We start from the raw sequence: 56,588 nt of genomic DNA on the forward strand, positions 1-56,588 counted from the left end.
GTGTATTCTAACCCTACCTATCACAGAAAACTTTCTAAATTTTCAGTCTGATTTATAAGCTGTTTTCCAAAACAAAACAAAAAATAAATAAATATGACCTCAAGGGTTTCGGATATTGCCGTATATAAAGTTAACAGATATCTTTGTGGGGACATTTTGACCCTAATGTATGGTTTCACACACACACAGCTGAATGAGAAGAGCCATGTCTCTGGAACCATACACAGAGCTGATTTATAGGTGATTTATAGGCTAATGATAATAAATGTGAAAAAATAATGAGGCATTTTAACTGTTTATTAGTAAACTAGCATTTTCTAAATCAGGGCTGACTGCAAATCTCCATCTCTGCTGTAAAGTGCACCTTTCATACGGATTACATAATCAGACGGTATTTGCTTTCGATTCAGATTTGTTCATTTTAAAGTGGACATTTCCTGCATTAGTCTGGAATATCGGCGATATTTTGTTTCAGTTTACGGAGAAACCAGCTCTGTGTCATTTAATTTAACTAGTCATTCTTATGATTATATATATATATATATATATGAATGTTAAATGAATTTGGTGTCCTCAAACATTTGTTACTTTCCTAGACAGGAGATGAAGAGACCACAGAACAGGGAGAGTTAGGGCCAAGTGAGACACAGGTAATGGGAATATGACTGAATGCTCATTTGTGTAGGATAACAGAATACATTGGGACTGTGTCCAGCTAATTTAACTAGTTGTTCTTATGATTAATATACAGGTGCTGGTCATATAATAAGAATATTATCAAAATGTTGATTTATTTCAGTAATTCCATTCAAAAGGTGAAACTTGGATATTATATTCATTCATTACACAGACTGACATTTCAAATGTTTATTTCATTTAATTGTGAGGATTAAAACTGACAACTAATAAAAAAGATCTCCAAAAATTAGAATATTACTTAAGACCAAAAAAACAAACAAAAAAAAAAAACAGAATTTTTAGAAATGTTGGCCAACTAAAAAGTATGAGCATGTACAGCACTCAATACTTAGTTGGGGCTCCTTTTGCCTGAATTACTGCAGGAATGCGGAGTCGATCAGTCTGTGGCACTGCTCAGGTGTTACGATAGCCCAGGTTGCTCTGATAGTGCCCTTCAGCTCTTCTGCATTGTTGGGTCTGGTGTATTGCATCTTCCTCTTCACAATACCCATAGATTTTCTATTGGGTTAAGGTCAGGCGAGTTTGCTGGCCAATTAAGAATGGGGATACCATGGTCCTTAAACCAGATACTGGTAGCTTTGCCACTGTGTGCAGGTGCCAAGTCCTGTTGGAAAATGAAATCTATATCTCCATTAGAGGTCTTCACAGTGCACAGAGGCCGCGCTTTACATTTTCTCCAATGTTTATAATAATATAAATGAACCGTCTTGTTTAATCTTAAAGTTTTGGTGGTCAGATTCAGACTCAAAGAAGAGCAGAGAGCACAGATATGATCAAGCTGAACAAGCAATCGTTATTATAGTTCAAAAGGGCAAACAGTTAAAGTTATTATGCGAGTTAACTCGAGTCAGAATGTACATGTGCAAGGCTGCATTTGTCATCCATCGATGTGACATCATGTGGACTTTTAAAGTATAGAACTTTGGATAGAACTTTCTTGTCGTTACAAGGAAGTGAGACGACGGCTACTAAAATTAGGTAAGACAAAACGTTTTATATTTTGCAACTCGTGAAATAATATGTGATAGTCGGGTCCAGTCGGGTTTGTGTCTTCCTGCCGGGTTCGGGTCCAGGCCGGGTCCGGACAGTACATTTATGGGATTTCTCGGGTCTGCACGGGTCCGGGTCCAACTTTTGAAATGAACGACGGGTCCGGGTCGGTTCGGTGTAGCACATTACGGGTCTCTTCCGGGTCGGGCATGAATTTTTGGACCCGTGAAGACCTCTAATCTCCATAACGTTGGTCAGCAGCAGGAAGCACAAAGTGCTCTAAAACTTCCTGGTAAACACAGTGGACCAACACCAGCAGATGACATGGTACCCCAAACCATCACTGACTGTGGAAACTTTACACTGGACTTCAAGCAACATGGATTCTGTGCCTCTCCTCTCTTCCTCCATACTCTGGGACCTTGGTTTCCACATGAAATGCAAAATTTGCTCTCATCAGAAAAAAGTACTTTGGTCCACTGTGCTTTATTAAATCCAGAGTCAACGCAGCCATCTACCACGACATTTTCAGAGCACTTCATCCTGTGTAAATGAGATTTTGCAGATCCTGTCTTTAAACATTGTGCGGGAGATAGCATCTGCTGTGTGGAACTTGCCGACACTCCAATACTCCACCATCATGGATGGCACCGAAGATGTTGCAGGGGTAGAGCAGGAGTCAATCTGCATCCGGTATGTGGACCATGATCGAATACCTCATGAAGAGTTTGTCGGTCTTTATGAAGGGGAAAATCTGGCTAGGTTTGCCATTGATGTCCTCCATAGAATGAATATGCCGCTATCTGGTCTCCATGGGCAAACGTACAATGGAGCGTACGTATCTTTTTGCTGTCTGGATGCATTTTGCAATGGGCAAATGCTACTTGAAGTAGTCCTCATCATGCAATTATCGGTGAGGCAGGATCAGTGGTGAAGCATAAACTTCCAGATGTCACCAAATGAGCCCCTACAGCAGCCATAATCAAGTACAGATTGAAGACATTATCAATGTATTCTCTCACCTAAAAATTAAGCAAATAATGTGGTGTAATGTTATTTCATTCAGTTTTTGAAATTTGATGTGGCAAGCAGGACGAGGTCGAGGGACGTGAGAGAAAGGCGTGATAAAGTGATAACGAACGTCACCTGTGAGACGGACCGGTCTCGCATCTCTCAAGGAGGAGCGACGACAGTGAAGGTCAAGAGAGGAACAGGCCTGATTTTAATGTTGCCTTTTGTTTCTGTTCTGTGTGGCCAGTAGTCATCCGTGAGAGGCTGCTGGTATACTTTCATTTTTGTATTTGTTTATTTAATAAAATGGTTGAATGTTCGCCGTTTCCCGCCTTCTGATCCCCGTTACATTGGTGCCGAAACCCGGGAACGAAGAAGCTAGGAACCGGCGAACATTCAAACATTTTAATAAATAAATAAACAAATACAAAAAAGCAAACGTACAGGCCATTGTGTGACACACGTAAACCAATGGTGTATACAATCATAGATGACAACAGGTTTTAATAAAAAAAAAGAACGTAGCCTACGTAGAAAGAACCTCTGCAATTTTATTTACGATACTTACTAAAGTATAATTAATAATATTTTCGGTCTGTTTTAATGCAAGTTTATAACCGGGAAGTCGATCGGATTAAAAGGGTAAAAATAAATAAATAATTGGGTCGGTCCTAAATTGTCAGGGTTGGTCGGGTTACGGCAAACAAACATATTTTTACAACATAAGGATGGCCTAATTGATAAAGTGAAACCTAATATTTTCAACTGTTGTAAAGCTTTTCTGCATTGTGAACTGCCATGTGGACATTAAGGTTGTGTTTTTGAATGAAACTCTTTCCACACTGTTGACAGATGAAAGGACTCTCTCCCTTGTGAACTTCCAAGTGGGATTTAAGTGGGATTTTATGTGTAAACCTCTGTTCACAATGAGAGCAGGGAAAAGGCTTTTCTCCAGTGTGAATTCTCATGTGGACCTTAAGGTTGTGTTTTTTAATGAAACTCTTTCCACACTGTTGACAGATGAAAGGACTCTCTCCATTGTGAACTCTCATGTGGTTTTTAAGCCTTTGTTTTTGATAGAAACTCTTTCCACACTGTTGGCAGGTGAAAGGCTTTTCTCCAGTGTGGATTCTCATATGGGAATTAAGGCTTTGTTTATGATAGAAACTCTTTCCACACTGTTGGCAGGTGAAAGGCTTTTCTCCAGTGTGAACTCTCATGTGGACATTAAGGTTTTGTTTATGATAGAAACTCTTTCCACACTGTTGGCAGGTGAAAGGCTTTTCTCCAGTATGGATTATCATGTGGGAATTAAGGTTTTGTTTTTGATTGAAACTCTTTCCACACTGTTGGCAGGTGAAAAGACCCTTTCCAGTGTGAATTCTCAGGTGGACATTAAGGTGTTTTTTTCGACTGAAACTCTTTCCACACTGCTGGCAAGTGAAAGGCTTTTCTCCAGTGTGGATTATCATATGGGAATTAAGGCTTTGTTTATGATAGAAACTCTTTCCACACTGTTGGCAGGTGAAAGGCTTTTCTCCAGTATGGATTCTCATGTGGGAATTAAGGTTTTGTTTTTGATTGAAACTCTTTCCACACTGTTGGCAGGTGAAAGGACTCTCTCCAGTGTGAATTATCAAGTGGACATTAAGGTGTTGTTTTCGACTGAAACTCTTTCCACACTGCTGGCAGGTGAAAGGCTTATCTCCAGTGTGAATTTTCATGTGGGCTTCAAGGCTTTTCATTTGAGTGAAACATTTTCCACACTGTTGGCACGTGAAAGGCTTCTCTCCAGAGTGAAATACCATGTGGGATTTAAGGCTTCGTTTTTGACTGAAACTTTTTCCACATTCCAGGCAAGGGAAATAACTGTTAGGTTTGGTCTTCTGGGCTCTTTTTTGTGAGTGAGTCTTTTTGATCTTTGATGATTTCTCTCCAGTCTTGAAATCATGATGTTCATCTTCCAGTATATTAAGGTCTTGACTTTCCTCTTTCACCGGCATTAAGTCTAAAGCGAAAAAAGACAAATACAAGTTAACACCAGTTTAAAGGCAACACACAGCTGACAACCTAAAGGCTTAACTAATTGATGACTAACTGGGAAAGTGTTTGCCTGCGTTTACAATAATTTACAAAAATTGAGGCAGTACAGTCTCCCGGATGGGTAAAATGGGACTCAGTAGCCTTTAGCTGGTGGTTAATGACAGTTTTGATGTGTTTGTGCATTGGGTTATTATTACAGCTGGGCAGCTTGTCAGGCACTTCAACCACAACACCCCAACATTCAAGGCACCGGGGACGAAACACGATGAATATTCAATTTACGAAACTCCAGTTCATTAAATTATGCAAAACAAGATGAAACTCAGCATGTGAGGTGTTTGGAAGACTTCTTGTTCTGTCTGACCAAACGGTTACAAAACTGCAAGAAGCCAGGGTTAAGTTCTTAGTACCTTAACTTCTTCAAACACACCTATTGATTATGATTAGTATCTCTGGGTTTAGTTATCTGAGATAACTGTGATTTCCCTCAATGGTTTAAAATGGGATATGTATTGATAGAAAAATGTATCTGCAACGTTGCTATTAGCTGCTCACCATGGCCAAAGAGTGCAGAGAGTTTTTCACCAAGCAGAGCAAAGCAAGAGCTAATAGTTGCTCCACACCTTTAGAAAAACTAGGGGTTAAGTGTCTTGCTCAGGGACACATTTGGGGTCTCACAGTGGATTCGAACCCCTGTCTCTCACACCAAAGTCATGTGTCTTATCCACTGCGCCACCACCACCCACCACAACAACATTAAGTACAAGCATATTCCACAAAATGGTAATCTTTACCATTAGGCTTGGCCTCTTTTAAAAAGCCACTGTTAAATGATGTGCTTTTCAGATTATCACAGCAACCAAGAAAAAGGCTGGATAAAACGTGGTGGTCCTGCACTCCTACGTTACTCCCTTCCAGAAGAGCTGGCCCTTGGGTTCTATGTTAAGGGCATCCCTGGGTTCAGCTCTTCCTTAGACCCACAGCCAGGAGCCAGGCCTGTGTTTGGGGACCAAAGTGGGCTCTGCCAGGCTCAGCCCCAAAGAATGACGTGGAACCGCCCTCCTGTGGGTTCACCACCTGCTGGAGGGATCATAGAGGATGAGAGGCCAAGGGCTATGTGGACTCGCCCATCACCCAAGCTGAAATCACAGGTAGTTAAAAAGCTCTTTGCGATTAGGCACCGGGGGTGGATGAGATCCGATCTGAGTACCTCAAATCTCTAGATTTTCCTATGGTCATGAGCAGTGGGTCGTGAGGAGCTTGATCACTCGGGAGGAGCTCAGAGTAGAACGGCTGCTCCTCCACATTGAGAAAAGCCAGCTGATGGGTCTCAGGCATCTGTTCCGGATGCCTCCTGACCATGTCCCACCGGTAGGAAACCCAGAAGAAGACTTAGGACCTCCTGGAGGGATTATGTCTCCCGGCTGGCCTGGGAACACCTCTAGGGAGAGGGAAGTCTGGGCGTCTCTGCGTCGACTTCTGCCCCCACAACCCAGAAGTTGGATGCATAATTTATGACTAATTTGGAATATTAAGAATCGGAATAGTAACCTGCATGCACATTTACGCTGTGGGCCTTGATGGGGATTTGCGTGCAGTCTATGGCACTAATCACATAAGAAAGGCCTTAGGAACATATACTGCAAGTTGAACTTATTGGCATGGTCACAATTTCACGATCTTCATTAAACTTTAAAATGTAGCCTACCTGTGTTAGCAAAAAAAAAAAAAACCCTCAAGCGCAATAATATGTTTCACAAGTTCCAGAGTAAAGAAAAAGGAGACAGTACTCTGCGGAGAAGGTGAGGGAGAGGAAGAAAGCTGTTGACCAAGCGAGGGACAGCACAAGAATAAATATTGGTCGTGCGTTTACGGAATGGCGAGAACTAAAGGACATCGAATTTTGCAAAACAGATGCTGATCTAGCGTTTCTGTGCCAATAAAATTGTTTATACTTTCTTGTTCTAATAACATGTAAAACATAATAGAATAAGCGGTAATGTTTGCTAGATTCATCCGCCCACCCCCTGTTATGGATTATGGTTGATATCAGAATACAAAATTTACATGTCAATGTTAAATGATACTGTGTTTGATGTATCACCCACCTTGGTAGACATAGCTCAACACCATAAAGTTGGAGTGTCTGGGACTCATTTGTTCAACACACTGGATCCGGCAATAACAAAAGCACATGAGCACGTCTACGGTAGAAAGGGGAGGAACGCGCCGCAAGTGAATTTACGTCAGTGTTGTGAAATATTCGCACCACAGCTGTAGGAGGATCTCGATGAGAAAACATGCGACAAGAAAAGTGAGAATCAGCGAATAAGTGGCTACAGTTACCGAATGGGCCTTTAAAGGCTGACCCCAAAACAAAATCCCTCAAAAAGTATATTATCGTGTTGCACTAAAGGACTTCCCATATCACCTCCGCTTATAAGCTTCAGTCTAATCCTGTTTACAAGAAATAAGCTCCGGAGCAGGTTTAAGCTTACGCACCTCTTGCTATGACAGCAAGACCAGGATGAGCGTCAAAGAACCAAACAATCCAAGATCATGCCAAATAGTCAACAATCAAATCCAGCTAACTGAGTTAGCAATGTACATAGAACGGACCGTACATAGAACGGCCAATAAGTATATGGGGATGATTAGGAGGCCATGATGCAGTGGCCAAATTTGTCCAGGATTCCTGGGTTAAACCCCTACTCTTTTTCTTAAGGAGATCCTGTGATTTTAAAAGACCACAGGGTGACAGGACCTCGGTTAAACATTCTAAGGATCCTCAGCTCGTTAGGATATACTCTATGTCTATCCTAATGAGCTGAGGATCTGAATCAGGCGTGTTAAATAAGGGAGACATACACAATATGCAGAGCAGTGGGTCGCGAGGACTGGAGTTGAGAACCCCTGGTCTAAAGGACACAGTTCGAGTGGGAGAAGTTAGACGACAAGCAGTGGAAGGGTTGAAGAGCATTAACAGCTGTACCCTACCTGGCAAACTAAAACTCTGGTGCTTTCAGTTTGGTCTACTGCCGAGATTGCTGTGGCCACTGACCGTGTACGACATTTCTTTGACAACAGTGGATAAGCTGGAAGCTGTTCATACATCAGGAAATGGTTGGGAGGTCCACGCTGCCTCAGCAGAGTAGCAGAGTGGGACTTTATAGTAAAGGAATATTGCAGCTGCCAGTCTCTGCTTTAACCGAGGAGTTTAAGTGTGCCAAGGTCAGGCTGGAAATTACCTTAGTAGAGTAAGGAAGGCAGCCCCTGTGTTAAAAAATGGTAGGAAGTGAAATCTGCAAAGAAATCAGTAGTAGAGGCAAAGGCTGCCCTTCAAATTGGGGATATCGTGGGACAGGTACAGCATGGAAGAGGGGATTTTGGCAGTTTAGTTCCTCCTAAATGGCACAAGGCAGGCCCAGCTCAAAGGAGGAAGCTGGTAGTCAATGATGTGATCAGATATTGTTTTCTGGTCTGGATCAGCACGCATTGTTCAACTGATAGAGTTAACAGTGCCATGGGAGGATGCTTAGATAGGAAGAAACTGCAGTATGCTCATGTTTATCCAGTGGAAGAGTCCATGTTTATCCTGTGGAAGTGGGTTGTTGAGGATTTGTGGCACACTCGACCCGATTCCTCAGAGACGTCGGATTCAGTGGCCCAGAGTTGCGTCGCACAGTAAAGAACTTATAAAAATTGAAGAGTCTGTTTTTTTGTATAGGTTTCATAGTAATTACGGTTATTACGTTCCTTTGTATATTGCATGATTCCATTCTTGTTTTGTTTTTGTAACGTTTAAGTGTTTATTGCATAATATATACATAAATCTAGCATGTATTCTGTTCTAGGTTTGTAGTTTAACAGTTTTATAGCTATGGGTAGTCTAGTGCAATTTATTCTCTTCAATTGTTCTGTAATGTGCTAGAATTAATATGGCATATGGGTTAATTTGAACCAGCATTTGAGTATACCATATAACAAATATGTAGTTGAATTAACCCAGAATTGTAATTAATTTTGACCCAGTATTTGGGTAAACTATATAACAAATATGTAGTTGAATCAACCCAGAATTGTAATTAATATTGACCCACCATTTGGGTACACTATGTAACAAATATGTAGTTAAATTAACCCAGAATTGCAATTCGACCCAGCATTTGGGTACACTATATAACAAATCTGTAGTTGAATCAACCCAAAATTATATTTAATTTGCCCCAGCATTTGGATAGAATATTTAACTAATCCATTGGGTTAAAAATGACCAACCCATCCTGCTGGTTCAAATTAACTACTCTTGGTCTGGTGCAATATTGATCCAGCGATTGGGTTTTAAAACAACCCAAGTTTGGTTATTTTTGACCCATCATTTTTAAGTGTGTATGATTTCCTTTCTTTGGATCAACACAAGAGATTTATAATCTATATTATATTTTAACAATCCATAATAAAACACAATAATAAATTAAATAATAAATAAATAATCCATCTAGTCATACTACAAATGAACCGGTCCTCTTAAATTCATGCGGAAACACTTTATTTCCAATTGTTTAGTCAACAAATATGTCTATCCACATGAGAAGACCCGCTCTGTGTCAAATAAAACCGTCTTAATTTTAATTATTTTGAACTTAAAAATAACATAAATTTCTGTAGATCATTTTAATAAGGACAGAATGAAACTAACCTGTTTGTTCCTCAGTTTCTTCTTGTTTCACGCTGAACACTTCTTCAATCTTGATGTCTTCACTCTCCTGTTTAATCAACGCCATCTTTATAATAGTGTAACGTGGATCTCAGATGTTTCTCCGGGAGTTTTCCTGTGTGTTTAGACAAATTTGTCACGTTTAAGACGAGAATAATTAACTGAAAGAGAAATAAATCCACAGTAAATCTCTGTGCGTGTCTCAATCAGCTCTAGTTCAGCGCACTGGTGAGTGAGTCATTCAGACAGTGATAATGGACTTAAGTAACTTACCATACAAAAATATTAAAAACAAGCACTACAAAATAAAATAACAAATTATACAGAAATGTATATTTAATGATTTATACATTTAACCGATTACGTTGTCGTTCAAACATTATTTTACACTTGTGACTAAGCGGCAGGACTTGCCATCTCGTGGTGATTCAAGCGTTTTGAATCAGTGAGTCATTTGACAAAGCATCAGATTCAATTGACTCAATTGCTCTACCACCGCTTTCCAAAACCAGAATTCGTGTTTATGATAAACTAATACACGATATAGTGACCGAAATGAGAGGCAACTTTTCTTTCTGTTACTCACATGTGAATATGCTTTACTCAGAAAAAAACGCAATATTGATACATTAAGCATATTACTATATATGTTAAATGATACATGGTCACATACCTCTAGTAAAAACGATCAAATCAATGGTATCGATTTACAAACTTTAAATAAAAAAAAACACAAACCTTTCTTCAGTCTAATCACAACAGTTGCAGGAGCACGGCGCAGGTTTATGATGTCATACCACCAGGACAAAATAAAAGTCCTGTTCTGCTGTCCTACATCCAGACAATCTATAGAAATATATAATAGATGTCATGGGAATTCATGGTTAAATATATAATTGAATACATGTATGAGATTAAAAAATTGTAAAAATGACTAATTGTGAAAAAGACTGAACAAGTTCTTAAATCACAGTTCATATTCTTAAATCAAAGTGTGAACATTAAAAATGCATATATTATCGTTCACAATAATCCGTAGAAAATAGCAACAGCAAAAAAAAAATAATACATTTATAAAAAATTGTAAGGTTAATGTTAATGCTAAAAAAGTATTGACAGAAAATTAATTATTCTGCATGTCACCTGGCCGTGGTTCGCTGTGTTCGTCTTTTCTGGTGTTAATAAACATCTCTATCTTTGTCTGTGACAGATCTCCATCCAGTTAAGCATTGACAATGATTTCAGTAAGTCAATGAAAATGTATTGGTGTCAATACTATGATGAAAAAAAAAAAAAAAAGATTTTCTTTAAAGCTGCAGTCCTTAGCTTTTTTTTTGGGGTTAAAAATGATCCAAAATACATAACTGAGAAAATACATAACCAGCCAGTGTTCAAAACTCTCTGCTTGCCTTATCTTGATTTAAAGCGGTAAGCTTGTAATAATGTTTTTAACTCCAGTGGGACTGGAGGATTTCAGCGGGAGATTCGAGAATGTCTTTGCATCATTACGTCACATCTGTACACACACACACTGATTACTTTTGTCGGTTTTGTATGTGTAATCAAGATTAAACTGCAGGATAAGGAGGTCAGATCTGGTCTACTTCAGCCAAGGACAAGAGAGAACCATGAAAAACATGTGGCAAAAAAATACCATGGCAAAACATCATGGTGTTAAAAGAGGATGTCCGTTAACAGAAAAATTGACACACTTTCACGTGGTGAATGGTTTTCCACCTTACATTCTCCATGATTTTTTGGAGGGTATAGTACCAATTGTCACTATGCCTTAAGGATTTGATTGGCAAAAAATACATTTCATTGGAGTCTTTGAATAGTGCAATTAGGCAGTTCCCCTACACATTTTACGATAAAGTTGACAAGCCACAGATCATTCCAAAAACGTCCTTCTTTAGGGAAACTAATGGGGGAAATGGCCATCATGGGAGATACTGATGCTTCTTAAAGATACAACGGAGCTGGTAATGTCAGCACACTTTACGGAAGAGTTAATCCACTTTTTGAACAGCAAAATCTCAGAACATTGTGAGTTACTGCAGAAAACATTTCCAAACTACAAACTTCATCCCAAACATCATTTCATTGAACACTATCCTCAAATGATACAAATTTTTGGCCCTCAGTTAGACGTGTGGACGATGAGGTTTGAAGGCAAGCACACATTTTTTTAAGAAAGTTGTGCATGACGCATGCAATTTCAAGAATGTAGCACTTACCTTGGTTGTAAGTCTTACAGAGTTTCGACAAATAACACACATTGTTCTCAACACAGAAATTCTGTTAGTCTGCAGGATTTTGAGCTCTTGGTATACTGAACATTTACGTTCTTATGAATTGAGCTTTGGTAGGACAGGGCCCCTGTTTAAGCTTAATTATGTTTTCCCCATCTGCCTACTGAGTAAAAGGCAATGTCTACGTGATACTGAAGCATACTGTGCTGAATGACAATATATCAAATGGCCACTAAAGTGAATTTTTTTTAGGAGCATGGAAAGCTATAAAGTAAGACTCATCTTAACTGAACAGGACATAAGGAAGTTGTCACTGAATGCAAAACCAGATACTGTTAAAGAGCTGAAGATAATCAAAGAAAAATGCGATCTGAAGTACGACTTCAATGTGATGTATGAAGATTCAGACTTTGACAATGCCTTCAGCAACCTTGAAGACATGGGTGACTTACCAGCTTCAAAAGCTACAGTGAAGGTAGTCCCATAATGCGTTGTGTGTGTTAGAGTGTGTGAATGTGGTTAGATTGCTTTGTGTTTTTTTGTCATGTTCTCCTCATGCATTTCGGGTGTTTGAGTGTTTTTTTCTGGGTCGTCTATTATAATTGAACTTAGTTCTTCATCACTGTTGCAGATTTCTGGTGTGCTTGGTTTGGGTTTGTGCAGATCTATTATCTGGTTCTTGTTGGTGTATCTGAGTGTAAGTGGACTGTTTGACATTAAATACTCTTCAACGTCCTGACTGCATAGCGTTTACATCGTTTTCGTAGTTGATCAATTTTGTGAGAAGTGAATTCGTTATAGTTAGAGAAACTTCTTCATTTTGTTGGTCAATTGTCACAAATCCACTACATTTAGTGAAATAACTGGTACCTTTTCTTAGTACTTTGCATGTAGTGCAACGGTGGAAAGGATCACTTTTGGTTAAGCCATATTGGGCTGCATGACACTTGGGGCACTGTTTTTTAATGGTGAGTGCTGCATCAGTGATGTCTGTAGTTATTGTATTTAGTGTGGGTGGAGGAGTTTGTGTGCCATCAGTAGTGGTAGGTAGGGCCGGGCGATTTGGCCAAAATTTCAAATCCCGATATAGCTCATTTGATATCCCGATAACGATATACATAACGATACAGCAATTTTTCTGTTAATTCAGTTCATGAATAGTCTATATAAAATTGCAATGTGGAAATGCAGTTTGAAATGATATACAAAACAAATAAAGGTAGGGACTAAATATTTATTTTATTTAGAACCTTTTTTTAAGCAAGACATGTTGGTAATGTTAACACCTGCCTGCCATTAAAACATTTCAACATATAGCAGCAGCCAACTTTTAACAGTAACACGACCCAGACTTCTCTTGTAGCATCATGTAGGTGTAAAGATGTTTCCAAGTAGTGTTCTTTGTTCTCTAGAGGGGGCAATAGAAAGCAACCACAAATATTGATAATGGCCTGTCAATTCCTATTGGATATAAAAAAGTAACAAACTGAAAACCTCTGAGGTTTAAAGAGCATGGTGCAGGGCAAAATACCAAACGTAAACTTCAAAGTTTAAAGTGCAGCCACAAAGTCAGCCTCAATTTTTACAGAATCCAACAAGTGAAAAAAAACTTCCAAGTTTGAATGGTAGCAGCAAACAAAAGTAATACAGGCCTTCTGTCATAGCCCCTAAAAATAAATCTTGGTTACAAAATACTACACACGGAGACTTTAAGTAAAGTGTAGCTGCACAATGATTAGAATATTTAAGAGGTAAACCAAAGAACTTCAAGTAGGATGGATATGAATTATGAGAACATAAAGATTTGCCAAATCTAAGGCTTCTACAGGTTGAATGCGAGGAATACAAGCTGGTCAACTCTTGCTGGTTTCAGTGCTGACCTCTGGCATGACACAATGTTCCCACTTGCACTGAAAGCCCGCTCTGATGGGGAACTTGTGGCAGTGATACATAAATATTTCCTCGCAAGCTTGGCCACTAGGGGAAAATGTACCTCATTTCTCTTCCACCATTCCAATGGTTCTGTGTCTGGACCTGCTTCCATTAGGAGATAGAGGCTTAGCTCCTTTTCAATTGACTCTCTGCTTGAAGTTGAAAGTGGCTTGGCTTTGCTGATGTTTTAAAATAGCTGCTCAAACTCTTCTTTTTCTTCTTAGCAGGAACCTCCTCTTGCTCATCCTGACCTATGGCAGTGACTGATGGAGCTGATAGACGGACTGCCTCTGTTTGTTCAGCCACCAGCTTCTGTAGCTCTGCAGCAGCTCTTGTTTTGATGTAATCCACCCTCTCTTGTTTGATGTATGTGGTTTTGAATCGAGGGTCGACAAGAGAAGCCATGTCAAGCAGGTCCTGGGTTGTCTGGTCATCATACTTTTTATTTAAGTATTTTACTATGCCCTCTTTTATAGTCGTGGTGAGCTCAGTGTCGCCATCCTGATGCTTGAGTATGGTTGTTGAAAAGATGGAGGACGGGTTTCAAGTAGGAAACACTTGGGTAAAGCTCCCCAGACAAGGCATCTGTAAACTCCTTGAGAGGACTAAACAAACTCAGGTAATCCAAAAGCAAGCATGTGACATAACAGAGTGTCTACTCTACACAAACAATACCAGACCACAACTGAAGCAACTGACAACATGCTGACAGACAGGACAGGTTACTTTTGATATGAAACAAAGAATTTTAATTCAACCAAATTAAAATTTGGTGAACCAACCATCTCTTCCTTCTAGCTAATTTATAGCATAAAATAAACATGAATGAACATCAGAAGGAATGTTGTTTTAATTGCGGAAAGATGTCAGTACACTCCGTTTTTTTTAAGTTCAAATCCTCCAACGTTAATCTACTAACTCTCCTGCTTTGTTGGACAAAATTGGCAGAATGATCGGCGTATCATTATTGGTCAGATTGCCTGCCAATAAAACTCCCTTCGAAGGTTCGATTCTGCCCAGGAGCAATTTGATGATGATCCCAACACGACATCATGACTTTTGCATAAACATACACGCCACTTTCGAGTCAAGTGGCGTGTTATCTCTACGCATTTTGAGCTATCCGCGTGTATGTCTACACCATTAATGTCTGAGTGATTCCGCGTGTCTGTACACGCCGTCAAATGTCCGAGCGAAATGAAGCAAAATGTAGATCTACATCTGGGGAGCGATCTTTTTTTCCTAGGATGGTAGGGGAATACTCATGAATGCCATTAACCCCAGTGACGGGTAGGTTTAGGGACGGGGTTGAGGTAAGTCATATATTTATATATACAGTAATAACGTTAAGTCAACGGCATTCATAAACACGCTGAAAAGCGATTATGTGTGTTGATAGCACGCCAAAAATGGAAATACGAATTGGCGTGTCATTCACGCGCTACTTCATGAAATCAGTCTAGATGATCCTGGATGAACCACCATGTCAAGACAAGAGTGATAATTGGGGCTCTCATGCGCCGGGTGTGTGTGTTCACTACTCACTACTCCTAATGTGTGTGGACTAACTTCCATGGTTTAAAGGCAGAGAACAAATTCTGAGCATGGGCTACCATACTTGGCCTTCATGTCACATCACCAGTGGCGGCTGCTGGTCTTTCAAAGAGGGGAAGCTCTTTTTTCTTCTTCTTTTTTTAAAACTCGACTGTCAAGGGTGGGGATGGTAAAAAGAGCGAGGACTCGATGCTGAGTTGATGGGCTTTATTTTATTGATAAAAAAACAAAAAAACAAACAAGGGGAATAAATAAGGAGAGAAAAAAAGGCAGGTAACGAGGGAGGACAGGTGGGGAAAATAACTATGGAAATCAGGAAACAAGATGGGAGTCGACACAATGACAGGAAAGCACATATGGCACAAGGAAAAACACATGACAAGCACAAGCCATGTGCTCATACCAAACATGACAAAAACACATGACCAATAAAACAAATTAAAAAGCAATTGTGCTCACACAAAATGAGACCTGAAGAACGATGAGAACACTCATTAGACACGTGTTCACACAGAACATGACAACATGAAAGCACACAGCTAGTGTAAAACACAAGCTGTGTGCTACACAGCACAAGACAAAACATGACATGAAAGCACGCGGCCGATGTAAACACAAACCATGTGCTACACAATACACAACACACTGAACAGAGCGAACACGACAAGACAGAACGCTAACGTTACACATGAGTACGACCATAAGGTCATCCTGTGCACTCACAACCGAAAACAAACACGCGGAGAATGCATGTCCGAATCCCAACACAAAACTGAAACCAAACTAGACAGATGTGCCGTGATTCAAACACCACGCCCGCACATGTAACAAGACACCTGACATCGACGGAAGAAATGTGGGAATTAGGTTGAACTGTGAAATATCTGATGAAAATTGCAAATACTAAGAAATATGTTACAGCAGTTCGTCTTTCGAGTAAAATACACACAAAATCGGCGAGTCGCGACGAGACTGAGCTCGAAGTCTTTAAACTAGCTTCCGCGTCAGCGATTTTTTTATTGGGTGAAATCGCTGTCAATCAAAAGGAGATGCAATCCTCCAATAATCACGCGGACGCCCGGACGCCAGGCCAACCCACTTCCCTATTCACCCCAGAGACGCCCGGCGTCCGTGGGCGGGACATAATCGCAGCATTTATCCAATGACCGTCTAGTTTAACAGCACTGAAAAAAAACTGTTCAAAGCAGCCCCATTGAAGTCACTAGGGATGGGCGATACCAGTTATTTTCTTTTCGATCCGATACCAAGTACTTTCAGGACAAGTATCGCCGATACCGATACCGATACCGATACTTTTATGAAATATTTTTATGTAAGTGATTTTATAGAGTATTTTGATAGCAACATTATTAATAATAAATAAAATGGACATGATAACGTTTTGCTTGCGTTTATTAACAAACACTGAACACTTTTACCACATTTCTTCCCTTTATAGGTTTTTGAGATGAAACAAGTTGACATTAACATTTTCCTCTTGAGCCTGTTTTTTCTATGACTTATAAACTCTACGGCTTAAAAAATAAAATAAAATAAACCCCTGATAAAAGACTGGAATGCACTTAACCAAACCAGGGATGACTGTTAGGCTCAGAACACTTCAAATTATTTAAATGTCAAACTTGAACCTGATCTTCAGACAGAATGTTAAGTTGGAATCTTCATATGTGCATGTACTGATATATACACAGCCAGCATGAGTAAACCATTAAACGATTTAGAACTGATTTATAGGTTTTTGTTAAGGAACAAGAGAATGTTGACATTTTTGCCTTTTAGTCTGTTTCTTCTGTGACTGATCAACTCCCCTGCTTTGGAAAAAAGTCTCTCAGAAGGGACAGATGATGCAGTGACCCCAAGATATTTTCCTGCTAGTTTGCTGAGAGTTGGAAACGTTTGTTCGTGATTTCTCCACCAAACTAATGGGTCTTGGTTTCGGGGAAGTACTTTTTCCTCAGCATAGCGACGCATTTCAATTATGGAATCGCTGCTTCCTGATTGTTGTTGTTGTGCTGATAGAACCTGCGAGTCAAAATCCCCCCATATGCCTCCTTTAGCTGTAGATGATGCAGTACATGGGGTCATTGGAGGAGTCTCGGATGATGCACAGTTTGCAGGTACTGACACAGACCTTAGGGTAGATGTTGAGGTAGCTTGTGGTGCAGCCGTCAAGTGAACATCCCGCATTTCAGATAGGAGTCGCTTTTTTACAGCTTCTACATGATCCTTGTCACGAAATGCCAGGTGCTTAAACCTTATGTCAAGAAAGGTGCTGGCACCAAGACTGTGTTTGGTTTCAATTCCACGGAATCTCCGCTGACATTGCTGTGCCAGTTCTTTGGCAAAAGAGCTTCCTTGACGCTCAGTGGCAGCAGATGCTTTAAGCAGCAGTGATACTAGGGGAATGACCTTTGAGACAGAAGTGTATTTTTCTGCTGATACTTCACGTGTTGCCTCCTCAAAAGGTTTCAGGGCCTCAATGGTTAGGTGGATAACAGACCGCTCTTCAGTTGTAAAGCACAGGTCACTCTTTCCAAGTAAACAGAGGGCTGTGGTAACCGGATCTATTTGTTCATGTAGCCTCTCCAACATGTAGAAAGCTGAATTCCACCGGGTTTCAACTGAAATAATCAGTTTATGTTCTGCCACTTTCAGTTGATTTTGTATCTGTTTAAGCTTCTCTGTGGCTTTTGTGCTGTGGTGGAAAAAGGATACAATGCTTCTGCATTTTTCCAGCAGATGAACGGTCTCCGGAGATTCCTTAATTGCATCTTTGACCACCAAGTTTAATGTGTGGGCAAAACATGGGTAATGCCTCCATCCAGCCTTATGCACTGCTGCAACCATGTTTGCACCATTGTCTGTGACAACTGCAAGCACCTTTTGAGTTATGCCCCATTCTTCAGCTATTCTTTTCAGCTCTGCACTAATATTGTCAGCTGTGTGCTGTACACTGAAATGGCAGGTTTCTAGCACAAAATCCTGCATTTGCCAGTTGTCAATAAAATGACAGGTCACAGTTAAATATGCCTCTATGGACCTTGAGGTCCACATATCTGTTGTGAGAATGACATGGTTTGCATGTTGTAATTTTGTCATTACTTTGGCTTTACATTCAGCATACATATTGTTAATTGTGCACTCCATCATCTTTTTCCGGGAAGGGATTTGGTAACGTGGATCAAGAATCTTGAGAAGAGCAATAAATCCTCTGTCTTCTACAATTGAGATTGGCTGGAGGTCCCTTGCAATCATCTCTCCTATGCCTCTTGTAATTTCTGATGCTCTCTGCGAGTCATCTATAAAATATAATACATTTTATTCTTAAAGCTGTTACAGGCATTAAGAATTTATAATGATAGTAAATCTCTCCTGTATTACTTGACACTTAAACTATGTCATTTGTTTAATAATTTTTTTAAATGATAAAAATAATATATAAATTATTTAATTAAGAATATCCACCAGATAGCCTATCAAGTAACAGAAATAGATATAGCTAATGAAAAAATGTTTAAAGCAAAATATTCAGTTTAATATTCTGCTCCACATAAAATTCTGCAATATCTTCATATCCGAAACAGTAGGCCTATGTATTGTACAAAGTAGCCTATAGCTATAAATATAGTGACTTAAAGGGATAGTTGACTTTGAAATTAATTTTTGATATGTTTTAGCTAACCTCAAGGGCATCCAAGATGTAGGTGTCTTTGTTTCCACAGTATTTTCAATTTTGACATTTTTTGGTCAAACTCGTTTCGTGTCTTAGGCCATCAATGTGTACTTACATGTACGAGTCATTAAATCATGTTTAATTTTGACTTCTCTGTGCATGCTTTTTGGCCTTTGCCTCCAGTGATAGTCTGATAGACAACAACGGTTTGACTGAAAAATGTCAAAATTGAAAATACCGTGGAAACAAAGACACCTACATCTTGGATGCCCTTGAGGTAAGCTAAAACATATCAAAAATTAATTTCAAAGTCAACTATCCCTTTAACTTTTTGTACTCAAATAATCTAACAACCACTTGATACCTGGATAACGTCGTTGACCTCTCTGAAAGCATTCTGCTAATGAACTCTGCCTCGAGCCAGAAGATGGGGGTCGTGTCTGTGTTACCTCCTCTGCTCGCTTCAGCTGCACTTCGTCGTGCTCTGTAGGGTGTTTTGCTTTAAGATGTTTTGTCAAATTTGTGGTATTACCACAGTGGCGTATGTTTTTTTTACAAATGTCACACGAGGCTTCATCAGTATTTACTGGAGTGAAATAACTCCAAATTACACTTCTTTTTCTTTCACTCATCGCAGCCATGTACTCGAACGAACACCTTTCTTAAACCTGACTGTCTGCCTGCGCTGACTGACTGAGCGTGCTCCTGTGCTGGACTTGTGAGAGTGAGCGGCGCGCACGGTGATAAAGCGGAAGGAGACGTAACGTGAGCGAACTCGGTGATACAGCGGAAGAAGATATAGTTCCCATTGACGTTATGATTTAAGTGTATTTGTACAATACGGCGTACTACTCATTTTAAAAATGAAAAAAAAAAAACGTACACAAAAAACAGATAGTATCGATACTTGTATTTGAGAATCGATCCTTTCGATACAAAAGCAGTATCGAAAATATCGATACTTAAGGATCGATCCGCCCATCCCTAGAAGTCACTTCAACAGGGAAATGCCATAGGAAAATGCATGCACTGTGACGCGCTACAGGTATGTATGAGAAGGAGATCAAGTCAGCCGACCTGCTATTTGTAGCTTATTCTGAACAAACTCGTCTTCGAGATTACCGTGTTCTAACGCATTTTTACTCAATAAAATGTTAACACAATAGTACACATTTGACCATTATTTTCTTGACATTATGAACATCTTGATAAATACTCTGGAAGTTTCAAATTGGTCATGAAGAGTCTTTCTTTTGTCTTACTTGTACAGTTTTACAGGGTAATACAATTGAGATACCAGAGGCTGACTGCGTGTCTGTACTGGCAACATGACATCATGACTTTTGCATAAACATACACGCTAATTTCGAGTCAAATGGCTTGTTATCGCGACACATTTTGAGCTATCTGCGTGTATGCGTGTATGTCTACGTCATTAACGTTCGCGTCATTCCGCGTGTCTGTACACGCCATGAAATGTCCGACCAAAACAAAGCAAAATGTACATCTACATCTGGGGAGCTATGTTTTTTTTCCTAGGATGGTAAGGGAACAGTCATAAATGCCATTAACCCCAGTGACGGTTAGGTTTAGGGACAGGGTTGAGGTAAGTCATATATTTATATATACAGTAATAACGTTAAGTCAACGGCGTTCATAAGCACGCTGAAAAGCGATTATGTGTGTTGATAGCACGCCAAAAATGGAAATACGAATTGGCGTGTCATACACACGCTACTTCATGAGATCAGTCTGGTACTCGGGTGATATAGTGTCTGTGATGAAGGGATAGAAGGGAAAAAGGTGAGCTTGAGAACTCTGGTAAGTGTGAGTGACGTATAGCTGGGAGCATCAGGAGAGTGTAATTTGCTTGACAATAGTGTTCTTGGTCCCACGATGGGATGCAGTATTATAAAGTGGGATAAAATTGAATCACAAGAAGAACAAGCTTCTGCATCCCTGTCACAAGATTCGAGCAAACATGGCTTTCATCTCATCTCTCTGCTCTCTGGACACATTTTGGGTAATTTTGGGCAATGGGTAAATGGTAAAGAATGGTAAATGGACTGCATTTATATAGTGCTTTCACAGACCCAATGGCCACCAAAGCACTTTACATTTGCCTCACATTCACCCATTCACTCACTCATTCACACACCGACGGCGGTGTCAGCCATGCAAGGAGCCATCCAGCTCATCGGGAGCAGCTGGGGTTCATGGGCACCTCGACACTTGGTCAGGTGGAACCAGGGATTGAACCACCAACCTTCTGGTTTGTAGAGAACCTACATGAACCACTGCCGCTCTACACTGGGTAAACACTATCTGGAAGAAGTTCGCGTCACGCAATTAACGGTGAGGAAGGATCAGTGGTGAGGCAGCTGCAGCTCTAACAAACTTCCAGATGTCACCAGATGAGCCCCAACAGTAGCCATATTCAAGTCCAAATTGAAGACATTACCATTGGATTCTCTCACTAAAAATGAAGCAAATAATGTGGTGTAATGTGCCTATTTCATTTAGTTTTTGTTATTAGATGTATAAACATTCAGTTACATTGCGCCATTTCACAGCAAGACAGCATTTTCACTTGAACACTTGAACCGCTCCTTCTCCTGTGCAAACACTGGTGTGAGCCTTAAGATATCCTTGTTTTGAAAAACTCTTTCCACACAGTTTACAGATGAAACGTTTCTCTCCAGTGTGAAGTCCCATGTGAGTGCTGAGGCTACTTTTACGACTGAAACTCTTTCCACAATGACATATAAAACTCTTTTCTCCTGAGTGAATCCTCATGTGGCAATTAAGGGTTCCTTTACGTGTGAAACTCTTTCCACACTGATCACATGTGAACGTTTTTTTTACTCCAATAAACGGTTTCTCTCCACTGTGAATTCTTATGTGGGAATTAAGGGTGCTACTGTGTGCAAAACTCTGTCCACAATGAGAGCAAGTATAAGGCTTTCCTCCAGTGTGAATTCTCATGTGGACTTTAAGTGTGATTTTATATGCAAAACTCTGTTCACAATGACAGCAAGTATAAGGCTTTTCTCCAGTGTGAATTCTCATGTGGGAATTAAGGGTGCCTTTATGAGCAAAACTTTGTCCACAATGAGAGCAAGTATAAGGCTTTTCTCCAGTGTGAATTCTCATGTGGGAATTAAGGGTGCCTTTATGTGCAAAACTTTGTCCACAATGGGAGCAAGTAAAAGGCTTTTCTCCAGTGTGAAGTCTCATGTGGTCTTTAAGGGTTTGTTTTAGAGCAAAACTCCTTCCACACGGTTGACAGGTGAAAGGACTCTCTCCAGTGTGAACTCTCATGTGGGCTTTAAGGTTTGGTTTTTGATTGAAACTCTGTCCACACTCTTGACAGGTGAAAGGCTTCTCTCCAGTGTGAACTCTCATGTGGACATTAAGGTTTTGTTTTTTATTGAAACTCTGTCCACAATGAGAGCAATTATAAGGCATTCCTCCAGTGTGAATTCTCATGTGGACTTTAAGTGTGATTTTATTTGCAAAACTCTGTTCACAATGAGAGCAAGTATAAGGTTTAACTCCGGTGTGAATTCTTATGTGGGAATCAAGGGTGCTTTTATGTGCAAAACTCTGTCCACAATGAGAGCAAGAATAAGGCTTTTCTCCAGTGTGAACTCTCATATGGACATTAAGGTTTTGTTTTTGATTGAAACTCTGTCCACACTGTTGGCAGGTGAAAGGCTTTTCTCCTGTGTGAATTCTCATGTGGACATTAAGGGTATGTTTTTGATTGAAACTCTGTCCACAATGAGAGCAAGTATGAGGCTTTTCTCCAGTGTGAAGTTTCATGATTGATTTCTCTTCAGTCTTGAAATCATGATGTTCATCTTGCATTTTATTCAATTCTTGACTCTCCTCTTTCAGTGGCCTCAGGTCTAAAGTGAAAAAAAAGACAAATACAAGTTAACACCAGTTTAAATGGCAACACACAGCTGACAACCTCAGAGCTTAACTAATTGATGACTAATTGGGAAAGTGTCGGCATGCATTTACGTTAATTCACAAACATTGCGGCAGTAAACTCTCCCGGATGGGTACAATGGGACTCAGTACCAGTTTTGCACATACAGTATACTGCAGCTGGTGGTTAATGATATGATTACAGCTGGGCAGCTTGTCAGGCACTTCAACCAATAAACCCCTACATGCAAGGCACTGGAAAAACATGTGTCCTTGCAAAACAAGAACAAATGCAATTTCCAAAACTCCAGCTCATTCAATTGTACAAAACAAGATGAAACTCAACATGTGAGGTGTTTGGAAGACTTCCTGTTCTGTCCGACCGAGCGGTAACAAAGCTGCAAGAAGCCAGGGGTCCATTCTTTGTACGTCACTAAATACATCCGAGATCAAATGGTAGCTTGTCAGACACGGCACAGTTTTTCTCCGAGCAGAGCAGAGCAAGAGCTAACAGTTGAAGTTAATGCAGAATTTTAAAGTTTAAAGGTGTGGTAAAACACGATTTCACTTTTCTAACTTTAGCTAGTGTGTAATGTTGCCGTTTGTGCATAAACAACATCTGCAAAGTTACAACGCTCAAAGTTCAAAGCCAAGGGAGATATTTGCTTTTTAAGAAATTGATTTCTAAGGACTACAGCAAACGGCCGGTAGGGACTACACGGCATTCCTCCAGGGTTGCTGACATCACCAACCCCAATATATACATAAACCCCTCTTCTGAGAATACTGAATAAGGGGGGCGAGGCCATTTTTGCTTTGGAGAAGAGTTGTTGTGGTAGTGTAGGCTGGAAGGTTGTTGCCGCAATGCCGTCGAAAAACTGTTGTTGTTTTTTTCATCCGGATTGCAGGTCCACTCTGTTCAGCCTACCTAGAATCGGGGGAGTTAGGGATCAATGGTTAAAACTTATTTTTAACTCGGTCCCTCGTAATTATTACCCAAATCTCGCTCTCTGAGCTGCATATTTTACAGAGGAAAGCTTCCACAATCTTCACGAGTTCAATGCAGGATTCACGCAACGGATTGTGCTGAAAGATGGAGCAGATCCAACTTTAAGAACAGAAGCTGTTGTTTACAGGCCACAACCTGTAAGTATGACTTATTTTTCGTCAATGTGTTTTCCTGTAATAGTTCGTATTGTTAATTGTCCATTGCAAAAAAATGAAATCACCTTCCTGTGCCCTGGACCCCTTCCCCACTATCCTGATAAAATCAAATCTCTCTGCCATAAGTCCCCTTATCACAAAAACAGTAAACCATTCCCTCCGGTCTGGCCATGTTCCTTTCCCCCTCAAAATTGCGGCTATCTTCTTAAAAAACCCACTTTGGATCCGGAAAACCTTGCATTCCTTTCCAAAGTAATGGAAAAAGCAGTTGCTGCTCAGCTCCAGGACCATCTTTAACATCACAACCTAAGTTTCAGTCAGGCTTCCAGTCCACCCACAGCACAGAAACAGCTCTGGTCAGAGTCACAAATGACCTTCTGATGGCAGCCGATGATGGCTCTCCTTCACTTCTCATCTTTCTTGACCTCACCACAGCTTTTGACACTGTCGACCACAACATTCTTCTCTGCCGCCTCCACTGTGATATAGGACTATCAAATTCTGCCTTGGACTGGTTCACATCCTACCTCTCTGGAAGGACAGAGTATGTCAGTTTGGGTGGAGCTAAATCACATGCTGTCACATGTGGTGTTCCTCAAGGGTCGGTACTTAGTCCAACTCTTTTCATTCTTTACATGCTCCCCCTTGGCCGCATCATTAGCCAGCATGGTATTTCCCTTCCACTGCTATGCTGATGACACACAGCTTTATTTATAAACAACTTTCACTGTTTACTTCTGAATATTATATTTTATTCCGGTGCACTTAACGCTATCGCTACTGTGCACAGGCATAATTTCCTGGATCACTCCTCTATAGGCTTCTAAGGGACTGAAACTTTCCGGCCCCGAAAAGTTATTAAAGACATCGTTAAAATAGTTCAAGTGACTACAGTGGCTCAAGCTTAAGTTAATTAAGTGACGAGAATACTTTTTGTGCGCCAAAAAAAATGTGTGTGATGAGTGTGACATACAACGCAGAAGCGTTGCGCTGTTACACTACGTGAACTCACTCGAGGCCCACAGAGAAGGAAATGAACACTACCAGAATTTGAAGTTTGCATATTGGGGCGGAGTCGTACATTTAATAAAAAATTTAAAATATTCACAAATCTCTGGTGCGGGGGCGGCCCACACCAGTTTTTTTTTTTTTTTTGTAAAAAAAAAAAATCGATTTTACTGGTTTTCTAAGGCCAAATTAGAACCTGGAAATTATATTTTTCCCGCAGTGCTGAATGAGAAGAGCCATGTCTCTGGAACCATACAGAGAGATGATTTATTATCGAGAGAACAGTTTAACACTTTAAACTGAGTGGACGGATTGCAAAACAGTCACCACAGATTGTTTTTTTTTTCCCGACAGGTGATACGAAGCAGGGACACGTTTGCGTGCAGTTTATTTTGTGATTTCACCGTAACGAATAGAGTCGCCCCGCAACGGCTATAGATTGAAGCACACGTTCGTGTGAAAACTGCTCGAGCCACAAGACAACACTGTATCTGCTTCACTGATCGCAGTGGCAACAAGCACTTTGATCACTTGATTTAAAAAACAACACATTTCAGTGCTAGAACGACTCTAATTTGACAAACAAACAAAATGAATGCTCTGCTAGTTAACTGGAGATGTTCTATTAATTTTACTTGTACATCCGTGCCACGAAGATGTGGAGGGGAGAATATCGACCCTGGCAAAAAGTGGTGGCGTGCGTTAATGTGAACGCCCCCTCTCGATATTTCAGATGCCCCCTCATCAGCGCTCGCCTGGCACCAGCTCTGTGGACGACAGTGACCCCTACACCACTGTTCTGCTCTCCAGAAAAAAAACAGAGCGGTAACTCTTGATGAATGTTCGATCAACATCAGCCATCTTGCAAACAGACAATCACCTAGCACTCGCCACTCCCATAAGAAGCGGATTTCGCCTCAGACACGCGTCAATTTTTTACTTTTTACACTTGTCAATTTTGCTTTGGACGCGTGAATGGATTCAAAATGTTTGAGCGTCCAACTAGACGCGAATTTGACGCTCTTTTCGAAGAGTTCGTCTACGGCCAAGATGGCCACCCCCACACCAGAGAGTTTGTCTCCGGCCAAGATGGCTGCCGGCATGCCCCCCTAAGCCCTCAGACAAGATGGCCGCCGCCAGGCCGCCTGTTCCTCAGTCTAAGCCTCTCAGTCCCAACTCGGCTAAGACTCCCCAACTCGGCTTCCTTCCTGAGAAACACCAGGTCAAGTTTCCACATTTGACCAGGAATAACTCAGGAGCCAAGCCGACTTAAGGCTCTAGACTCCCGGTGTCTGGGGTCCACTAGGAGGCCCCTTAAGCCCAGAGTATGGAGCCCCAACTCTGCTTGGCTTCCGAGATACACCCGGTCAACCGTCCAGCTTGACACCAGCTACAACTCCAGTCAAGCCTACTTTAGGCTCCAGACCACTGGCCACTAACACCCACCCATCCCACCTAGGGCTCTAATCAAACATTAGCAAATGGAATTTTTTTAATACTTCCCTGTCACTGAATAAATATATTGATGTTTTACTTCTTTAAAATCAATAAATTTTTAATACTTTGTGAATGGACGATGATGTGGGCTTATTTGGAACACACGTAGGCTTAAATGGTGCCAAAAGTACCAATTAAGCCCATGCCAGACTTCTGACTTTATTCCTAAATTATCTTAATTTTATATTCTAAAATGTACATCAACTACACTTTCAAATTAGATAAATCTTGCATTTTAACTAATTATTTTCCGTTTAAACCATGTCAAAATCTATGAAAAAAATCTAGACTTAGATTTTGGTGGGCTTAATGGGTACACTTACCCTAATTGTAACTACTCTCATGATTTGGCAAATATAAATATTTTTACACCAACAAACTTGATTGTTTTAAGTGTTTTATTGTAATAATGGCCACCTATCATTAAATGTTAATATTATCATTAATATTATTGTTTTTGGTTTCAGTCTTAGGTTTAGTGAATGGTACTTGATGGGGCTGTGGTCAGTGTTGTGCCTGAACGAAGTTCATGAACTCGTTCATATTTTGAGCGAATGTGAACTGAACGTACTGTTTTACTGCCTGATGAGCGTTACTGTGAACTCGGTCATTCTGGTGTCAGTGAACGACAGCACTCTCAGTTTAACTTCGTACAATAGGGTGCCAGATTTCTATAGAGACTTCCAGGCAAAAACCTGGATAAAACACACCGTAAACAGGCCTTAATATGTAGCGGAGAAAACAGCCAATCTGGCAACACTAGCCACCAGTTTTGCAACACTGCATGCGTAATCAAAACAAAAAGCAGCAAAGAGGTTTTATGACAAGGTTGGTGAGGATGGGAAAAATCTTAAAATCTTGGTAATAATTTTGAAAAATAATAGTTTGGAGCAACATATGGAAAAAATAACTATAACCTAGTTCAAAACTGTAAAGTATGATCTATGAACTAAACTAGTTCATTTTAAAATTTGTGAACTGAACTTTGAACTACTTCATGTAGAAAGTGAACTGGTTGTAGTTAAAGGGACACTTCATCCAGAAACTAAGGTTCTCTCATCATGTATTCATTCATACCATGCCAGATGTATATGATTTCCTATTTTCAGAATAACACAGAAATTTATAATCCATTTAATTCACATAGGCTAATGCAAGTGTACAGGTCCTCTAAAGTTCATGCGGAAACACTTTATCTCCATTTGTTTGGTCATGTGATCTTAACAAACATGTCTGTCCACATGAGAAGACCCGCTGCTCCATGTCAAATAAAACCGTTTTAATTCGGACACTCATATGACATTCTTAAGAAATGTTATTTCTGTAGATCATTTAAACAGGGCCGAATGAAACTAACCTGTTTGTTCCTCAGTCTCTTTATGTTTCACGCTGAACACTTCTTCAATCTTTAAGTCTTCACTCTCCTCTTTAATAAACGCCATCTTTATAATAGTGTCACGTGGATCTCAGATGTTTCTCCAGGAGTTTTCCTGTGTGTTTGGACAATTGTTGAAGATAAGAATAATTAACAGAAAGAAAAATAAATCCACAGTAAATCTCTGTGTGTCTTAATCAGCTCTAGTTCAGTAGTTCAGCGCACTGGTGAGGGAGTCAGTCAGAGTGAGAGTTAAAGGGATAAAGATTATTATTTATTTAATAACTTTTCGAGGCTGTCAAGTTTCTATCCCTAAAAAAGCCTATGGTGATCCAGCCCTCAAATTTAATAAAAAATATCTTAATTCATGTTCCGAAGATAAACAAAAGGTCTTACGAGGTTGGAACAACATGAGGGTGAGTAAATACTGACAGAATTTTCATTTTTGGGGTGAACTATCCCTTTAATAGACTTAAATCAATTGATTAGACAAATCGCTGAAAACAAGCACTACAATACAAAATAAATTACAGACACTTCATATTTAATAATTTGTAAATTTAACATATTACGTTGTCATAAAAACATTTAAGACTTGTTCATGAAATTTGTCATTGTTAATCATATTTGTGTTTTCCTTATTTTTTACTCTGTTTTGAGCGGCAGGATTGAATCAGCGAGTCATTTGGCAAAACATTAGATTCAATTGAGTTTCGAAAAGCTCCGTTTCTCCATCATCACTTCGTGTTTACGTGAAACTGATACAAGATACAGTACTCGAATTGAGACGCATCTTTTCTGTAACTCACATTCGAAAGCGTTTTACACACAAAAAACGCAAAATTGTTACATTAAGCATATAATAAAGATATGTTAAATAATACATGTTCATACAACCCTTGTAAAAACTATAAAATTGGCGTTTATCGATTTAAACTCTTTAAATGCGCAAAACCACAAACCTTTCCTCAGTCTAATAATAACAGCTGCAGGAGCACGGCGCAGCTTTATGATGTCATTTCACCAGACCAAAATAAAAGTCCTGTTCAATCTGTCCAATATTTAGTCCATAGAAAAAATATATAATAGATGTCATGGGGAATTCATGGTAAAATATATATTATTAATATTATTAATACATGTTGTCCAATTCTGTGACATAAAAGATTAAGAATTACTAATTGTTAAAAAGACTGAATGAGTTCTTAAAGCACAGTTCATGTGTCAGCACTGAAGTGCATACTGAACATCTGCCACAAAAATAAGTAGAAGAGAACAAAATGCATTATCCTGCATGTCACCTGGTCGTTTTGGTTCCCTGTGTTCGTCTTTTCTGGTGTTTTATAATAAACATGTTCTGATAACAACATTATTTGACAGATTTAAAAAAAAAATCTTTAAAAAGATTATCTTTAAAAAGTATAAGTAGAATTCATATATATTTGAGTGGTCTTTTGTCTTATTAAAGGTTTAACTTGATGGATAAGCCTTGTTTATTTATGATAAAGCTTATTATACTACGTTTCGTCTTATTATACTACGTCTTTTATCTAGACCAGGGTTTCTAAAAAAAAAAGCAAATGGCACAACTAATATGTGAGAGTCTCACATATTAGTTTTGCCATACTCTTTTGCTATTTTTTTATTTAGTCATCATCATCAACTGTCAAAGTTCAATTCCAATATTCAAGAACGCATATAGAGGACCAGTGCTGACGTAGGTGGGGTGTGAGGTGCGAACTTGAAATGCGAAAATCCCCCCAAAAAATCACCTCGGGTGGCGGGTTGGGTTAAAAAAGTTAGATTAATTAGCTGCGCAGTACTTGGTAAAATTGTCCGCCTAAAAGATTTATAAATAAACATAAAAAAACTATTTTAAAAAGGCTATTATATACTATATTATATTATATAAGGCTATTATAACTATATAAAAAGGCTATTTGCAGTATATACAATTTTTTTTTGACCTAATTATTTGGCACTGAAATGATACACTTTGTCAGCTCTGACAGCTTTGCATCACGTGCACCGCTGCTGCGCAATAGTAGCCTACTATGTCAACTAGTGATATCAGCACAAGAACGGTTGAGGAATATGCAACATAATTTAGAAAAAAATTTTTGTCATATGTTATAACTGACAGAAACCATCATTTCAGCCGCCCCTCGCACAGAGCGAGGCTGAAGCTCAGCTTTGCGGCTTGAGACACGAGTAGACTATTAACTTAAAGCTTAAACACACAAGGCACGTCCACTTTAATATATATATATATATATATATATATATATATATATATATATATATTACCTTATATATATATTTAACCAGATTAAGACATTAGCAGAAACGAAATAAAGTGCATAACTGAAAAACAGTCTTTTTTTTCAACCTAATGCTGTTAAATTGAATATACAAAGCAAAACAAACTTTTTCTTAAATATCCACAACACACTACAAATTGTCACTATAGCAACAACCCACCCAAAAGGGGTAGCTTCAATGTAGTGAAACTTCATTTAATGTAGAGTAATTACTAGCTTAGCTCACTACATTTTCCAAGTAGCTTGCCGCTCCGACAAGATTTTGTTCCGTCCTCCAGACTGTGCCAACTCGCACCAGGAACATTTCAGAAGCGAAGCAACTGGACGTTGTTTTTTCTTGATTTTTGGGGTTCTACTATGGTTGGCTAAGTAGTTATGTCTAAATTATGTTTATTGTTGTGTGCATTTCTATATCCTACTTTGTTGTGATGTAGCCTACAGACAAAGTTAATACACTTAAGAGTTCAGTTATCAACAACAAGGATAAAAGATTTGTAGCTGTGATTTAGTTGTTTAAAATAAATTCTCAATTATCTTCTATCTATATTTCACATACAGTGCCTGTGAGAAGGAGGATTTTGTATTTGAACTGTGCGGTGTTCGTCAAAATATACCAGGCACTTATCTTTAGCGAAGCCGGGCGGAGAGACGCTTCTGGGACGCTTCTGAAGCGCGGCTGGTACAAGCACAAGTATTGACTAGAATGGACACAATCACAGGCGTGTGCAGTGTAAATTAGATGTAAGCCATGCAGAGCTACATCTGCCCTCGTGGCTATAGCGTATGTCGCGAATGGTCAAGCTGGATCTGTCCTTCATCAATGGCAGTCCTTCAAGTCTACCGGACCAAGATCCTGCACCATGTGTGCAGCATGACCGACCTCGCCCTGTGCACCACTAAGTTTATGGCCCAAGTGATTGGTTGCGCCATGGTCATATTGGTGGTTCTCGAGTGCCACCTTTGGCTGAACCTCATGGAAATCAAGGATGCAGACAAGGACAAATTAAAAAAGGTTCAAACAGCTTTCTACAAACAAGTTTTTTAATAAAACAAACTCAGCCCTCACAGCCCTCCTTGACTCCCATGTCTCTCCCTCTGGTCTGTTTGGTTCTGCGGTGAACAGCTTCGCTGAGCTTTAGTCAGAAGACCCAGAAATCGCCGCAGGTCATGCGGCACTTCCTGCCAATGCGGGCCAGTTCTTCAGCTGCTTCTAATCGCCCTATGTTGTCGACGACTCAGAAGAGCACCAAATCAGCTTACACTCTTGCCCAGTACTGGGTCCACCCCACCTGTAGAATGCGCGCCCACTCCCTTCCGCTGTTATAACAATAAAAATAAAAAACAAACACCCTAACAAAAAGTGTCAGTGTGGCGAGCTGCCACCTGCGACTCTTCAACCCCTCGCCATGCTTTGGAAGCCATTCCTGGCATGTCGGATTGGGTTTTAGAAACAATCAAACATTACTTGCTCCAGTTTGCATTATTTACTAATTTCAATGAAACTCTGCTGAAAGTACAAGGGTTAAACAGCAGAAGATTGGTGCAAAGTTATTTTCTTTGATGAAGCCCCCTTCCAACTGTATGGGACATTTGGAAAATCAATTGTCAGGAGAAGAAAAGTTTAACTCTACGATGAGTCCTGTGTCGTGCCAACAGTGAAGCATCCTGAGACCATCTATGTGTATGGTTGCTTTTCATTCAAGGGAGAAGGTTTTCTCACAATTCTGCCCAGGAGCACCTAGTCAAGGCAAGAGTGATAATTGGGGCAATCGTGGGCATCAAATGGCTGAGTGCTCCAGGTGTGTGTTCACTACTCACTACTCCAAATGTGTGTGGACTAAGGCCCTGTTTACACGAGAACACTCGCGGGTGAAAACGTAAAAATATTTTATCGGATGTGCCTTTTGTTTTCACGGCGACGGCGTTTTTGAGGCTTAAAAACGCAAAAAAGTGAAACCACCCTCCAGAGTGGAAATCTTAAAAACGCTCCACCGCCGCGTTCCCGTGTAAATGGTAAAAACGCAAAAGTCTGCTTGACAGTGAAGGTTGTATGCAGGCGCATGGACTTGGTGTTGTTGTAGTACGCACTCACAGCCGAATGAAGTGCATACTAAATTGAATTTCATACACTTTTGTGTCACCATTTGCACGCGGATTTCCCACACAAAACGCTCGTCTAAACGCAGAATAAAAGGTGATGACGCAACGCCACTTTTGCGTTTTCTCTTCAAAATTGTTTCCATGTAAACATAGCCTAACTTGCGTGGTTTAGAGGCAGAGAACAAATTCCAAGTATGGGCTACCATAATTGGCCTTCATGTCAAGTCACATCACACATGAAGTGGCTCGGCATTTATTACATTTACATTTTGGATTCGTGGCCAGGCAACTCCCTGGATATTAATCCCATAGAGAACTTCAGGTAAATCCTCAAAAGGCAAGTGGACAAGCAGAAGCCCACAAATTGTGATCTACTCCGAGGGCTAATAAGGCAAGAATGGTGCGCCATTATTCAGGATTTGGCCCAGAAGCGGATATCCAGTATGCCAGACAGAATTGCAGAGGTAATGAAGAAGGGTCAACACTGTAAATATTGACACTTTTCATATTTTGAATGTTTTTGCCAGTAAAAGGCTTATGCAATGCTCACCATTGTTTTCCAATATACCATAGAAACATGTAAAAATGAATTTTACAAAATATTAAGCTGTAGTGTACACAACTCGTCAGGTACTAGTGGAATACAACAGAAACTGAAGAGGATATTTAAATGGAAGAAATGCAGTTGTGATCCTGCAGAGTAAAGGCAAAGACAAGGCAACAAGAAAGACATGAACATCCAGATAAACAATACATTGGAAGTCTAAAATTGGTCATGAAGTCTTTCTTTTGTCTTACTCATACAGTTTTACAGGGTAATACAATACAAGAGTGTAAGAGAAACAGGTCAATTTAGCTCAAAGTGAATTTGCAATATTGGTTGCAATATTAATTAATTTAAAAGGAATTTTGAAAGAATCACTTATTTACGGCCGGGTAAATGACTTGCCCAGCGTTCATTTGAGTGGGCCACAACTATCAGCTCTGTAGAAATATAAATATCCAAACTACAGTGAAAAGAGTTTTATATAGCAAGGTAACTTAAAGTTTAAAGGGTCATGAAACCCCAAACCAAATTTTCTGAGATTTTAACAGAGGTATGTGTGTTGAACACCACGACCTCTTAATTATTCATGACACCACGTGGATCTTTCCAACGACAGACATGTCAAACTGTGAGATCGCATAGTAGATGAGAGAGGCAATCATGGGATGCAAGTGTTTGTTTTCATGGTGCAAAGTCCAAGTGCGTTGAATATGTTTCCCCACGATGCTGCTAGGGCTAGACTCCGGCTCTGGACGGTTGGTTTGCCATCAACCATGGACACATCTAAACAGTCTATGATCTAAACTATAGTGTGTGCCGCAAACATTTTCTCGAGAGAGCTCAGAGAACTGGAGAATGGTGGACTTCGCCTTGTTGACAACTAATCCAAGTTGCGTCTTGTGACTTTTTGTGGTATCCCAAGGACTATCCCTTCAGAGGTGTGTGTGTGATTGTGTGTGTGTCTAAAATGAGAAGTCATCCACCTCCGCAGAGCCATCTTTATTATGAGGGTTCAGGGGGCATGTAGATCTAGGCTATGCACGGAACGATTTTTTTAACCGGAAAATTAATCATTTTCAAATGCATTTATAGTGTCTATATAAACCACTCTATACACTCACCTAAAGGATTATTAGGAACACCTGTTCAATTTCTCATTAATGCAATTATCTAATCAACCAATCACATGGCAGTTGCTTCAATGCATTTAGGGGTGTGGTCCTGGTCAAGACAATCTCCTGAACTCCAAACTGAATGTCAGAATGGGAAAGAAAGGTGATTTAAGCAATTTTGACCGTGGCATGGTTGTTGGTGCCAGACGGGCCGGTCTGAGTATTTCACAGTCTGCTCAGTTACTGGGATTTTCACACACAACCATTTCTAGGGTTTACAAAGAATGGTGTGAAAAGGGAAAAACATCCAGTATGTGGCAGTCCTGTGGGCGAAAATGCCTTGTTAATGCTAGAGGTCAGAGGAGAATGGGCCGACTGATTCAAGCTGATAGAAGAGCAACTTTGACTGAAATAACCACTCGTTACATCCGAGGTATGCAGCAAAGCATTTGTGAAGAAGACACAACACACACAACCTTGAGGCGGATGGGTTACAACAGCAGAAGACGCACTGGGCACCACCAGGGGTGCAACTACCCAGTATCAGAGGGGTATGCAGCAACAATTTTTGGGTTAAGTAAGTGTGCCGTGTAATAAGTGAGTAGGAACAAATGAGAGCAAACAGATAAAATAAGTGCAAAATTGTCATTTATTAATACAATTAAACTATAGCTACTCTATATGATAATGTGATGTCTAATATTTACAACTGTTGCAAGGCTTTTATCCAGTGTGAATTCTCATGTGGGCTTTAAGGCGTTGCTTTCGAGTGAAACTCTTTCCACACTGTTGGCAGGTAAAACGACTGAAAGGCTTCTCTACAGCATGAACTACCATGTGGACATTAAGGTTTTGTATTTGAGTAAAACTCTTTCCACACTGTTGGCATGTGAAAGGCTTTTCTCCAGTGTGAACTCTCATGTGGACTTCAAGGTTTCGTATTCGAGTGAAACTCTTTCCACACTGTTGGCATGTGAAAGGCTTCTCTCCAGTGTGAACTCTCATGTGAACATTAAGGCTTTGTATTTGAGTAAAACTCTTTCCACACTGTTGGCATGTAAAAGGCTTCTCTCCAGTGTGAACTACCATGTGGACTTTAAGGTTTTGTTTTTTAGTGAAACTCTTTCCACACTGTTGGCATGTGAAAGGCTTCTCTCCAGTGTGAACTCTCATGTGGACATTAAAGTTGTGATTTTGAGTGAAACTCTTTCCACATTGTTGGCAGGTAAAACAGCTCTCTCCAGTGTGAACTCTCATGTGAACTTTAAGGCTTTGCATTAGAGTAAAACTCTTTCCACATTGTTGGCATGTGAAAGGACTCTCTCCAGTGTGAACTCTCATGTGGACGTTAAGGCTGTGTTTTTTAGTGAAACTCTTTCCACACTGTTGGCATGTGAAAGGACTCTCTCCAGTGTGAACTCTCATGTGGATTTCCAGGTTGTGTTTTTGAGTGAAACTCTTTCCACACTGTTGGCATGTGAAAGGCTTCTCTCCAGTGTGAACTCTCATGTGGATTTCCAGGTTTCGTTTTTTACTGAATTTCTTTCCACATTGACGGCAAGTGAAATTACTGTTAGGTTTGGTCTTTTGAGCTCCTTTTTGTGAGCGAGTCTTTTCCATCTTTGTGGATTTCTCTCCAGTCATGAAATCATGTTTCTCATTCTGATCTTTCTCTTCCATTCCATTCGGTTCTTGACCCTCCTCTTTCAGCAGCATCAGGTCTAAAGCAAAAACAAACAATACAAGTTGAAACCAGTTTAATGGCACAAAACAGCAGACATAAAAAACAATTCAAGGCATCAAAGCCAACAGAAATAAGACTTTCAAGGACTTTTTTCAGCACCAATTTTTAGTATAAGGACACCTAAACAAAAAAAAAATGCAGACTGAGGACAGAAAATAAACTCAGAAACTCATTGTATTATATATTATAATTTATTACTCATACCCTCATGTCACTATATTGTGACATGAGGGCTGCATTGTTGTCCGCTGTCATTATCATGTCGTTGGCAAATAAGATAACTACACATCTAGTGCACATTTTGTTTGCCTCTCTAATCAAACACTCCGGATTCAACTCAGAGTCTTCTGAAGTGGGTGTACTATATCGATGAGGACTGGACAGGCAAACGTGTTTACGATTGGGCTGGGTTATATGGCCAAAAGAAATTATCAATAATTGTTCTATATCAGTCAATATCGATAATATCACGATAAATGCCAAATTTTTATTTCTTTAATTTAATTTAATTTACTGTTTATTTGACAGGGACAGCACACAATTTAAACAATTGTACCAGAGTTAGCTAACAGCTAATTTGCATCTTTTGTCCCTGGGCAGGTAGACAAAACCAAAACAGAAGACACAAAGCAAGCACTAAACAAAAATACACTACATACATTTACAAAATACATATTCTCCATCAATTCAAAATTGATAAAAAACGGTTTGATGTATACACCAAATAAAGAAAATACAATGCAATCATTAATGGTGACACTTAGCCAAATTTTGAGGCTGGCTATAACCCTCTGGGGTCTAAGGGGTTTTTGGGGCCCTTGGGATGTTTTGACATGCACTGACATTTGTGCTTTTTTCAGTTATTTCTAAATATGTTAATGGCAAAGGTGTAAATTCACTCTATATAGCACAGCTACCATAATGTGTGAGCAACATGTATGTACATGTTTGTATTTTTGAGAGAATATTGTTTACGCATGGTTATTGAAAAAACAAAAAATTAAAGTTTCTGAAATAAGGCCACAAAACACATACTAAAATGCGTCCACAAGACTTTTGACCAATCGAAGTTGTCGCCTAGAGTTTTTGAGTTTTTGTCGCCTAGAGTTTTTTCTCCTGTTCTGTATTTCTGTCTTGTTGCTATTCTAGGTTACCATCTGTGTCTAATTGATGGGATATGCCAGCACGTGAGGCATGTCCCAACCTGACGGCATAAAGAAAGCGTCTTTGAGAGAAGGGGGAGAGAGAGGTGCTAGAGAGAAGGGGGAGAGAGAGGCATGCAAAAGCGGCGTTGTTTTGTGCTTGAATTATTGTCTTAAGCTGGATCTCGGTTATGTAAATTCTTCTGTCACATAATAAACCTTTATTAATTTGTTTGCCGAACTCTCTCCTGCTCTTTTGTTACTATTTGAGAGATAGTAACAAAGTGGGGGCTCGTCCGGGATCTTATTGACCTACGCTTCAAATGGCGTCTATTATTGGAGTAGGTTGATGGAACGCTCGCGTTTAGACATCTGAACTAAGCGTCTTTCCGTCATTGAATTCGGCAAAAAAAAAATTGCCGATTGTAAGTCAGTACAATTGGATTTTAATGGTGTCAGTCATGAAGTGTAAGTTCAGCGATATATATTTAATCAATGTACCATGACCTTTTTTGAGTGCTTACATTTGTAGGTTGCGTGCTTTTGGGACATGTGGGTCCCGTCGGCGCACGTCTGAAGGTTAACTGGTTAAGATGTTATATTCGTAAGCACATAACACAAGAACACTTCTCTTTAAAATACAAACAAGACTTTATTGGTTACTCTAACACATTGATTCTCAAAGTGTGGTACACAGAGGAATTAATGAACTTCGATCTCACCGGTGTGAGTAGAACAGTCAGTGCATCACGTGATCAACTGCTAAATCCAAACTGTGCTTTTGCGCGTTGGCTGGTGCTGAGCCAGAGACAGACGCACTCAGCACCTGGCTTGTCATAATGTATCATTCACAACTATTCAGGGTTTTCAACCACAAGTTTATTTTAGGTATCAGACATTTAAATTCACATTAGTACTAAAAAAACCCAATACATTTAGAGTTTGAAAAATATACACTGATGTATGTAAAGAAAACTAACTTCTAAGGGCCCCACCCCCCTGCCTCAGGCCCTGGGAACTCAGTACCCTTTACCCCCCCCAGTCCGACACCCCTGCCTACTACTACTGTATTTTAATATTTGTCATTATGGGGGTACTTGCAGAGCCAGATCATTTCTGAGGTGGTACTTGGAGTAAAAAGTTTGAGAACACATATACCTAACTCAAACACACACACATATTCAAATGAGTTGCAGAAAGAAAGGAAGTGAGAAAAAAATGAGTTTTAAGAGTGAGATTATGAAATCCTAAAGTTTCTAACAATATATGCACTTATAAGACATGACCTGAACAAACCATCAATCATTAATTTAAACCTTCTATTGTTTCTTATGCAGGTTATTCAATTTTATATATCAAAGCACCCGTTCAGTTAAGAGACTGGAGGCTTCTTGTGGTTGTCTTTGCATTCCTTTGAGGATTCTGTTTGTTAAAAGGGGGTTTCCTGGGTTCGTTGATTGGTTGGCGGCATCGTGTCTGGATAGATGTTTTTTTGGGCGGCCAATCACGTGGTGTGTTGGCGGATGGATGGAAATTCTTTTAAGTTTTGCAGTCAAATCTTTGACCAAAACTTTACAGCAAAACATAACTTAGAACTGAGACTCTCAACGGAAAAGAAAAGAAACAAAGAGAAAGAAAAGTGAGTCAAGAGTAGTAAGATGGCTTGAAAGAAGCTGTTTAACCCACGTTCTTCTGATCTTTATCTGCAGTCTTTTGTCTGCTCGTCTACATGTTTACTCAATCATCTTCTAATCATCATCTAATGCTTTTTTCGTGTCCTAAGATTTTTAAGTCAAATGTTTGTCAAGCCTCCTGGATGAGTTCGGACCAATTAGACACGGTCTTTAGTTGAGAGATTGCTGTTTCTTCCCCTCTCATCGTAAACATGCTTTATCTGTGGTCTCTTACCTTCCCGCTCTGAGCAGAGTACAGAGAGTACAGTTTAGTCATGATTTCTTATAAAAGGATACGATATATTTTACACAGATTTCAATCAAGCCATCTTCAGAATTATGAACATACGATCATAGTGATAGGGAAAAAGAAAGACTATCAGTCAACCATCTAATAGTTATAACAAATGCATGACTTGTTCATGTGATCTAAGCATAATAGTCACATATATACAGTATACACACTCACCTAAAGGATTATTAGGAACACCTGTTCAATTTCTCATTAATGCAGTTATCTAATCAACCAATCACATGGCATTTGCTTCAATGCATTTAGGGGTGTGGTTCTGGTCAAGACAATCTCCTGAACTCCAAACTGAATTTCAGAATGGGAAAGAAAGGTGATTTAAGCAATTTTGACCGTGGCATGGTTGTTGGTGCCAGACGGGCCGGTTTGAGTATTTCACAATCTGCTCAGTTACTGGGATTTTAACGCACAACCAAAGGTTTGCAAAGAATGGTGTGGAAAGGGAAAAACATCCAGTATGTGGCTGTCCTGTGGGCAAAAAATGCCTTGTTGATGCTAGAGGTCAGAGGAGAATGGGCCGACTGATTCAAGCTGATAGAAGAGCAACTTTGACTGAAATAACCACTCGTTACAACCAAGGTATGCAGCAAAGGATTTGTGAAGCCACAACACACACAACCTTGAGGCGGATAGGCTACAACAGCAGAAGACCCCACCGGGCACCACTCATCTCCACTACAAATAGGACAAAGAGGCTAAAATTCGCAAGAGCTCACCAAAATTAAAGACTGGAAAAATGTTGCCTGGTCTGATGAGTCTTGATTTCTGTTGAGACATTCAGATGGTAGAGTCAGAATTTGGTGTAAACAGAATGAAAACATGGATCCATCATGCCTTGTTACCACTGTGCAGGCTGGTGGTGATGGTGTAATGGTGTGGGGGATGTTTTCTTGGCAGACTTTAGGCCCCTTAGTGCCAATTGGGCATCCTTTAAATGCCACGGCCTACCTGAGCATTGTTTCTGACCATGTCCATCCCTTTATGGCCACCATGTACCCATTCTCTGATGGCTACTTCCAGCAGGATAATGCACCATGTCACAAAGCTCCAATCATTTCAAATTGGTTTCTTGAACATGACAATGAGTTGACTGTACTAAAATGGCCCCCACAGTCATCAGATTTCAACCCAATAGAGCATCATTGGGATGTGGTGGAACGGGAGTTTCGTACCCTGGATGTGCATCCCACAAATCTCCATCAACTGCAAGATGCGATCCTATCAATATGGCCAACATAAAGAATGCTTTCAGCACCTTGTTGAACCAATGCCACGTAGAATTAAGGCAGTTCTGAAGGCGAAAGGGGGTCAAACAAAGTATTAGTATGGTGTTCCTAATAATCCTTTAGGTGAGTGTATATATAGGATGTATTACTCCTCTAATAATCCTTTAGGTGAGTGGATATATAGGATATATTACTCCTATATATACACTCATATGGTGCATTCTGATCATATAAAAGTATTTCTGTGAGTTTCTCTGTGGATTTCAATCCTGAGGTAAGAGAGATCATGCAAGACGTATGTAACCGACTTTGCCTGTTACATATGTGTAACAGTAGCTACCTATTACATGTGTGTAATTATAATCTGTAAGTACAGGCTGTTCCATAACTTAGTTACATTTTGTTGCATGTTATTACAATGTCTACTACTAAGTAAATAAGTTATTACTCTGTATCACGGACACCGTAAAATAAAGTGTTACCTAATGTTCTTATTTCATTCAGTTTTTGTAATTTTATGTAAAATCATTCAGTTACATTGTGCCATTTCACAGCAATTTCAAACATGAACCGCTTCTCTCCTGTGCAACTACTTCTTGTAAAAAAATGTTGCCACACAGTTTACAGATGAAAGGCTTCTCTCCAACATGAAGTCTCATGTGGCAATTAAAGGTTACTTTACGTGTGAACTTTCCACACTTATCACATAATTTTTCTCCCAATAAACTCCAGTGTGAATGAGAATGTGATTTCTAAGATTTACAATTGTTGTAAGGCTTTTCTCCAGTGTGAACTCTCATGTGGACTTTAAGGTTTTGTTTTCTAGGGAAACTCTTTCCACACTTTTGGCAGCTAAAAGGCTTCTCTCCAGTGTGAACTCTCATGTGGATTTCCAGGTTATGTTTTTGAGTGAAACTCTTTCCACACTGTTTGCATGTGAAAGGCTTCTCTCCAGTGTGAGCTCTCATGTGGATTTCCAGGCTGTGTTTTTGAGTGAAACTCTTTCCACACTGTTGGCATGTGAAAGGCTTCTCTCCAGTGTGAGCTCTCATGTGGATTCCCAGGTTGTGTTTTTGAGTAAAACTCTTTCCACACTGTTGGCATGTGAAAGGCTTCTCTCCAGTGTGAACTACCATGTGAACTTTAAGGCTTTGCATTACAGCAAAACTCTTTCCACACTGTTGGCATGTGAAAGGACTCTCTCCAGAGTGAAGTCTCATGTGGACGTTAAAGTAGTTTTTTTTAGTGAAACTCTTTCCACACTGTTGGCATGTGAAAGGCTTCTCTCCAGTGTGAAGTCTCATGTGGGTTTCCAGGTTGTGTTTTTGAGTGAAACTCTTTCTACACTTTTGGCAGCTGAAAGGCTTCTCTCCAGTGTGAAGTCTCATGTGGATTTCCAGGTTTCGTTTTTTACTGAATTTCTTTCCACATTGACGGCAAGGTTTGGTCTTTTGAGTTCTTTTTCGTGAGCGAGTCTTTTCCATCTTTGTGGATTTCTCTCCAGTCATGAAATCATGTTTCTCATTCTGATCTTTCTCTTCCATTCCATTCGGTTCTTGACTCTCCTCTTTCAGCAGCATCAGGTCTAAAGCAAAAACAGACAAATACAAGTTGAAACCAGTTTAATGGCACAAAAGAAAACAGCAGACATAAAAAAAAAACAACTAAAGGCATCAAACCCTACAGAAATAAGTCTACTGAAAGAGCACTTGTCTGCAATCTTTCAGGACTTTCAGAAGTATTCAGAGCGCATGCGCGTGCGGGTCTGTGTTTGTAGCTCCATCAAAGTGATTCATTAATCCTTGATTTTCTTCTTTACCACTCATTTATAAACAAGCACTTTCTATTTTTATATCATGTGAACTTATCCTCGATACTATTCCTTATAAAAAACAATTGGATTGCTTTGATATCGCTACTTAGAACTTGATATCGCTACTATCTACTTACTTTTCCGAATCTCGACTACTAGCCTTTAGCCCGCTAGCATTTCACGCGTGGCCTCTTGCCTATTGTCCGTCTCATTTTACACCCGTTTCACTAAAAGGATACGGATTATATCCGGCATTTCAGTCCTAAATTAGTAGTGATAGTTGTAGTATCACTACTAATTTACTGTTCATCTGTTATAATGGCGAACACATTAGATGCGTGTCTAACGTTACCTCTGAGTGCGGGTGAGGACACATTCGAGCTGTTCTCGGTCAAGTTGGAGCTGGAATCAGTGGAAAAACAGATCCGTGGTCTGCTGGAGAAGCAAGCCGATCTGCTGGATCGGCGATCAGTGCTTGAAGCATCACGCGCCGATGCTCACAAGTCAGTGATTAGTAATTCTTTGACTCTGACTTCGTCTACTCCGTGCGTTTCTCTGCCCAGGAGGACGCGATCATCTCTTTTTAGGTCATGTTCCAAAAATATTCAAGCTGGCAGTAATAAAACCTCTCATTAAGAAACCGCAATTAGATCCAAATAACTTCCTAGCAAACTCTAGCAAATAATCTTCCATTTATGTCTAAAATACTATAAAAAGTTGTGTCCGCTCAATTGTGCTCTTTTTTGCAAGAAAATTATATCTATGAAAAATTCCAGTCAGGATTCAGACCGCATCATAGTACAGAAACTGCGCTATTTAAAATTACAAATGATTTACTTTTAGCTTCTGACCAAGGCTGTATTTCAATACTAGTTCTACTTGATCTTAGCGCTGCGTTTGCCACTATAGATCATAAAATAATCTTGGATCGACTACAAAACTACACTGGTTTTCAGGGACAGGCATTAAGCTGGTTTAGATCGTACTTATAGGACCGTTATAATTTTGTCTGTTTAAATGGGGGGCGGGGGGGGGGGGAATCAAAGATAAGGTCAGTAGACTATGGAGTACCACAAAGATCGGTGTTAGGCCCTCTGCTATTATCAATATAATGTATATGCTGCCAATTGGTAATATTATAAGAAAACATTTAATTAATTTCCACTGTTATGCTGACGACACTCAATTACTCAATTATACATTTCATCACGACCAGATGAAAACACTAACTCATCTAAATTGACAGTGTCTCAAAGATATAAAATTCTGGATGACGCTTAATTTCCTGCTATAAAAATTCAGATAAATCCGAGGTATTACTTATTGGTCCAAAAAACTACCCACAAAACCTCTTACAATACAACTTTAATATAGAAGGTTGTCCTGTTACTTTATCCACAACAGTAAAAGACCTGGGTGTTATACTAGACCGCAACTTGTCTTTCAAAAATCATATTTCATATGTTACAAGAACAGCCTTTTCCCACCTTAGAAACATTGCTAAGCTATGTAACGTGCAATCTGTTTCTGATGCAGAAAAGTTAGTTCATGGATTTATGACCTCGAGACTAGATTACTGTAATGCTTTATTAGCCGGTTGTCCTGCATCCTCAATAAACAAGCTACAGTTAGTGCAAAATGCAGCTGTTAGAGTTCTGACTAGGTCAAGAAAATATGATCATATAACACCGATTTTATCTTCTCTACATTGGTTACCTTTTAAGTTCCATATCAATTACAAAGGCCTACTGTCACAGGTCGGGGTGGCCCATGGACAAACCGCACCCACCCCTAAAACCCAGGACCACCCCGCGGAGCGTGCCAGAGACCAGGCGGACAGACAGGATTAAAAAGTTAACAGGCTTTATTAATAAAAGTCATTTAAAAGGTCTTTTTAAAACTTCGGGACATCACGGGACTTTCAACATCAGTTTCTTTATGCTCTGCATAACAGAGGGTCAGCATCGGCTCACAGTTTCTCATTCGCTCACCGGCTCCAGGGTTCTCCAGCTCGGCTCAATGTTTCCTCCATGCCCTGCATAACAGAGGGTCAGCAACAGCTCACAGTTTCTCATTCGCTCACCGGCTCCAGGGTTCTCCAGCTCGGTATGCTCTGCATAACAGAGGGTCAGCAACAACTCATAGTCTCTCAGTTCATGGAACGATGTGGCCGGATGTGTCTCTCCTTCAGGCAGGCAGCACACAAAAAGGCAGAGCAATTTATACAGGTACAGGCACACTCTCTTTGAGATGGAGAATCTGGCTTATGGCTGGACTGGGTTGCTCCAAGCAAGCAACACTAAGGCTAGGGTGTGTTCCTCCTTCAGACGGGCATCACACCAGAAGACAGTAGCAGGAGAATCTTCTATTTGAATAGACAGACAAGTTATACAGGGCAAGCACACTTCTCTTCAGTCTCGAAACAGGGTCTTGTGGCTGGAGTGGAAACATGCACGTTCAACACTGAGATTTTGGGTTCAGCAAACACTGGGCGAGAATATGAACTGGGGAATACTGGCAGTTAAATATACATATACATCCACACACTGCACTTCATATCAAGTCCATTACTGTGTGACACTTCAATTCGGGCACTGCACATCCACTCTCAGTGCAATAAGGCCAGCACTCACCCAATGATCAATCCTTCCACTGTTACGTCAAATCAGCACTCAGAAGATGAAGAGATGCAAATGACTTCTCACAGCACGGAAAACAGCGTCTTCAAAACTCTCTCACACTCAGAAGAAGATCAGGATTTCAATGATGACTCAGTCCACACTCTTAAGTGACAGTTACACTCGTGATCAATACACTTCACACTTCCTTATTCAACTCAGTGCAGGACATGCATTCACACAGATCCGGTGTTTCACTACTTATCTTCCTCCCAAGAATGATGGCGTTCTCCAGTCTTGACTTGATCTCCACAATTCACCCACTTCCCCTCAAGTTCACGTTTCCAGCTTGTATTCACACGATCACCGTTGCACCCTTAGTCCAGTCACATCCTCAAAGCTTCTCCAGATATCTCCGCGACTCCATGCTACTGCCAGAGAAAATGACGGCTCCCGGGGGGAAGCGCCGCCCCACAACTTCTCCCGGAGGAACACCGCACTCAACTGTCTCTTAACTTCCCTTTTATGTGCTCCAGTTGCAAATCCTCCACACCTGTTGCTGATTCTTCATCAGCCGCCATTGCCATGCCGACAGATTCTGCTGCAATTTGTCACCTGGTGACACTACTACTGACCTATAAAGCCCTAAATGGTTTAGCTCCTGTGTATTTAATGGACCTTCTATCGCCCTACAATCCAACACGTTCTTTAAAATCACTAAATTCGAGGCGAAGTCCACTAAAGGAGGGAAGGTGTTCTCATATTTAGCTCCAAAACTCTGGAATAGCCTTCCCGATATGGTTTGAGGCTCTGACTCGCTGTCACAGTTTACATAATGCTTACCTTTCATTCCTCTGTTCAATCAGACTGAATGCATTTAATAGTATAAAACTTGAAGGGTCTGAAGGTTATTTGAATAGGTTGCATAATATTTACAGTCATTACGTTCCTGTATGTATGATGGGTGGTTGGTTGGGCAGATATAGTGTTTTGCGGTAGGTGGTATGCCACACGGAACCGTTGCCACTGAAACGCATTTCCGCGACAGTGGGGCTCGACAGCCTTATTCAAACGGGTTGGCGCGTATGGTTGGGTTGCGGAGAGTTTGTGAGATTGTGGTTTTTAACATGTGAAATAGAAATCCTGTGTAATAGAAATCATTATGAACATCAGCTATGCTAATTATTTCCCATCTGCCTTTGTGCTATTATGAAAAATGGCGTTCGTCAGCTCCAGTTGTATCCATCCAATTCACTCTATATAGCACAAACAGGGCTACCATCATATGTGAGCAACATGTACATGTTTGTATTCTTGAGAGAATATTGTTTTATGCATGGCTATTGGAAAAAAAAATTAAAGTTTCTGAAATAAGGCCACAAAATACATACTAAATGTGTGTCCACAAGACTTTTGACTAATGGAAGTTGTCGCCTAGAGTTTTTGCTTTAAAATGATCTGAAAATAATCCTGCCAAATCATTCTCATAACACAATAGATGTTGATTGTGAAAACTTTTTTTTTGCCAAGGCAATCTGCGAATGGGTGTCAACGGCCCAACCCCCTTGTGAATAATTAGTTGGTTCACACCCGAGAAGACAAAAGACCCTGCATAGTAATGAGCATTTCATTAGTCATACCTGAAAACAAATCCTGTTCAAATAAGTTAAATGGGTAGGTTCAAAGTTAGAGTTGGAAACATCTTAAAAAAGAAAATTGTCCTTTTCCATAAATGTCTTAGTAGGCCAATACATTTGATCATACATATTTCAAAGTTAAGGATTCATTATTTTGATAGAGCTTGCATTGGAACAAACATTATGACATCTAAGTTGATTAGTTTATTGACAAAACATACTATATATTTAACATATGAGCAGAAACTGCTAACAACAGCTTATTTGATGTCTATTTTAGAGTAAAAACTTTAGAATCCATCCAAAATTAGATCAACAAAATGTTGTCTTTTACCTCTCAGCCGTACCTCTACTTTACGGCTGACACCTCTCTTTTTTATATATAGATGACATAAACGAGAATATTTATTTTAGTTTTGAATCAGATCATTTAAAAGTACAAACTTAAATAATTTTAAAGATATATTGCTCATCGCTGGGTGAATAGTATTCGCTGAGGTTTGTTTAAGTTTAGAGACTTGCTCCAGAAAAAAAGTTGACGGAGATGAAGAGGCAGAACGCACACCCTGTTTATTTTCTTTATTTTACAAAAGAACAATATTTTATTTCCGCTCATGTGTATAAAAAAGTTTTATGTTTTATGAATAAAAAAGTAGACATTTAACAGTTTATTTTCTTATATTTCTTAACTCTGTATAATCATATTTTTTATTAAAAAAAAATCTTAGGACCCAAACAAAGCCAGAGTTGTTGAGTTGAAAGGAGGATTTTGGTTGTGAATTTGTTCGCTAGAGCAGGTTTACAGAAGTCGTGGAGAAGCCATGACGGGTAACCATGTAGACGAGGAATTCAAATCAAGTTCAGAAGAACATCCATGGGTATAATAATTTTGAAAAATAATAGCTCGCAGCAACATTTGGAAAAAAAATAACTATGAACTAGTTCAATTTTAAAGTATGAACTATGAACTGAATTAGTTCATTTTAAAATTTGTGAACTGAACACTGAACTAGTTCATGTAGAAACTAGTTCATGACTTCATCCAAAAACTAATGTTCTCTGTTCATTTATTCACTCAAATGTATATGATTTCCTTTCTTCAGAATAACACAGAAATGTATAATCCATAGGCTAGTGTTGTAGTTCCTGTCTCGAGACCACTTTTTGATGGTTTTCATTCTCAGTCTTGTCTCGGTCTCGGACATTGAGGACTCAGGTTTTTTCTTCAAGACCAGACAAGCTGTCAAACCCTCCCTTTTTCCAGGTTTCTCACGTATTTTAGCTCTTTCCCCGCAGTCTTCCCATTTTAATATTTTCCCATAAAATATCCTGTATTTTTATGCTCTGACTGTGTGAGACGTACAAGCTCGGACAGATTCGGCTAGAAGTCATTCATCCCCGGACAGGACGCCGCACGTTGTCAAATGTGAAATGAGGTCTTTTTTTTAAAATGACACCGTGTCTCTTTCTCTCTCACACTATGTAGGTTATAAACTCTTTAGACTTTTAATAGTTACGGCTTTATTTTTGAAGTATGTATCGTGTAAAAGAAAAAAAAAATCTCTCATTTTGGGGATGGATTCTGTGAAATCTCACTTGTTTTCAATGTTCAATGTTGACAGCTATGAAGACCACAACTGTGAAAATATCACTAATTTGCAAGTATATTGACACATTTTTTTTTTTAAATATCCTTGCTTTTATTGTATGTAAAACGTACTGTTGTAAAATTGTGTTGTGTGTCAAACAGCCAACCCAAGTACATTTTTGACTGTCAGACACATTCTCTGTATTTTCTTCTATAGAAATGACATATTCATGCTGCAAGTTAAAGCCATCAATGATTTCTTGATAAAGACATTGAGGGGTTGATCTTCATGTTTTTGTATTATTTACTTTTTTCTATGGAATGTAAAAGAAGAATGTTTAATCTGTTTTGTCCATACAATGAAAATCGCATTGACTTTTCATTGAGTCATTTTTCAAAATATCAGAAGAATCTTCCACAGAAGAAATAATGGAGGTCATGAGTTTGAGTACAAGTTGACAAAATTATATATTGTGTTGATAATTTTTGTAAATCGTTCTCATGCTCTCATTTCATCATGCCCTCTGTATGTTTCTCTCTCAACAACACCACCTACATTTGTTTTTAATATTAATAACTATTTTTCCGGAACTCAAATTATCCTCCAGTCAAAGGGCAGAAGATTCTCTGTTCTCTGAGGTGGAAATGGCCTAACCATTGGGATAAATAACACTTGGAACAACCCCCGTTTTTTAAAATCATTTTTTTAATGTTAACATTTCAATTGTTGTTGTTTTTCTCACTTTAGATGCATTGCTGACACAGCATCCAAAGGGGTTGATGCTGATCCTAATGCAAGTTACTCCGGTATCCGAGGGGATTGATTTATTTTATTAGAGGATTCATAATCTACCTTAATGTGTTGTGGTTTTATATGATTATTTTATTTTTTTTCCTCAAAATCTTTTTCAAATAAATGCTACTCATTTGACAGTTCTGTTCAAACATTCCTGATTTTTTTTCCCATGGATTTACATGCTGATGCTAGCTATTGAAAATTCAGTTTTAACGTCCCAGGAATAATTACTTTGTAGAATTACTTTGTTCAAAAATAGGGCTCTTACTGACCCTAAAGTTGAACGGTCAGACTGATCTCATGAAATGGCGTATGGCACGCCAATTCGTATTTCCATTTTTGGCGTGCTATCAACACACATAATCGCTTTTCAGCGTGTTTATGAACGCTGTTGACTTAACGTTACATTACTGTATATTACCCCAACCCCGTCCCTAAAGCTACCCGTCACTGGGATTAATAGCACTTAGGGGAAGACTCATAAATGCTATATATGTTTAAGCAAAATTCATGATGTCATGTTTGAGCGGTAATGTATTGTTTATATTTTTTACATGACTGTGAATAAACCATTCGGGCCCCAAAGGAGCATGTTTGCTGGGAATGCTCAAACAGCAACTTTACACACAAGCTAAAGTTAGCATGTGAAATCATGTTTTACCACCCCTTTAAATAGGGCAGAATGAAACTAACCTGTTTGTTCCTCAGTATCTTCTTGTTTAAGGCTGAACACTTCTTCAATCTTTATGTCTTCACTCTCCTGTTTAATCAACGCCATCTTTATAATAGTGTCACGTGGATCTCAGATGTTTCTCCAGGAGTTTTCCTGTGTGTTTGAAAAATTGTTGAAGATGAGAATAATTAACAGAAAGAGAAATAAATCCAGAGTAAATCTCTGTGTGTCTCAATCAGCTCTAGTTCAGTAGTTCAGCGCACTGGTGAGGGAGTCAGTCAGAGAGAGAGAGATAATGGACTTAAATCAACTGACCAGACAAAAATCACTCAAAACAAGACCAACAATATAAAATGAATTACAGACACTTTATATTTAATAATTTGTAGATTTAACAGATTACGTTGTCATAAAAACATTTAAGACTTGTTCATGAAATTTGTCATTGTTAATCATCATATTTGTGTTTTCGTTGTATTTTTACTCTGTTTAGAGCGGCAGGATTCGTCAGCGCGCGGTGATTCAAGCGCTTCGAATCAGTGAATCATTTGGCAAAGCATTAGATTCAATTGAGTTTAGAAAAGCTCCGTTTCTCCATTACCACTTCGTGTTACGAAGAAACTGATACAAGATACAGTGCTCGAATTGAGACGCACCTTTTCTGTAACTCACATTCAAATACGCTTTACTCAAAAAAAAAAAACACAAAATTGTTACATTAAGCATATAACAGAGATATACCTCTTGTAAAAACTATCAAATTGACGTGTATCGATTTAAACACTTTAAATGAGCAAAACCGCAAACCTCTCTTCAGTCTAATCACAACAGCTGCAGGAGCACGGCGCAGCTTTATGATGTCATTTCACCAGACCAAAATAAAAGTCTTGTTCAATCTGCTGTCCAATTTATAGTCATACTGTCTATGTTTATAGTCCATAGAATATATATATATATATATATATATATATATATATATATATATATATATATATATATATAAAAAATAGATATCATGGGAATACATGGTGAAATATATATGTTAATACATGTTATCCAATTATGTGATGAAAAAGATTAAGAATTACTAATTGTTAAAAAGACTGAATGAGTTCTTAAAGCACAGTTCATATGTGTCAGCATTGAAGTGCATACATCTGCCACAAGAGTAAGGAGAAGATAACAATAAAAAAATTGTTATGGTTAATGTTATTGCTAAAAAATGTATTGATTAAAAAAATCATTATCCTGCATGTCACCTGGTCGTTGTGGTTCCCTGTGTTCGTCTATTCTGGTGTTTTATTATAAACATCTTCTGATACCAACATTATTATCTTTGTCTGTGACAGATGTCCATCCTGTTAAGCATTTACAATGACTTTCTAAAGTCAGCAATAAATAAAGTGTCAATGCTTTGGAAACAAATTAAGATTTTCTTTAAAAACAGTAAGTAGAATTCATACATATTTGAGTGGTCTTTTGTCTTAATAAAATGTTTAACTTGATGGATAAGCCTTGTTTATTTATCATAGTTTATTATTTTTGGTCTTTTATCTAGACAGACTCACATATTAGTTGTGCTATACTCTTTTGCTTATTTTTATTACGTCATCATCAACTGTCAATATTCAAGAACACATATACAGAGGACGCATGAAAGGGCTTGATATCGAGGATCATCAAATGCATTCTTGAGAGAATTGAACTGTTAAAATCATTTGATTACATTTTCTGTACCCTGAATATCATAAAACACTTTTTTCAATCATATTTTTGTTCAGTTGTATCTATTTGTTGCAACTGCTTATTTTTTATTTGTCCTTTATTTAATTACCGAGTGTTTACTTGTCTTTAATAATGCTTGAAGTGTTCATTGTTTCTCTGTGGTATTTTTTAAACCACAGTCAAACGTTCCTGTTCTTTAGCCTGTTGATTTTTGATCATGATATTCAGCTACAACTAAATCTTTTCCAATAAGACTAAATGTGACTGATATCTGTGACTGAAAACAACTGAAAAACAGCGCTGGTTGTTCTCGCGATGCCGTCGGTTTGTTTTACTGACTGATAAATCGTTTCAGCTGATTCAGTGAGAGAGCAGTCCAAGCGAATGCGAGTGGATTCAGACCGCTTTGCAAAGCGTTTCCCTCAATTATAATTTAACCGGTTAACTGTCACACCCATTTTTAAGTGTAGGCCTGCAAAGTTGATGTCGAAATTCAAATGAATGTAATTCTGGAACGCTTTTCAATTTAATCCTCATTCTGGTCTTGTTTTAAAGAAGGCATCAAGCTCACAAACTAGAGCTTCTCGCAATCCTCTTTTTAGAAAATACTCGATTAGAAAAATTTGTTGGAAAAACATAACTTGATAACATAACGTGACCTACGGAATTCAAGCATACTATATATGTTTGAGCCAGACTCTGAACCAGAGCTGGAAACGGAAGATATTGAGTCAATGGAAGGACGTCTACATCAATCATTTTGACTGAGACATACATTAACATCAGTAACGAGCTAAAATGTTTGTTGCTATTTTCTCCCACACAAGTTTACCTTTTATTTAATGTAGATTACATTAACATAAATGTAGTCTACTTTTTCTTAGCTTACTAAGATTGGTTATAGAGATCAACGTTTGCTATCATGTGTTGTTTTTGCCTTGTTTCACGTTCACACACTTCTTATAACTAACTGTGTTTACTCAGCTCTTACGGTGATTTTCTGAAGTAAAACTGACGCTTCAACTTTTGTCTGATGTACAATAAACTTTATTTAACTCATCAGTATATGTTTGATCATCATTCGGACCTGGTCCGATACAGCAGACTTGTAGGCTATTAATAAATAATGGATACATAGAAGCAGATGACAAATACGTTATAATAACCGTAATTAAACTACTAAACTATACCTGTTCCATCTCTATACAGCACTCTGACTCTGTAGACATTATTGTCCGACTCGAAATGAACGTTGTAAAGGATTCCCGTGTAAAATGTTTAGCACAGACACCTAACGTTGAGCCAGTTGATAGGGTTGTTGGAACAGCGTCATTAAAAATGAATTTCCACTGGTCCCTGGTAGTTTGGTCCATTTTTGGTTAGGGGTGGCACGGTTCACGAAACCGACGGTTCGGTTTGTATCACGGTTTTAGGATCTGTACGGTTCTTGTTATTTTTTTTCTTTTAAGGAAAGCTAGCCCAGATAGCAGACTGACATTGAATCAACGTGGAAATATGACATCGAAACAACGTTGATCTGACATTGTTTTGCTCATCGAATTAACGTTGAACCAACGTCAGACGCGTCATTCTTTCAAAACTAACGGAAAATCAAATTGAAATCAACGCGTTGTTTCAACGTTATGAAAGCAAACCAATTTTCGATTTTCATTTAGCTTTGAAGAATGCCGCGTCTGACGTTGGTTCAACGTTAATTCGATGAGCAAAATCAACGTTGTTTCAATGTCATGAGAGACGTCGTTTCCACGTTGATTCAATGTCAGTTTGCTGTCTGGGAGGTGAGATTTTGACACAGCAAGAGAGAAGACATTGACATGCTTTTCCTTTATTTGGCAAAAAAAGGAGAATGTGTATCACTATGTCTACAAGAACTTGTGCATTTTTATCAAAGACATAATATATACATAGACGCCCTATTGGCCGTTTTGGAACGTTGCTGCGATACGTCAACAAGTCCGCCATTTTGCGGAGGTCAAGACTGCATTGTAATTAAATGTAAGTAAACCGGTGAGCTGCGTTTTTATGGATAAAAACATTCTTGGATAAGAATGGTGAAGATCCCCATACTGAGATATTTAAGTTTGCTCATTGTGGAAAAAGCATTTTATGTGATTGACCAGATTTTAGCAATAACATTGATAACTGATGGATCCTTTATGATAAAACATGTTGTGGTACAACTGGGCATGCAGTGCAATGCAAATAGTAATTATAACATAAAGTGAAAAGTACTAGTAAATAGTTTAGTCAATAAAATAAACAAATAGTATACAGCAAATAAAATGGTAATGAATACATTGATAACACATTGAGAACATATTGATAATAGTTTATTAATAATTCTATAATAATAGCAATAGAATAAGACAATTCAACTACAGAATAAACACACACAAAAAATATATTTAATATTTAGCTCTTTGTGTTAAATTTCAGTTTTATTGATCGGTAATGACATCAAATACCGCGAAAGTGATTGAAAAGCATACAGAGCCGTCGCTCTCGCACTAGTTTGATGTTATTCACCGATCGCTCTGTGCAGCGCCGGTCCAAGTCGAACAAGCTTATGTCGCGTGAAAAGAAAACACGTCACACACGGGCACGAGGCTACATTGCGCATGCGTCGAACCGTGAGACGCACACGCTCCGAACCGAGACAAGCGAACCAAACGGTTCGGGTGTTTTTTCATGTACCGTGCCACCCCTATTTTTGGTATAGAAAACACATTTGAATGTTGATTCTGGCAACCACAGAGCAACTCACGTGTGCACTACATTTCTGCATCTTGCTGAAAATGAGGGGGAGAGGGACAGCGTGGGCTTCCTGCAGCATAGGTCTGCGGTGTCCATATATGGTATATACTGCCCCGTCTTGACGTCAAGTCGGGGGAGAAATTAAAATCTCGTATTTGAGTGCGCGTGCACGTGGGCTGGTTTACGAACCCTGGGGTAAACAAACGCTTCACTTTTGAATATCGGCTTCCCGGCCAATGAATAATCGTTAGGCAATCTTAACATACATTGATTCTCGTGGAAAAGTGAAAATTGCAGGTTATGACTCCTTTAAATTTCACAAACAGGACGATAAAGAACATTCAACAACGTTGGATGTAAGCAGAAGCTTTGGGGAAATGCTTTTATCCGACGTAAGCCTTTCGCCTTCTAGCGACACCCCAACATCAAACTCTGGTTCATGTTCTGACTCTGGAAAAGAACCAGAACATGAAAGAAAATGGATTGTGAATGGATCCAGACTATTAGAACTGTTCAACACATGCAAGACCTGTGGCTCAGCAGTGGAGAACAAAAGGATTATAACCCATGGCAGCCAAATCAGAGTTCTTTGGACATGCTTCAATGATCACCCTGGAAGTTGGTCTTTATGTCCAGACATTAGAGGGATGGCAGAAAATAATCTGCTCATTACCATTTCTGACTGGGCTGAGCTTCTTCATACCCCAATTCCGAAGAAAACCCAATATTTTTAATGCAATCTGTCTAACTAATCTGTCTACCTTATAAAAGTCTCATGCAACTTTGTGCCTCAGGACAGAAAGTTGAGCTCTGTGGGGATGCTAGAAGTGACAGTCCAGGTGAGCATTTTGCTGGAATTGTAAATCATAACTCCAGGAGTAATAATAGAAATGATTCTGATTATACTGTGTGACACATGGCAACCCTAAAACATAGTTACCAATTCATCTCTGCTTTTTTCTCACAACAGGTTTCAGTAGCAAAAACTGTACTCATTTCAAGATGATGCCACAAAAGAGATCATTCATTTTGAATTGGTTCAGGTACATTATCTACTATGTTTTCTAAAGCCAAATTATGTAAGTGTTTTCAAAAACAAATGTATTCAAACAAATATTTGAGGTTTTTACGTGTATCGGAATCGGCCGATACACTGCTGCGCGTTCGCCGATAGTTTTTTTCCCCCCGGCGTTATTTATAGACAGGCGGCCACGGGCAGCTCTGTGCTGCTGGAGATGCTGCAGTTCACGTGCCCCGCCATCCTCCACTAGCAGAGTGCAACCTGCTCTTCACGAGAATGGTAACTTAAACTTTCAAAGGATCTTTTAAATGTTTGACTGCTGAAATATTGTCAAACACTTTGAAAATGGAAACACGTCGCCCTATAACTGTTATGTGCTTGCAACTAAGCAAGTTTGTGGGTCCAAATGGAAAACGCAAATGCCTCGTCTATAAAACTTAACTGCTTGCCATTGTATTAAGAATTCTGGGGGGCCGAGAACTGCTGGGCAGCGTTCTTGACCGCGCCGGCGAAGAGGCCAGCCTGGCATATGGGGAAGTTGAGGCAACTGGTTCACTCAGCCTTGCGCCCATCAACCAGGTTAAGCCAGAAATGTCTGACCACGCATGTTGACATCACCTGACTCAGGGAGCATGCGGTCACCTTCGTCGCTCGTAGAGCAGTCAGTGACAGCAGGCAGCTCACGGATGAGACCTGAATCAGCCCTACCCTCCTGCATGTCACTGCGCACCCCAAAGGATGGCAATAATACACAGTGAGGTGGCAGCCTGCCCCGCAGCTCTATAGGTCCCGCCACCGGAGTAGACAAGAACCTACGGCATTGGAGGGGTGCTTAGGGTTGCCACGCCAGGTGGAGGCGCTGTGGGGACACATAAGTGTTGCCAAAGAACACTCCACAGAGGGGAACCCCAGTGTTCCCTAGACTGCAGCCTCTAAGAGGGCAGAGAAGGCAGAAGAGGCCGCTGAGCAGTCACGAAAGTGAAAGGAGACTTCCACGATCTCATGGCCTCTTCATGCACATCCGGGTAGAAAGGATTTGACTTCGCCACCCCCAAAAACCAATCATCAGCCTAAAGTGCTCGGGACATTGCACAGCCCGGGAAGCATAGCTGTGAACTCTGAATCTAACTCGCTATGCCAGCACATCCGAGGACAGCAGCACAGACGAGCCAACTCCAGAGAACTCCAGCTCACCTTGTAAATAAACAGCTCACCTTGCGATAATCATGATTTCATCAACTGGGGGACCGAATGAGAACGCAGGCCCTTTTATTTAAATTTTTTTTTTCCGGCAGCCGCAAACTCACTCGGGACCACGTGGGTTGCAACGTGAAAGATTGGGTGTGGACCGAGGAATTTTCGTCGGTTTAGTTCCAGACCTGACGTCTTAGATCACTATACATTGCGATGGTCACGTTCCCACTGAGAGAACACGACACACCCTTGAGTGCTGTCTGAGCGCGATCAAAGCCCAAACACGTCAAACAGCGCTTGCGCCCATCAGCTGAATCTATCAGAATACCGCACTCAGAGATACACGGGCAGATCGACTTTAAAAAGACGTGCCGCGTGAACACTCTTTCAGTGAGAGGAGAAAACACCGCGGATGTTGAAGTGACCAGGGAGAGACACACACACTGGCAGACCACTGCTCAGATCGCAGGCAATGTGAAACTCGCTGGATACCACCATCACATCAACACCAGAGAGTTCGCTTGTCTCGAAGAGGTGAGTCACAGTAGTAAACTCAGATTGTGTGCCTTGTGGAGAGAAGTTCTCTTGGCTCCGAAGCGAAAACATACTGCAGTTGCGTCCGCTTCCTCCTTTTATATTTACAAGGTGGCGGAGATACGCTATGCAAATTCTGCCGACCCATGGCATTTTCCTGCCATTGG

General features: G+C 39.6%; 5 protein-coding genes and 1 long non-coding RNA gene across 7 annotated transcripts; all 6 read right to left on the minus strand.

The window, feature by feature from the left end:
• Positions 1-856: 856 nt before the first annotated feature.
• Positions 857-10,280, minus strand: LOC120475135 (uncharacterized). 2 transcript variants are annotated; one of them, XM_089133595.1, is made up of 3 exons: positions 10,199-10,280; positions 9,443-9,575; positions 857-4,708 (listed from the first exon to the last, which is right to left on the minus strand). In XM_089133595.1, exons 2-3 carry the CDS (start codon positions 9,525-9,527, stop codon positions 3,462-3,464), a joined length of 1,332 nt encoding a protein of 443 aa, XP_088989721.1. In that variant the 5' UTR covers positions 9,528-9,575; positions 10,199-10,280; the 3' UTR covers positions 857-3,461. The 2 variants fall into 2 exon arrangements, with proteins under 2 accessions (XP_088989721.1, XP_088989722.1); XM_089133596.1 differs by having other exon boundaries at positions 10,134-10,215.
• A 2,652-nt stretch (positions 10,281-12,932) lies between these two features.
• Positions 12,933-16,416, minus strand: LOC148978163 (uncharacterized). Its single transcript, XR_016169388.1, has 2 exons — positions 13,631-16,416; positions 12,933-13,575 (listed from the first exon to the last, which is right to left on the minus strand). It is a non-coding gene; the product is annotated as an uncharacterized LOC148978163 (long non-coding RNA).
• A 531-nt stretch (positions 16,417-16,947) lies between these two features.
• LOC148978164 (E3 SUMO-protein ligase ZBED1-like) lies at positions 16,948-18,066 on the minus strand. Its single transcript, XM_089133544.1, has one exon. The coding sequence runs from the start codon at positions 18,064-18,066 to the stop codon at positions 16,948-16,950; it is 1,119 nt and encodes a 372-aa protein (XP_088989670.1).
• A 1,480-nt stretch (positions 18,067-19,546) lies between these two features.
• On the minus strand, positions 19,547-28,897 carry LOC148978165 (uncharacterized). The gene is made up of 3 exons (XM_089133592.1): positions 28,835-28,897; positions 27,855-27,987; positions 19,547-22,803 (listed from the first exon to the last, which is right to left on the minus strand). Exons 2-3 carry the CDS (start codon positions 27,937-27,939, stop codon positions 21,479-21,481), a joined length of 1,410 nt encoding a protein of 469 aa, XP_088989718.1. The 5' UTR covers positions 27,940-27,987; positions 28,835-28,897; the 3' UTR covers positions 19,547-21,478.
• A 5,686-nt stretch (positions 28,898-34,583) lies between these two features.
• On the minus strand, positions 34,584-37,551 carry LOC120475118 (uncharacterized). The gene has a single exon (XM_039665867.2). It carries the CDS (start codon positions 35,666-35,668, stop codon positions 34,676-34,678), a length of 993 nt encoding a protein of 330 aa, XP_039521801.2. The 5' UTR covers positions 35,669-37,551; the 3' UTR covers positions 34,584-34,675.
• Positions 37,552-37,695: 144 nt separating this feature from the next.
• On the minus strand, positions 37,696-50,014 carry LOC120475120 (uncharacterized). Its single transcript, XM_039665870.2, has 3 exons — positions 49,914-50,014; positions 49,193-49,325; positions 37,696-41,632 (listed from the first exon to the last, which is right to left on the minus strand). The coding sequence occupies exons 2-3, from the start codon at positions 49,275-49,277 to the stop codon at positions 40,800-40,802; spliced, it is 918 nt and encodes a 305-aa protein (XP_039521804.2). The 5' UTR covers positions 49,278-49,325; positions 49,914-50,014; the 3' UTR covers positions 37,696-40,799.
• Between the last annotated feature and the right edge of the window lie 6,574 nt (positions 50,015-56,588).

Source organism: Pimephales promelas, chromosome 7, assembly GCF_988280905.1.
Source record: "Pimephales promelas chromosome 7, fPimPro1.hap1.1, whole genome shotgun sequence".
NCBI lineage: Eukaryota > Metazoa > Chordata > Actinopteri > Cypriniformes > Leuciscidae > Pimephales > Pimephales promelas.

Bases quoted from the DNA above. Each gene is read 5' to 3' on its own strand.
- LOC120475135 (XM_089133595.1), bottom strand. From the start codon at position 9,527: ATGGCGTTGATTAAACAGGAGAGTGAAGACATCAAGATTGAAGAAGTG. The intron at 4,709-9,442 runs GTTAGTTTCATT...TTTTCGCTTTAG, and splicing joins AGAAACTGAGGAACAAACAG to ACTTAATGCCGGTGAAAGAG.
- LOC148978164 (XM_089133544.1), bottom strand. From the start codon at position 18,066: ATGGTTGCAGCAGTGCATAAGGCTGGATGGAGGCATTACCCATGTTTT.
- LOC148978165 (XM_089133592.1), bottom strand. From the start codon at position 27,939: ATGGCGTTTATTAAAGAGGAGAGTGAAGACTTAAAGATTGAAGAAGTG. The intron at 22,804-27,854 runs GTTAGTTTCATT...TTTTCACTTTAG, and splicing joins AGAGACTGAGGAACAAACAG to ACCTGAGGCCACTGAAAGAG.
- LOC120475118 (XM_039665867.2), bottom strand. From the start codon at position 35,668: ATGCTGCTGAAAGAGGAGGGTCAAGAACCGAATGGAATGGAAGAGAAA.
- LOC120475120 (XM_039665870.2), bottom strand. From the start codon at position 49,277: ATGGCGTTGATTAAACAGGAGAGTGAAGACATAAAGATTGAAGAAGTG. The intron at 41,633-49,192 runs GTTAGTTTCATT...TTTTTGCTTTAG, and splicing joins AGATACTGAGGAACAAACAG to ACCTGATGCTGCTGAAAGAG.